Here is a 72089-nt window from a genome sequence, read left to right as displayed (position 1 = left end):
CCTGCTCCGTCTGCGGAAGCGAATGGGTGCGACCTCTGACCACAGTTTCCATGCTGCCCTGAACACTTTGTGAGCCTGCGAGGCCCTGATGTTCTGACTGTATATGGATATTCTGAGAAAACAGCAAAGGACGTGTTTTATTTTTTTTACGGCGTAGCTCTGTAGGAGACGAGCCATCTTGTAGAGCAATGGTTCTCAAACTTTTACATTTCAAGGTCTCCCCTTAACTCCGACAAATGGGACCATGGACGCGTTATGGTTAGGGTCCATTTGTATACTGTCAGAGTTACAGAACCAAGGGTTCATTTAGACCCCCTTAAAGGAACACAGAGAGTCCCTGAAATCCACTTTGAGAACCACTGTTGTAGAGGATCTGTCTGTAGGCCAAATCACATATAATGAATATATTTTTTGAAATATTTAACTCTACTTTTATAATGGTTGGATCGGGGTGAAACTTTGCCCAAATATGAAGTAATATGTCATATAAACGTCATAGATGACTGACGTCACAGACTGGCCATATGACGTCTGAGATCCACATGGGAGCCAAGGTATTATTTCACGGCAATCGGACACTGCATTCATGATTTGAGGCATTTTGTTCCAACAATGTGTTTTGCTAAATTAGACCTGATGGTGGTGCTATAAAAGGCCAATGTGAAAAGGATGGCACAAAAGTCACCTCATGGTGGCGCTCTAAAAGGCAGATGTGAAAAATGCAGGGCAAAGGTTTTTCCTTGGCCTCTAGGGAGTGTGCGTGCAAAGTTTCACACAGATCGGTGCAGTTATAGGTAAAAACGTGAATCGGCTTGTTATATAGCGCCACTATGAGGCTGATTTGAAAGTTTTTAAGTGGCATTTCTTCCTGGGCCAAGTGGGAATCTACGTGGAAGGACGGACGGACGGACGGACGGACAGACACATGGACGAATGGACAGGGGGCAAAACATACTCTCTCGCCATGCCTTTCGGCCTGGCGGAGACAATTAGCAGAATGGCTAATTGTTCTATGTTAGACTTGAGTTAGGAAAATAGCAACACTGCCACAACCACTTTTCTGGATTTCCCAGGTTTAGATCCCTCACCTGTAGCTGAGGGTTCTCTTTTTCCAACGTAATGACTCCCCAAATTGTTCCACATCTGACAGACCACAGCGAGGCCTCCTCATCACCGCTAGGGTCTCTTGCGTTAGCTCTCCACTTTCAGGAAGACCAAAGAAGTGCTGCATCTCCTTCACCTTACCACAGAGTCCAGGCACCTGATCTGTGCTGCTGTCTTCTGCAGCCCTCCTGTGTTTCTCTGACTTGGGTTTGTAGCCATAAAAGTTCTTAAGGTACTCCTGAAAGCAGATAGTTCATTCAGTGTGCAAGATGATTTATTATCACAGCTGACGAGAAACAGACTGAATGTAAGCCAAGTAGACGCTTCTCAGGTGTTGGAGACAGAATAGGAGACATTTTATCAAATGTCTTGATCTCTCATGAAATGTTATTCATTTTGAATGCCCGAGGCACAGACATTCCATTTGAATTGGTCCAAGTGTGTGAAAACAATTATAGAAATGCAGTAATCACAAGCAATAAAATAAATGTAAATAACAGTACAGGGACATTTATCTCTTCAATTTGCCACTATATCTGGCAAGTAGAATAGACGTACAAATAATCAGATGTGGTTATAATAGGTGGATTTTTTTTACAGCAAAAATTCCAGAAATTTCCCTAAACTTTTAAAAGCAGTGTCGAGCAGCAGATGATAGCTTTTTCCTGGTAATTGTAGGTGTCACGCCATGAAAGGCCTGAAGGTAGTTTATGACCTTAGGTTATAATACTGTAGGTCCATACAATTTCACATATTCTACTTGAAAAGTTGTGAAGGCTTTAGAATTTTCTTTCTGCCTAAAACATATAAAGTTTTTTTCTAGACTTGCTGTAACTGTTATACAGTGAATCTCAAAGTAGGGCCAGGCCCTCAGGGTTCCTTGAGGGTGTATTTGGTTCCAAAAAAAAAATCTAAAATAAAGGTACCTGTTTGGTGATCACTCCGTTTCAACATGAGACATACCTTCAGTTAATTATTTTTTGCCTACCATCAATTTGTCTACCGACAAAACAGATCAACAGATGTCGCCATACCCACAACACTACACATTGCCCTCTCCGACCTGGAGAAAAGGAACTCCTATGCGAGAATGCTGATTATAGATTACTAGATTACGGCTCAGCATTCAACCCCATAGTGTCCTCCAGACTTGACACCAAGCTCAGAAACCTTTAGGATTCAACCCAGGCTTGTGCAGCTTGATCCTGGACTTTCTGTCAGAATTATGACAGGTGTTGAGGATGGGCTCCAAAACCCTTTCCCCCTGACCCTCAACACAAGAGCCTCCAAGGGCTGCATTCTGAGCAAAATGCTATTGTGGCATTAGGTTGGTCTGGTTCATACACTACACAACACATCACTTCATATTGACTACGCACAATATTTTATCTAGCATGACTCAAAAGTTAAAACTAATGCCCATCTCTTTGTTCTGGAGGCATTCCTATCAAAACGTTTTGGATCATGTGACGATTTCATTTAGTCTAACTTTAACAAGTATAAGTTGGGGGGGTAAGAGTGGCAGTTCAGCCAAAGTGCATGGGCAAATGGGCTGCTCAGTATAACGTCAAAGGCTGTAAAAGTTGAAAGTTGTAGTGGAGTTTACTTGAAGTACTATTAAATGGATTTGTAAAAGAACAAAAAAATGTACTTGTACTCTCCACCACTGGAAATCAGCTTTTATTAAATGTTCTAAACTTAATCAACCAAGTCATTGAAAGTCTGTGGTTGTATGTTTAAAATGTAATCAACCCACTCATTAACAGTATGTGGTTGTATGTTTAAAATGTAATCAACCCACTCATTAACAGTATGCAGTTGTACTGTAGCGGTTCTTCCCACAAGTCTAACATACAGTAGAAAAGGATAATTACAGTAGCCTATATGGGGGAAACTCAGAAGTTATATTTTTCCTTTGTTAACATTTTAAACCTGGCATCCCTATTTTGGTCATGTCGTCATATAGGTGAAACTTTTCAAAGATTTTCAAAACTTTTCTATATATATATCTTTGGAAGATAGGACGCATTGTGAGCTTGTTGGTCATCTATTTTAATTCATTTGTTATTTTGTTGATAGGCTTAAGTGGTTAAACTATGTAACTTTGTTTTTATGAATAAAATGTAATTTTGTCCAATCTGGTAGATTGTGTTAATACACTTATACAATTAGGGTGGTTGTATTTTGTCTCCCTGCTTTTCTATTGAGACATTTAGATCGTGTCAAAGGTCATGTCTCACCTAGACACAGGATCTGATAAAAAATGATGACCTGATGGTCAAGACTCAATTTATCCCCTGAGCAAGCAGGCAAGCTCTATTAGCTCAATGGTAAAAAAAAATCTGCATTTGTGCAGAAAACATCCGGGGTAGAAGAGGAAAGTTACATAGTGCAGCTTTAAAGGCAAAGTTCCCATCCTCACATACATGCATCCATTTATAAATACCTTGGCAAACTCCTGTTGGGCTTCAGATGGTCCAGTGTGGGTTTGTGAAGGTAGTCCTTGGATTTTGAGAGGAAAGGTCATTATTTTACCAGGGATTAGCATGAGAGTCAAAAAGCACAGCCAGAGCATCCCCATATTTGACCGTCTATGATCCCTGCAAGCCAGCCGTTTTCTTTGAATTGTGCAAGTGCAGATACAGCGGTCTCTCTGGGGACCACCTGGATCCCAATGTTACAATTATGTATGTGTTTGTGCACTCCTGTCCTGACAAGATCAGTACAGTGGCTCTGTGCACCTCTTAAAGTGCTCACCAAAGAGCCCCAGACATGTCACGGGAACTGCAAATGTTTGGTCTACCTTTTAGCTTGTCAACATGGTGGTTATCAGTGCCGAATTTGCATATACAGAGTGTTATGCAACATTATGGAGGTATGTTATGATGGTGGATAATTGAGGGGTTAAAATGTTAAAGCCTACGGTCACAGAGCAGTGATAGTCTCTTATCTGGATCAATGTCTGATGTATTTGGCTGAAACCATTGTTTATTACATCAGTCCTGTGTCTGTCAAATAAAATGTCCATAATACAAATATTGATGATATGTAGATAAAGCAAAAATAAATCTTGATTATAATTGGAGGAGTGTTGAGGGAACATGCTGTATGATATATGACCTTGGATATGAGATTATTATGTTCAGAGATTGTATCAAAGTGAGTGATCTGTTGTGGGTGCCATGTTCATTTAATCACGTTTTTGTTGTCTTGTGTTGCTTAACTGTGAAAACAAGACATCGAATCTGACTACAAAGGAGCGCAAATATCTGCCGGGAAGAATGCCCTAATTCAGTGTTTCCCAACCTGGGGAGTGGGGCGCCAAAGATCAGCTTGTGTAAGAATGGATGGCTCCAAGGAAAAAAGGTTGGGAACCACTGCCCTAATACCACTCTCCGTCTATTTCTCTGACTTAACCCAGGGCCGGCCCTAGGCAATTTGGCGCCCTAGGCAATATTTTTTCTGCCTAGCCCCCCCCCCCCCCCCCCCATTTTAATAATAAGCACCTCAGTCTCTTTAATAAATAGAAAGTAATACAGAGGACAGGAGCCTATCCTATGTCGGACAGCCACCGTTTTCTGCCACAGCGCCGCCTTTTTTTTTTGTTTCCCCTAGTGGCGCCCTAGGCCAGCGTTTCCCAACCCCGGCAGCCGGACCTTTTTTGGGCCGCGAAGGGATAGTAGGTGTTCCGTGTAAAATTTCGAATGAAAAAGAAAGAAATCAACCCCCTCCCCCCAGAACAATGGCTTTGTCTTCATGGGGCCATCACTGTACTCGCCTCGGTCGCCTGGCAGGTACTCAGGGGTGAAAGTGGGTCGGAGCGGGCCGATACGAAGAGGGGCTGTCAAAAGCCCATATTATAACCTGCCATGATGAATGTCCAACAATAAAACACATGTACTAACGTTAAATCAACATACGTGTTAGATTTCTTATAACGTGCTTCTAAATCGCTCCAGGGTGTTAGTGTGAATGTAATCCGTTTAGTTTGTTGTGTTTAATTACTCCACGGCTGCTGCGACGTTGACTGACTGGGGTAAGCGAAAGTCTCGCCCCAATACACGCTACCCCCATTTGTTTTCGCGGGCCAGCGGTTGTATTTGTTTTACTGAGGATAAGGTTAGAAATAAGTTTAGGATTAGGCATAGTTTTACTGATCTTACGTTTAGGAATAAGGTTAGTGTGGGAATCTAGGTGACTGGTGCACCCACTGCACCTGACTTAGTCACATGACCAGGAAGTATAAAACCCTAGCTCCTCTCAGTAGAGAGCCATTTGTCTCTGCTGTAGGCTGCATGGTTCATGCAGGGAGAAGGAGAACACATGGTAGGCCAAAAACTGAACCTTGTAGATCTGCTACTTTGTGCGACCCTTTTGTTTGTTGCAGCTAATGCTAATGTTAGCGTATTGTTTGAGCACATGTTATGGAGGCTTCCCATGTGCTTTAGCATTTTAATTTAGCCAACATCATTGTGTTTTATTATCTTATTTTAATGCATTTATTTATTATTTCAGTTTTACAAATGAAGTGACCTCCTGTGGTGTCTGTTCTGTCTGCCCTACCTGGAGACACGGGTAAAGCAGTATACATTTTATGCTTTGCCTCTTTGTGGATTTTAATGTATTTTAGTTCGTAACATCACCGTCTTCTTTTATACAGCAGCAGCAACACTCTGGTGTTGAGGTTGTTGCCCCCCTCGCCTTGGCCTTGCATTGTGTGCACAGTTACTGCAACACAAAGTAGGTTTTAAGCTGTTTGTTCTTTTAATGATTTGAATATAGTGTTTTATTTAGTGTGATACTAGGGCTGGCAACTAATGCGTTTTGTTTGTCTCCTTAAAGGGACCACACCGGCCACTGTTTTCCACTGTTAATTTACTCTTTTTGTTTTGTTTATTTGAGCCATCTAGCCAAGGTACACTGTAGGCATAGGTTTTAACATTTATCCATATTGGCGTATTTCAACTGTTTCTCTCCTCTGTTCTGTTACAGTTTAATTCGTGTAACCCTGTTCAAGGCTATAGGTCCGCCCTGCTGCACACGGCTTTCCTCTCAGCTTGGGACTGCACTGGGCACCCTTTTGGTTTTATTGGTGTGTATTGATATAACCTGGCACTGCATGTTTTGTATTTGAATTTTGTATTTATATTGCATGATTTCTTTGAGGCCAGGCCTGTCCCCTTTTCTTTTCCCCTAGTTATTTTGGTATTCACTGTGTGCACGGGCCGACCCGCCCTTCCTTAGACTGCGAGAGGTAACTGTTAGATTGCCATTTTAATACTAAATACCTTGCCTTAAGGACTTTATTGTCGTGCTAGTTTTTAATAGACAACAGTGATGTGTTTTGTAATTTCATGGTAATAAAGTTGTTATATTTTTCCACAAACTGCCTCTAGTAAAGTAATTGTTCCTGTTTAAGGGAAGCAACTGGGAGCTCTGTGTGTGCTTGTCATCATCCTCAGCCAGGATACAAACTCTGTGTAGAGCAAAACAAGCTCAAGTTTCACACTAAGATTTTGTAGAGTTGTATTGTGGCCTAATTTTCTTTTTTTTACTAATCTTTTTATTGAGTTTTAAAGTATTTTTCTAAAAAAGGACTGAAGTTTCAAACAAAGACACTTGTCTCTTTCCTTTTTTCTTTTTAAAGGTATTTGTTGAGTGAGTGCTGTCATAAATGTTTGGATGTTGTGTTTTTAGAAGTATATTGGGTTTAGTTCAAAGAAATTTTACTCTGGTAAGGTGAAATCAGACTCCTCCAGTCAGCACTGACCCACGTTTAGGGGCCTAGGCAACTGCCTACTCTGCCTAATGGGCAGAGTAGGCAATGGGTGGTTTATGAAATAATGGGCAAGTTTCTTGGAGTGTAGTGTGCTTATTATAGTTAACTAATTAAAACTAACAAAATAACTAAAACTAGAATTGAAAGAACATTTTTGTTAACTGAAAAAATTATGCTGTTCGTCTCAAATACTGGATGGCTTTACATTGGGCTACAAGGGATATGCATACTGTAACTTGAACAATGCCTACACATCACCATAGGATGTGCTGCTAACATGAGCTTTGTGTGCTAATGTTATATCATGTTGCCAACAAGAACCTAGCATCAGTCTAAAAACAATATGCTATCAAATGCACATACTGTAGCAATCTGAGCTATTTTGTGGGTCTAGAGATTCAGAGATTCAGAGTATTCCCAAACGTTTCAGCTCGAAACCCAAAAGAGAAATTTGGCGTCTCCTCCTCGACCCAAGGGTACAAAAATACATCAAAAATAGTTACATCGTGACGCGTTCTCAACGTGTCGACTATATTTTCCCTATTTGACTTTATTTCTGTATCTGTCTGTCAGTCGCTCCCATATTGGCATGCCAAGGGGTGCCCGGCATGGTACTCCCTCGGGTCGCCGGTGACGCAATCGGCGAGTTTGAAGTTGGTTGGTCGGACGCTTCTCGAGATTCGTGAACTACATACACACACGCACACACATCGTTTTATTTCTGAAAACATTTATAACTTTTGAAATAATAAAGAACAACAATTTTATACCTAAACAAGATTGACATAAAATGTCATTTACAGCTTGGCTACCAATATAAAGAAAACAAGTGCATCTGTGTCTGTCTGTGTGTTTATCTGTATTTGTGTGTGTGTGTGTGTGTGTGCGCGCGCGTGTGTGTAGGTGTCTGTCTAGCTGTGGCGTCTCAAAAGCCTGCTTGCATCAGCTGTCGGGTTTCAAACAATAGAAGCATGCGCAGTAGCGTTTTAAATGCGGAAGTCTTGCAAACCCAGATTTGACCACCAGGCGACGGCAGCTTCACTGTTGTACCTGGGGTGGTTCTGGGGGCTTGGTTCAGAGTATGGGAAGCCATTGGCTACCCCTCATTGGCTGGCCTTTAGCCAATAGGGAGAATGTGAGAAAGTAACGAGAAAGTGACAAATAGTTACAGTGTCTGTTTAGTGACAGCTTTGCCAAGCTGTAAAAAAAAGGGATATTTACCTGTGACCCATAAAAATGGGCCCGACCCATCGTTTGGGAAACACTGTTCTAGACGGCTAGGGCCCTTGGGCACCGTAAAAAATTAATGCCTTTCTCATTTCATTCATTAGGAGCCAAGGAGTAAATCAAGACTTTATATTGGCTCAAAACAGGTTTGGGACTTGTTGGTAGCACAAACAACGACGATAAAAGATATGTGACTTGTGCATGAGTGAAAGATTTATAGCTGCAAATTATAATCTGTGTTGGTTAATGATTATGTTTCTGGATATCAACAGTTTTTCCATAACTTAATACAAGACTGTCACACAAAGCAAGTAGTGAAAATAGCAAATCTACAAGCTTGTAGATTGGCTATTACTTTTTTTGTATATAAAAAAAGGGACGGTTTTGGACATATGAGGTTTCCATCTGAAAGCAATGAATAAGGAAAGGGTGGCATTCAGAAAGGTCAATTTGCTGAGTTTAATAATCCACATTAACATGCACAGAACGTGCCTTCATCACACTGCACCCCTTTCCTTAAAATTTCAGACGGAATTAACCATTTATTGGCTTTAGATTACTTATGATAATCTGATGGTCAGATGGAAACATTGGCCTCATGCAGCAATAAGTTCCTAATGTTTCCTCTTACATTTCTTCCAAAGTGAATTCCTAAGAGAAATCAAGTCAGATTCATGAAATGTTCTTAAAAGGCAGAATTGTTCGCAATTTATGTTCTTATGATGATGAATCCCAATCCTCGTAACTTGAAGGGGTGTGCCAGTTAATCCCAATTACCATAGGTAGCCGCCCCACCAATCCCCATATAAGGCATGACTGCATCCCTGCCTACAGTCACACCTGTGTGTGATTGCTAACAGATCACAGCTAAGAAAACATTGGAGTATACCAAAATCTTCTTAAAAACTTCTTAAGTGGGTTTAAGAAGAAATTTCCTCTTAAGAACGGTTGCTGCATGAGGCCCAGTGTCTAAACTAGGCCGGGTTGCTTACCCAGGGCCCGCAAACTTTGGAAGGCAGTCATAGCCACTTGGAATGGGATCTGAAAAATCTAACTCATACATCTTGATCACATAACCCCAGAGATAATGTGTAGGCTACTTGTTTGTGTGAGTTTTGGACAGAATCTGTGGGAGTAGTAGCAAAAAGTCTGTTTTGAAGAAAGCTCAAAATAACGGAAAATGTAATCTGAAAATGTGAATGTCGTCTGTCACTATTCCGAGTTATATGAACCACGGTCCATGTAACCGCGCTGTTTTCTGCCCCCTCAGTGGCGGAACTCTCTAATATAAGGCTCTGGATTCACCAGGATTCTGGATGGCTTGATTCTAGGCTTAAAATAATTGCTACAAATATTTTTGGAAATCTCTATGGGAAAAATGAATGGGCTCTGGCTCTGTGGAACCACAAAATAGCCGCCACTGCTATGTCCTATAAGGAGAGTGAGAATGTTTTGGAGAATGGAGAGTGTTTTTTTTTTTTATTGTACAAGCTACAATTCAAGAGTTATTGGGCCAAAACGTTAAGCTGTTGTAGCGCGACCATGACGTTTCACAGCAATCGGGAGCTGCGTTCATGATTTGTGGCATGTTGTGCGAAAGAGACACTCCTGCAAAGTTTGGAAGCCATCATAGTCAATCAGAATGGAATCAGAAAAAATCTGACAGACGCATTTTGATTACATGACTACAGAGATATGGTGTACCAATTTGGGTGAGGACAAAATTGGTATGAGCAGTAGCAAAGTCTTTTGCAAAAGAAATGCAACATGGCTGAAAACGTGTCCGGTGGAAGTGACTTATTTGAGGAGTTGTGTAATGATCCAAGGCATCCAAGGGAAAAAGAATGTTGATTGTATGACCTACGGTTCAAAAGTTATAGGCCATAACATGAATCTGCCTGTTATAGCGCCACCATGTGGCCAATTTGAAAAATGTTGCTTGGCATTTCTTCCTTGGCCTAGTGGGAATTTATGTGCAAAGTTTCACAGCAATCGGACGCTGTGTTCATGATTTTAGGCATTTTGTTCAAAACGGGCCACTCCTGTAAACTTTGGAAGCCAATCTTAGCTAATCAGGATGGCATATGAAAAATTGGACAGATCCTTCACATGACTATAGAGATAATGTATAGCGATTTGCGTGATGTTTGCACAAAATCTGTAGGAGTAATATAAAGAAATGTGTTTAGCAAAAATCGGCCTCATGGTGGCGCTATAACAGACCGATATAATATTTGGGGCAGAGGTACAGTACTGCTTTTGTCTCCAGGGAGTATGCGTGCACAGTTTCACACCGATCGGTCAAACGGTACAGGAGATTCTCTGTTCACATACAGACGGACGGACGGACAGATGGACGGACGGAAATACACACACACACGGACGGACAGACAGTTAGGGCGAAAACATAGTCTCGGCCACGCCTTTGGCCTGGCGGAGACAATAAAGTGTTCCATTATGTACGTAAGTGAGGGAGACAGTGAGCAGGAGTTCATTTTTTCCTAGAGAACTTGACCTGGCATACAGTGTTGTCCCAGTATACTGATAGTTTAGAAATAACATTTGATTCAGCAGTTTTAAACAGCACGTATTAAACAATTAGAGCCTGATAGTAAAGTAAGGAACTTGAAAGTGAATGATTCATGATTTACATTTGTTTTAACCCATTAAATTAGCAATCAAAGTGTTAGTGTTTATTTGAAAAGTAATAATGTTGTTGTAATACATGTGATCACAGGTGCTTCAGCAATGACAGTACACTCCTACAGTATCCATGACTCTCAAAGTCTTGTCATTCTGGGGATTTTATCAGGAAAAAAACGTCCCAGTCTGAGTCAGTTCCTAACTGCCAGGGTTTCTGTCAAGACAGCCACGTCACTACGTTGTAACATCCTGAGTGTCACTTTAACTCACTGTAGGTTCCATTTGGTTCCATTTGAACCCTGTCTGGGGGTTCAATTCAAACTCAGGATTCTACTATGTACACTTACATGTCTATGCGGCTAATGTGATTGAATCAAATCTTTCAGTGGAAGCGCTGAGTCATCAGCATGGTGGAAATACTATACTACAAAGTCTGCTAATGAAACTCATTAGAAATCTATTACACACAACACTTGGCATTGACATCTAATCTATGTCCCCTGAGGGGTGTGTGTGTGTGTGTGTGTGTGTGTGTGTGTGTGTGTGTGTGTGTGTGTGTGTGTGTGTGTGTGTGTGTGTGTGTGTGTGTGTGTGTGTGTGTGTGTGTGTGTGTGTGTGTGTCCTGTGTACTAGTAATATCTACTAATATGCTTGTAATTAAGTATGATGAAGTGGGGGTGGGGGGGGGCTCTGAGAGCAGAGAGATGGGAGACATGTGATACATGACAGGAGTCCCAACAAACTCAGGTCCTTACGATTCACAAAGAGCTTGGGTAGATTTCTGTGGTGTGATTTCTAATACTTTTTACAATGAACAGCCTCCACATCCTCAAAACTGTGCAAAATCAGATTTATTTTATTTTATTTACTCCAGCACCTCACCCAAGTCTACTGGCAGATGGGCAGTGTTTTTTTCACTACAAGATTTACAATGACAAAACAATTAAAAATATAGCTGCAAGCAGCGATAATACGGGGCCAGGAGAGAGAAAGAGAAATGATAATTCCTTTAACAGGTCAGTTCATGAAAGTCCTTGCGGTCTTGTTTCCAATGAGGGCCTGTGAGCAATTAGGGGTTAAGAGTCTTGCTCAGGGACAAATTTCGTTTCATCGACACATTTGCTGACCTGGCCTGGAATCGTACCTGGGTCAACCAGAGCCTCTGGCTCCCTAGGCGGGCTCACTAACCACTCAGCTATGGCCGACCCTGAGAGAGAGAGAGAGAGAGAGAGAGAGAGAGAGAGAGAGAGAGAGAGAGAGAGAGAGAGAGAGAGAGAGAGAGAGAGAGAGAGAGAGAGAGAGAGAGAGAGAGAGAGAGAGAGAGAGAGAGAGAGAGAGAGAGAGAGAGAGAGAGAGAGAGAGAGAGAGAGAGAGAGAGAGAGAGAGAGAGAGAGAGAGAGAGAGAGAGAGAGAGAGAGAGGATTGAAGAGATTGAAGAGACAGACATTGAAGAGATTGAAGAGACAGACATGGAAACGGAATAGATTGAAGATAGAAACGGAATAGATTGAAGAGACAGAGAGAGAGACATGGAAACGGAATAGATTGAAGATAGAAACGGAATAGATTGAAGAGAGAGAGAGAGAGACATGGAAACGGAATAGATTGAAGATAGAAACGGAATAGATTGAAGAGAGAGAGAGAGAGCCATGGAAACGGAATAGATTGAGTCATGTTTTTTGCAATTCAACTTAAATGAGTCTGCATCAAGTGAGGCTTGAACCGGCAACCTTGCGATCGTGAGGCACTTTTAGGTAGCTGCAACACTACCTATAGTGCTATAGCTTTGTCCAGGCTGATATTGTCTGTTGAGGATCACAAACTCTTGCCTTCTGTCATGACCCAAGCCCCTGTTTCACTAACACAAAGATCACTCGTTCACAAACCATTTCCCAATGAAGAAATTGTACATCTCCTCAGAACCAAAACTAGTGAAAGTAGCCGATCTACAAGCTCACAAACCATTAAAAGTTGTCAGATTGTACATCGGCTATTTTCACAATGAAGTATGTTATACATTGAAAAAACATACTCTCATTGCTATCTGAAAAGTTGTGAGATTGTAGATCAGCTATTTTCACAATGAAGTATGTAAAAAACACTCAATTAAGTATTTCATGTTATCTTTAACAATTGCAAATGTATTCATTGATAGTCATGTTGTGTGAAATGCAACTTAGATGAAGTCTGCACCAAGTGAGGCTTGAACCTGTGACCTTGAGGTTGTGAGACATACACTTAAGCGGGACGCTATTGGACCAACAGACAAACCTCTGAAAAAAGAGATCACACTGATCATACAGTTTCACGCAAATAGCTGAAAAATCCTGGGTTTAAGTGTTTTTCAAACTGCTCAAGATTGCGGACAATCTAAGGGCGGTGCTTACTGGTCAACGTGATATATGTGTTCCTCATTAGTCAAGGCACATGTGTAAGCAGGTCTAATGGCTGTCGGCCAAACGAGGCATGACTTTTGCCTGTTTAAAGTTTCAATTTTCAAAAAATTGCTATAGCGCCCCCGTTTGACCAATTGGAGTAAGATTGGTTTCAGTGATATTTGGAATGGCCCTTTGCATTTCTGCAAAGTTTCAAAGAATGGTAAGTCTGCATGTATGTGTTAGGGGCAGATGAATAATTGTCATAAAACTGCAATATTCATTGGCTCATTAAAGCTTCATTTTTTCACTTATGGAAAATATTTTGCAAACGTTTTTTGGCATAGGTCCAAAGTTCATGTGTAAAAAGTTTTGTGCAGATTGCTCAAAAATCCCAGGAGGAGATAGGTTTTAACTGTTTTTCATATAATTCAAAATGGTGGGAGATCTAAAGGTCAGAGGTCAAAAGTCAGAGGGTGAAAGTTGTTCAGCATGAGGAGACGCATGTGTGCATCGAAGTTTCATGGCTGTAGGTCAAACAGGGCATGAGTTGTACCTGTTCAAAGTTGGCATTTTTCAATTGAGTGCTATAGCGCCACCTTTTGACGAAAGATTGTGAGAATTATTTCTTGATCGTTTTTCATGACCATCTATCATATGGCCGAGTTTCATAAAAAGCGACTGCACGGTTCAGCCAGAACTGCCAAAAACGGCAGAAGAAGAAGAAACGGAATAATGCCAATAACAATACGGGTCCATGCTGGAAGCCTGGCCCCGTAACTAGCAACCATTCCGTCAAGGACCTTCTTCAGGCATCTGCTGATACATGATACAGACATCACTATTATACAAAAAAAGGGTCAACAGTGACCAATCAACACACACAATTTCACAACATACAACAATCATCATGATTAATGCGCAATGGATTACATTAGTTATTCTCCTGATGGGGATGACTCAGTGCCTGGGAATTATCAATAGTGCCCGGTCCTATTCCAACATTACGAGAATTTCTCGTAATGTTCTCTATTTGAAACACATTACATTCAACTTACTGTAGGCTAATTTGCCATCACAAAGTAACCCTGTAGGATATTGGAAGCATTTTGTTTTGTATGTTGTGGTATGTGTGTTGTGATAGTGTTTGCAAAGAGTGTTTGCTCTTGACAAGTCTTAGCAAGTGACATTGCATATTATTGAAATCGTTTTCGTTTATAATTCTTTTCTCCCAGAATATATTCACAAAACCCCATTGCATAATTCCAAACAGATGTTATTGTATAAAGAATTGGAGATAGAATTTATCTTTAGGGTATTCCAAGGGTTTAATCTAATGCCAAGTATAGTAGCCAAACCAATCACAGTCTTTCATCAGCAGTTAACACGTAGCACTGATTTCAAAGAGAGATTAATAATGCACTGTAAGTAAATCTCTACACAGTCCTTTGAACGTTGTCTCTATCTATTAAATTGTGTGAACACTTTATGCAAGTCTGTGCAAAACACAAAATGCTCCCTTTACTGGCAATGTTCAGAGGGTACGTTCAAACCTAACCTGGAAACTTCAACTTCTTGGCAAACCTTTTTACCATTTTCTCATACAAGTACTTGTATACGACAAGTATATGACAGACTAATTGACAAAGTCAACTCATTGAGTCAAGAACTGACTCAGTAACTATCAGTACATGACAATCAAAACATGCCATTGTTTGACTCCCAACAAAAAGATACTTATGGGATATTAATTCTTGCATTACCGATTTAAGTGCATGCTAGAAATGTCAACAGTCTGTGGTTTTATGCGTTTAACAGTAATAGTCCTGGGGCCAAGCCATATTTTGGTACCACCTAAGGTGACCGTAAAGTTTTTGTATTTTTGTCTTCCTACATGTCTCTAGTTTATATTTTGGTATGATAACCCTTCCAATCTTGTAGCTTAATGGCAGTTATCACTACCTACCGGCTAATGTATCCGGTAGGAGACACAAAGTAGAATCTTTGTGTCTCCTACCCCGGGCATCAAATTATTGCGCCAAAAAACAAAATATATCCATGTATTCAACGCTTCATGGGGTGTGCAATTGATAGAAAATAAATCATTTTTTGGGTGAACTCCTCCTTTAAGTTTTCCAGGGGGACTCTCTACCCATTCAGCTATGACCACCCTAGACCGAAGGAGGGTCAACTTTTACAAGCTTATGGAAAGCAGTCTTTTTGCAACCAAAAATCTGAGAAGTTATCAATTGCACACCCCATGAAGCCTTGAATACATGGATATATTTTGTTTTTTGGCGCAATAATTTGATGCCCGGGGTAGGAGACACAAAGATTCTACTTTGTGTCTCCTACCGGATACATTAGCAAGTAGGTAGTGATAACTGCCATTAAGCTACAAGATTGGCAGGGTTATCATACCAAAATATAAACTAGAGACATGTAGGAAGACAAAAATACAAAAACTTTACGGTCACCTTAGGTGGTACCAATTTGTGAAAATATCAGTGTTGGCCCCTGGACTATAATGCAAGACCCAACCAGCACTTAGGTCTACTACGTCTACTAGCACTCCTACACTCTCTAGTCATATTTCCTCTTGATAGTGTATTGCTACATCTTCACAAAAGGCTGTATGCATGTGACAAAAACAAACCTGTCATTTTAAGGTATAAACTGTTAAGTATTCCACTTAAAAAACGATTTTCTTTTTGTCAGGGTACAGTATTTAAACCATCTGGTGTCATTGTATAATTGTATTTCGTTTGCTTGATGTTCTGTGTAAAGCACATTGAATTGCCTTGTTGTTCAAAAGTGCTATACAAATACAATTGCCTTGCCTTGCCTTGGTGATAATTAAGCATATTGATCTTCACTTTAACTGATAAAACATGCAGGTGGCACAGCCCAGAATATGATGGGCACACCTCAGACAGGCATGACGTGACCTCTAGCCCAGAATAGGGTAGATACAATCATTAACTATATGCCAACTATGGGACAGCTTGGAGAAATGAGTCATGACTCATGCATGAGCGTAATGGACATTGGCACTATCTACTATTAAAGTTGTCAATATCAAAACTGTACGGGATATGGGTGCAGGACGCGTCACTTCCGAATAGAGTCCATCAGCAAAACAATGTTTTACAACAACCACATCAAAAACATTGTAAGATTATAAAATACCTAAAGAGAATTTAGAGGTCTAAAGCCTGTATTATATTTAGTTAATGCAGTCAATTATGAATTACCAAAATAGCTTCATACAGAATAATATATGTATAATATATATATATATATATATATATATATATATATATATATATATATATATATATATATATATATATATATATATATATATATATATATATATATTATCTTATAGACTGCTTGCTTCTTACAGAGCTACGCCGTAAAATATGAATGAAATATTATGTTTTAATTTCATTTTACAGACCAAATTATACAAAATTGTTGGCAGAGTTATGTCTTCTGGTATAGTTATTAATACCTTTAGCTATAGGCATAAACATAATTAACAGTATCTATAGCCTAGTCACAACATTAAACACACACATCAAGAGTGGGAAGGATAAATTCTCAGGCACAAACTTGTAAAACAAACATTAATGGTTTTCACTCAAATCATTCTTTGTACATCAGAGTAACAATAGGGACAGCGGACATTGTAAAACACACAGATTTTTAATAGCTTAAGTTTATCATATACACATCAAGGCAACTTGGATCACACTACGAAGAAAAAATAAGGCACCCTTATTCAATTATTTTTCACCCCTCTCTCAAGCAGTGATTTCATAAGTAACATATAAACATTGTAGGCTTCACATAAATGATTTAACCATGATAATACTTGTGCAGTTCCTACAGTACAGTGTGCTTATTAACAACAATTGCAACAATGTGGTGGTAAGTAAGTGACATGTTGAGGCTGTGTTGGTGGCATAGTCAATCATTAAAAAAAAAAGCAATGTAATTTTTTGACCACCACCCTAACACATACACTGTAAAAACTCTAAAAAAAAAAAGTTAAATTGACACAAATTGACAAGTGTACAAATGGAACCAAGGGTCAATTTACGGGTTAATTTGGTTCCATTTGAACCCTCTCTGAGTTAAATTAACACTGATGATTTGACTGGGCAGTTTCAGAGATCTAACTAAATAAATTGTCCATACTAGACACATAATAGTCTCACACACTACATCCATATACAGTATAAATTCCTTCCACTGCAAAAAGTTAAGTCCTGGTTAAAAAAAGAAAAAAGGAGGAGGAAAAAATCTAATTGCACAGCAGCAAACCACATATCGTGCAAACATAAATACCTTCATTGCAGAAATTAAATCCAGAAAATTATAACTGAAGCTATTAATCAAAAAGGTTATGCAGCGTTATCCTGGACAATGTCAAAGAATACTTGAAAATCTATGCCATCTAGTGGTTGTACAATTTCAATCTACATGTGTGTTAAATTCTGTTTATGTGCCACTGGAATCAGAAGTTTCATTTGTATAGAGGAAAATGTACCCTTTTATTTTCAGCCAAGGACCCCCAAATTGATATATATTTAGCCGCGGACCCCCATCTGAAAATGTTTTGCGCCTGTGTCCATGCTAGCTATACATTTATTTTCTGGGTTAATTATAAATGAATGCTTTGGTTTAATTTGAAGTTGTAATGGATAAAGTCAATTGTTAGCTTGAAAAACTGTTCTGGTTGGTAAGTGACACTGTCATACTATGGATTATAAATTAAATTTGGCTTCACAGCTACAACTTTCAAACCGAGTAAACCACGGGACAACCCTACTATGTTGCAAGATTCAGATAACTTGGAAGGTGAACTATAAACCATTGCAATTACATGCAAAAGCAGACCATAACCTTTTAGTTCAGTTTAATGTCTTATATAAGTTTGGGTATATCCATGATATAAATTAACTGTAGAATACAAACTGAAATGTAAGTTGGATTTACTTGTCATCATTTTTGTGTGTGTGCTCATACAAGACCACCAACGCTGTGAGTTACTTGAACTAACTAACTAACTAACAAATTAACAAATTATCTAATTATCTATCTATCTATCTATCTATCTATCTATCTATCTATCATTTGTGTAGTCTTTCTAACGCTTAAAAACAAACCATTCATCCTGTGGAGTACCAAGTTTTTGTTGTTGTTTCCTTGTTTTGTTTTTTTCTTAGTTATTTTTTTCTTTTAACGAAATATTCTCAGAAAATATGCAAATCATTTTAAACTATTACTAACACTTTGGAAAATAAATTGGAATATATCTCTCACCAGAGAAATGTAAGAATATTAAAAGTGGCTTAACTTATCCTACTGTCCCTTGTGAATGAATGAAACTATGGATGCATGAAGGATTTTAGTTTTCTGGTATCTTTGTCGCAGGGTATAGACTATGGTGGTCCTTTGGTGGTGCAACGCCCCTGGATCGACCAATCTTAACCACTTAAACCCTCTATTCTTTGTAAAACAGACTTACTTGTCTGTTTTTGTACTTGCACCACTTATCTACACCAAATCTCTTCGCCAAAAACAGCCGATTTGCAGAGCTTGTAGATCTGCTATTTGTTACCCCCAGAATATGGATGTTGGGTTTAAAGTGGTCATGAAGCTGCTAAAACTACAGAACTAGGAAAGCAGCAGCAGACCCTATGATTTTGACTGACATTTCTAACTGGTCTCTCAAACTATGTAAACTTTGTCTCTTATGTATTACCATGTATCTCACTGTTCAGTGTGACGCTTGACCAGTTTCAATTTGCTTACACGGAAAGGGATGCTGTATCCCTCTGCACTGACACACATCTAACAATACTTAGAGGCCAATGCTACATTATGCACATCTTGTTTATTGACTTAAGCTGAGAGACAACAGGTTCATGTACTGTATATTTGGCGTTTTGAAATTGTGTTCTGTTTGCTTCTCCTGTATTCCTTGTACACCAATTACTGTATTTCTCTTCAGATTTGCAGGTGTCATGTCACCACTGTGATGGGTCTGACCCTGAAATGATGAAACAGCATACAGAGCTGTTGTGTTCATAATAACTTAACCCTAAACTTAAATCCTGGGACCACCATACCATGTGTGACTTACAGCAGGGGTTCCCAAACTTTTCAGCTCAAGTCCCAAAAGATACATTTGGTGTCTCCCCAGGACCCAAACATACAACAATACATTATGAATTAATAACTTTGCCCTGTTTCAAAAAATACTGAAATACTGAAAATAGCCGATCTGCAATCCCAATGCAGCGCATCACAAGGATTTGTGATATTGCAGATCAGCTATTTTCATATTTATGTAAAAAACTAAAGAAAAAAAGAAGAAGAAATCTTAAATGTTTGGATTCAATTTTTAATTTTTGAATTAATGAAATGTAATGTTGTCCATCTGTATGGTACAGTATGTTAATACAATATAACTACAATTGGGGTGGTTGTATTTTGTCTCCCTGCTCTTCTATTGAGACATTTAGATTGTGTCAAAGGTCATGTCTCACCTAGACACAGGATCTGACATGAAGATTCACTTTATCCCCTGAGCAAGCGGGCAGGCTCTATTAGCTCAATGGTAAAAATATCAGCACTTGCACAGGAAACTGGGTTCAAATCCGTGGTAGAAGAGGAAAGTTACATTGTGCAGCTTTAATAAATAACATTTGTAGGAAAGAAAGGATATTTACTCACAATATATCAAAATGTTTGAGAAATGCTGATTTACAGGGCTGTAATAATGTTCTTCTGACATTCTCATCAGTGTTAAATGGAAGCTGCTCAGCCAATGATAGGAAGGAGCTTAATAAGGAAGGTACAGTAGTAAAGGCAACAACAAAAAATAAATGGACAGGCTTTGCCAAAGGTCTGTGATATTTATACCACCCTTATTCAATGGGAGGATGGGTCTGAAAATATTCACGGACCCCTCTCATCCAGCCAATGCACTGTTTGTCCCATTTCCTTCAGGTAAAACGTTACCAAGTATTAAGACCAGAACTACTCATTTCCATAACAGCACTTATCCTGAGCGAGGCAGTGAGGGCCCTTTACCACTTAAACCCTATATACTTCATTGACAGGTGTCCCCCAGGGGTCTATAATTGTCCCCTCTTTTTCCCCCAACCTCCTGACCGAAAATAGCCAATGTACAATTGTTTGCCTATTTTCGCCTATATGACATGGCCAGAATAGAAACACTAAGGATAATGGGGTTGTGTACCCTAGTGGTATTTTCTTTATATTGCACCAGTCACTTGTTTTATTTATTTTGTTGGGAGTATTACTTTTATATTGTATGTTTATGCTATTGTGCATTTGTATATTTTTATACCCCAAGCACACACCAAGACAAATTCCAATAAATGTTTCATTGAAATGGTTTGAAATTAAAATGATTGAATCTTGAATGTACGCCTATACCCTGCAACAAAAAATGTATACAAACAAAATAAAATAAAATAAACAATGCTTTTGCATCTGGTGGTCAAATACAATTACAGCCTCAACATGTTTTGATATAACCAGCTTCAGCCAACTAATGTTAAGAGTGTGACCTTGCTAATGAGGGTAACTGCTAGTAACGGTGAGTGAACTACAGTAAGTAACAAAGTATTACTTTGTAGCTGGCAGTTGAAATCCTATGTGTCCCAGCATTTACTGTACATCAACACATTTAAGTCCTTGAGAAGGATATGGAAATATTGTGATTCATGCACTGTTCCTTCAGCGGCTCTTACAACTTTATACATTATACAGTATAGTCCTCGACGTTGCCTTGCATCATGGATCATAGTTAGGGCATGATCTGATCTAATCCAAGAGTAATGTTATTTTCCAGTATTCCTCCACCAGTCAAGATCTACCACTGCAGCAGCGATGGACTACTACATCAACATATCGTCACTGTCCGGTGGAAACCTTGTATTTCCATATTTATTTATTTTAATAGATCAATGCTATTGGTCACTCTTTACGTCTCTCTGTGTTTTTACAAATATCTAACCACTTAAGCCCTATCTTATACTTTAAAAATAAAATAAAAATAGCAAAAATAGTAGATAGTAGACTACAAGCTCACAAAGCTTTGTGATGCCAGATCGACTATTTTCGAATTCATTTTTGCCTGTAATGACATGTCCAAAATATGGATGTCAGATTGAAAGTGGCTAACCAATAAAACAAATTCTGAGTTGTGACTAAATCTCATAACAACCACTGGAACAGGTTTTTCTTTTTTTTTGTCATGTCATGAAAATGAACGTGGTTGGCCATAAAAGGTTTCCGCCCCCAAAAGCAACGATATTTGCAATGGAAATGAATGACCAAATAAAAACATCAATAGCATTACAGAAAAACTACATCATTATCATTATGATATTTGAAAAACAATACAAACAAACAAAGAAATCTTCCATTTACTTCTCACTGCTATGCTGTACTTGGCACATCCTCACAGTGCAGAACCGAAGGGTCCTTGGCGTGACACCTTTAGGGTATATGTGGCCTCTGGTTGTGGATTGAGATCCCTGCAGAAGACTGATGTGCTCCATCGCAGTCATCGTCTCTGAATGTTCCCAATCCCTTCAGCTTGTTTTCTGAGACTCAATGTGCAAAGTCGGCCACACTCCACAGAAAAACTGAACAGATTTTACACATGGCGTTAAGTCTTTTATTTGATACTTGACCATACAACACATGTATGTAGTATTATAAATGCCACATATAAAAACACTACTGCATATGCAAAGAATAACATACCTTTAAATTTGGTCTGTGTTTGAGGTAGGTTGATCTGATCTGGAGGCTACAAGTTGGTGAACAAAAAAAGATGTGTTATGTTGTGTTGTTTTTTGGTGCAAAAGGACAATGATCACTACCTTGAAATGTTATATCATTTATCTAGAGAAATGTGCAATAATTGTGATTATGTATAAGTCTGCAATGCATGTGTTCCCTTGACTTGATCTCATCCTCCCCTTTTGTGAAAACACAAGCCATGACACTTACCTCAGCAGTATGTGGAGGTAAGACCCAAGGCCTGTGAAGATATGCCACCAGGCATGGAGTTGTGTCATTGGTCCAACACCAGGTGGCAGTGCATGCCTGCTGGCTCTAAGAGACAAGGAATTGTCCACAGTCAAGTTCTATTACATCTATAAGATTAGTCTGTCTTCAAGGTAATACTATCGCCGAAAAATAGTTACTATTTAATCAAGGAGTTTTTGTTTCTTAATTAATTAATTGATATTTTCATTAAGAAATGTGTGTATAGGCCTGGACCGCTGGCGTAGCAGTCCAGGCACCTAGGCTGAATGTAGCCTGACGGCGTGTCGCGGGTTCGACTCCCGATCCTGACGGCCTTTGCTGCATGTCACTCCCCATTTCCTGTCAACCTACTGCCCTGTCAAATATAGGCATAAAAAAAGCCCAAAAATGTATGTTTTAAAAAAAGAAAGAAATGCGTGTATAGAAGGACATGCAATGCAGGTGTACAGCAGGAATCAAAATTGGGATGCTGCAATTGTGTTGTTGATGCACTACTAATCGTTCAGCTACTGGCGTGCCCCATTTTATGCTAAGTTGACAAAGACTCTCCAATGACGTATCAACCCTCTCCTCTGTGTACTGTATAATTATGTTGATGTGAACACGCACCAGTGCCCATGCATTGTGACCCCATGTCTCTATTCGTACAGGTAAGTTAGGGGTTTATTTGCTGCTATCTGATTAAACAGATCTTTATAAGCATACAAGAACAAGTTGTTTAAGCACATCTTTAAAAAGTTCATTAGAACAAGTGTGACATTCCCATTCAATTAATATAACTGAAAACTCCAATTAGCTGGGACATAATAACTTCATATCACAAATAGGTTAAACATGTGCCCCTGAAGTACTGCTAACTATAAAAATATGATTCACTAATATTATTCACAAGCTGTAGCATCAAATACATGTTGCGTCAGTACTGCTCACTGTATTATCATAAAAATCAACTTTGTTCCAGGGCACCTCCCTTTGGAAACAGGCCATTTAGAGGCAGAATGGCTTCAGTAGGTGTGTAACCTCAGCTGCACCTTTTTTTATGTACTTACCTTAATGAGTCACAGAAGATGTTGTCAATATTCCACAGAAGGAATCCTAACAAGAAGACACATAAGGAGGTGTAACACATTGGCCTGAGCCAGGGGTACACCCTACGAGTGAAACAAACACACACACACACACACACACACACACACACACACACACACACACACACACACACTTTAATATCTCTTTACCAACTGTATGGAACAGAACATCAACGGCTAGTTGTACAACCATGTCGCTCGCTGAAAAGCGCAGCTTTTCCACTGGAAACAAAATTGTATGACAAAGTAAACTGTAAAAGGATCAACGGACGACTTCACATATCTTCATATGGTCTTCACTAATGCTCATGATAAAATGGTAAAAAATAAAATAATTCTACTCGGTCTGAGTCTCATAGGAGGGCTGTGGACACTCCAGAAACCCGCCTACCAGTGACATCATCTGTAGGCTATTTTCTTTTTTCAAACAAGATCTCACACTTTTTTTTTTTATTAACACGAGAACAATGGCTTCCATTATAGCATGCTAACTTCCCAGAAATAGAAAGCTTGCAGTTTCTATTAGCTTGGATTCCCCATCGATGAGACACAGACCGGGTAGACAAAAATGGTACGATATTATAATGAGCATTGGTGAGGACCATTTATATGAAGATAGGTTGAAAATGGGTGAAGTTGTCCTTTAAGGCGCAGCAATTCATTTAGTATTACAATATCAATAATTTCCTGCTCCTCCAACTTACCATGTTACTATGAAGATAGATCGCATCACTAGGCATGCTACCAGTGCACCATACATGACCTGTAAACAAATTAGGAATGAAATCAAAATTAAAGTGCATTTGATTTTGAAATGGCTTCCACACTTGCACAAGAAATCCATGCATGCAAAAAAACCTAATTCAATACTCAGCTAGTAATTTGCACAAAGTACAGTCTAGAAGAATACTGGCTGTACATACAAATTTATATTTGGTGTTTTCTCTCATTTGGGTTATCAACAACTCCGCAGAGATTTGAATAGAAGTGATCCTGGGTGGATCATATAGCAAGGATTTCCCCAAAAGTCTTTCCTCTGGTTTGGTCACTGTGGTCAGAGTGTGAAACAGCAGGCATTGACAGCTGTGTCTACCTGTGTGCCACTATGCAGTACTATGGTCAGTAAGCAAAGCCAGCCTCAAAGACTAAACAATGGCTGCTTTGTCAGTTGGTCCTGACATGCAGTCAGATTCTTCACTATTTACATATAAACACCATAAGAGGGAATAGCAGGCTTGCATATTAAAACTCCTATGGATTTTTTCTTCTAGCACCCATCCCAAGCACAGGTATCCCAACAATGGATTATTGTGGTTGATCTCACAATTTAACTACTTATGCCTGAATGATACTTTGCTGTATAATTGTTGTATAACTGTGTGGTGAAAATAACCAATATACATCACAATTGTGAGCTTGTACAGTAAATAGGCTATTTTTGCCGCACGACACCGGCATACAATAACTATAAACTAAGCATAGTACATATTTTGTATCCCTCCTCTAGCTATGTTAAAAACCTACACATAAAATGGAGTTACATGTCGTAGTCTTATCAGCTAGCGCAGTGTTTACACAAGACAGAACTAACGGAGGACACACTGAACCCTAATAAGCAAACACAGGCCAATGTCATTCATGCTGTTAACTCCCTTACCTGGTGAAAGACAGGCTCCTTCCATTGTAAATACACCTACAGAAAAGGTTGATTCTTGTCAAGATGTGGATAAATACTTTTCCATATAGCATGACAGCTCTTATTATATTATTGGCAACAAATACAACAAATACTCACCACAGAGACAGAAACACTGAAGATTAACAATAATGCAATAGTAAATAAACTGATGGTGTTCTCCTGCTTGAAGCATTCATATCTGAAACAGAAATCAGTTGAATGTTACCTCTTTTTTAAATGGAAAGGTTCAAATGTATAGCTGCATCCTACACTGAAGCTCAGCCATAGTTACACTAGTCTAGTAGTACCAATGTAAGCACTCTAATGGCCAATTTATACTTAGTCACACAAAAGAAAATGCCTTATGTCAAACGTCAATACTTTTTCAGTTCATTTTTGTATGTTTGTTTGTTTTTCATACAACATGAGGAATAAATTAAGCCTATAAGAAAACAAATCACACCCACAGTTGCGTTTAATTGTTCAACTGAGGGATTAGTTGTATCACTTTACCCCCTAATCCGACCAAAATGCACTCAATGGGCTTGAATGGTGTTTTGAGTAGTCTACCATAGCAAAGTACAAATAAAAACTAATGATAAATCCAAAAAGCTAGACCACTTACAGGCAATAGACGAAGACACATGTGCTGTAAATCATTGGCAACTCATCCAGTAACTGGAGGTGAGAATAGACATAATCATTACATTCATACAGTATAATACACATTAGGACCCCTGATTGATTCAACATGCAGTAGGCAGATTTTATTTTACGATAATCCTCACTACAGTTTCCAAAACAAATCATTTCCAATGCTATGCTAAGACAATTTAGTCACAGTCACATGCAGCAGCAGCAGCAGCAGCAGCAGCAACAACAACAACAACAACAACAACAACAACAACAAAACTGCTGAACTGACTGAACAGTCACCCGTGGTCATGATTGTGTATATACAACTTCTTGCTGACAAATGGTGATTGTATTTATAGAAAGTGTACGTCAGCTCACCTGCATCTCATAGAGCAGGGTCATGTGAAAACACCAGGAACCAACGCCAACGGCTGGGTGACAACACACACAAGAGTCAAAGAGAAAGTAAAGACAAACTCCCCTCTCAAATTTCCACAAACCAGGATATGATCATAATGTATTATGATAACATCTGGTAAGGAAACACTGGATAGTTAACAAGGTTACTGTGGGGGGTGAAAAGATTCATAGAAGAGAATCATACTAAGTCCCTGATGGTTCATTTGGTTGCAGCGTACTTTGTGGCTCCATGAGCAAAGACAACAAACTGACCTGCAAGTCCCAGAAAGGAGCAGATGTAGCGGAACTCAAGGCCATCTTGGAATGTCCGAATGGCACCATAGATTGGAGGAAGGATCATAATCAGGTTACTGACGGTGTTCCCTGTTTGAGAAAATGGGATAGGCTACATCAAGAAACAGAGGGATACACAATCTGTACCATGGCTAAACTCTCTCGTTTCATTCATGTGTCCGAGAAGTGGATCGGCCCCTTAAGAGCATCTGTGATCAGGTGTCACAATAGAAGGGGTTTCTTTTGTGTGTGTTATGTGGGTATTGTAACAGGAAGGCTATTTGTGTCCTATTGCGGAAATGTAATGACTGCACCAGAGGTTTGTTTGCTATGATATTTCAGGTGGGGCAGAACAAGCTGCATGGTGAAGGAAGTGAGCTTGTAACCTCAACGTCAGTCTAGGGCTGTCACGATTATGACATTTAACATGCTGATTCATTGTCACACAAATATTTTGCGATTAACGATTTCATTGTGTTTTTGTCGTTGAACACTGAAACATGAATAGAAATTACTGGCCTTTAGGCTTTGAAGTTGCACAGGGCAGACATAACAAATAACCAAAATATACAAAGAATTGACTGACATAATTTAATAACTTTCATACTTTCAAAAAAACATAAATAGTGGAAATAGACGATCTAGAAGCTCAAAACGCGTTTGAGCTTGTAGATCTGCTATTTCCAATTTATTTGGGGAAAATGGAGATTGAAAATGTTCAATTGTGCAAATACATGAACATTTTTCAACATGGAAACGATGATGACGATTATGCAAAATAATTGCGATTATCTCAAACAATTGCGATTAGGCGATTATTATGTAATAATTGTGACAGGCCTACATCAGACATGCAAATCTCTGGAATTGTTGGGACAATCTAGGCAGAGGACGATAGGTAAGACTTCAAGCACAACTGTCAAGTTTGCCTTGACCAAAGTTTGTAACCTTCAACTTCTCTCCAGTCACTGGCCAACAGTGCATGACCCTGAGTATACAGGTGTGAATGTCCATGTAAAGGCCTTTGCAGACAGGGTGCGATTAGTCAATCAGTTTTTACCGCATGCGAAAAGACGCACAAATCGAACTGGGTTCGATTGAAGAAGAAAAAAAACGAATCGCCGCAGCCGGTGTGCATGAGGTCATAGAGAACCATGTGTTCATTAAAAAAAATATATTGTCCCGTTTTTTTCCGTGCGAAAAATCGCACCCTGTCTGCAAAGGCCTTAACCATGTAACCATGTAATCCACCTTCCCACTGCCAGTAAATGCCTGTGTGCTTAGTCAACTAGCCTAGATTATAATGTGGAGTACAACTAATAAATGCAGATAACTATTTGCACAATTGACATAAAACTCTATCTTTCTTTATCTGCATGTGACTGATAGAAGTCAAGGTTTAAAAGTCAAGGTTTTGCTGCAAAATATGGAGTTATTAGAATGTTTGGACTTTAGATTCTGATAACACTTACTGTATGCCATGATTACTAGTCTTCTATTTAATGTCTCTGTGACAATAATGTGTTATTATCCAAATGAAAAAAGTGCATGTCTCTCTTTGACCGCCATCTCTTTGACCTCATGCTGGCCTTCTATTGTTCTCATCTGCTGAGGCACCAACTTCTGAGATAACAGAAACACTCAAAAGCCTGCAACACATGAGGGTTAAAAATCATGGTGGCCTCTGCCTTTGTGTCTTCCACACCAGGTTTACTGAACAAAAGCACACTCTTTGAACTTATAGTTTACTTTACACAGTCACATAGTTTAAATAACAAACAGTCCTCCTCTGCCATCAGTTCATGCGTGACAGTATCCATTGAGCTATGCTTGTGTCTGGTACAGGAAAAGGTTTGTGGAAGAAAATGTTAAGAAGAAATTCAAATTATGGACAAGACAATATTCCTTTATCTACTGTAGTCCTTAAATAATACTACAACATTCTTAGGGCAGTGCCCAAGGCTTTTGGTGTTTCATCAGAATCAGAATTTCATGTAAAGTATATGTGTTTCATTAAGTTCTATGAGGCTTGTTAGTATAGTAGCCTATTTATTACAAGACAACAATACTGAGTACAGTACCACAGAGACTAGTTGTAATATAGGTCACATGTCTCAAGGAGAGGTGAAAGAGTAAACACTAGTCTCACACACTTTGACCAACTTGGCTTGGGTCCATCTTAGATAAACTGTTGCATGCATGATAAAGCACAACATCTAAGTGGGTTAAATGTTGTTGAGACAACTAGTCATACAATCATAATTTCAATAAAATGCCTGTTGAATCAGTTGCAGAACTTAAACAGTAGACTTAATTATCCAGACTATACCAATGACAAGACAAATGTTTTATCGTAATTTAATTACCGTAGGTTACTTTAATCTCAACATACACATTCGACTTAATGATTTATCTCTTTTTTGAGATACAAATATTGTCAATGGAATAATTTGATGGTACATGGTAATGACAATAGCTTAACTTGAAGTCCCTTCAAAAGTGCAGTGACTGTACGTTTTTAGTTCCCCATTAGTTCCTGATGGAGGGGAAAGGAACTGGTTGGAAAAACACGTTCCTTCCACACGCTACGTCCTACCGGGGAAACTCCCCCCTGTCAGGTGATAAGAAGCGGCCTGCTCACTCATGCATTGAAGGAAGCATGAGCTGGCAGAGGGAGAGCAGTGCCCAGGATTACAGTTTAGGCAATTGGCACTGGGTTACAAAGATCGTGGGATAACATTTAAAAATAATAATAATTATTATTATTATTATTATGATGATGGACACAATTTGTATTAATATCAAAGTAAAAAATACTGTTAATGTATCTATTTGTAACTCAGAGTGCACGAAATGGAACGAAATGTACCCGGTGTACAAAATGGTACAATTTGGTTAGGCTATGTTGTATATGCTCTCGAAGTTAAATGTAATGTGAATGACTAGTTACAGTTACAGTGAATGCATCTCGTTCAACAGGGACGTGACTAGACAGGGACATGACGTGATAGGACTTTAGGACTAAACAGGGACATGACAGGATGAGATTTTAGGACTAGACAGGGACATGACATAATGAGACTTCAGGTCTAGACAGGGACATGACATAATGAGACTTCAGGTCTAGACAGGGACATGACATAATGAGACTTCAGGTCTAGACAGGGACATGACATAATGAGACTTTAGGACTAGACATGGACATGACATAATGAGACTTTAGGACTAGACAGGGACATGACATAATGAGACTTTAGGACTAGACAGGGACATGACATAATGAGACTTTAGGACTAGACAGGGACATGACATAATGAGACTTCAGGTCTAGACAGGGACATGACATAATGAGACTTTAGGACTAGACAGGGACATGACATGATGAGACTTTAGGACTAGACAGGGACATGACATGATGGGACTTTAGGACTAGACAGGGACATGATGGGACTTTAGGACTAGACAGGGACATGATGTGATGATAGAGACTTCAGGACTAGACAGGGACATGACATGATGAGACTTTAGGACTAGACAGGGACATGATGTGATGAGAGACTTCAGGACTAGACAGGGACATGACATGATGAGTGCTGTGAAATGAAGTATTTATAGTATAAGCCACTAGTCAGCAGCAGTGTTGCCATGTCGGCTTATTATAAGCGACTTTGGGCTTTTTCAAAGTTGCTTGTTATGAATTGGTAGTTGCGGGTTGCGGTTTTTGGGGCTTGTTTCTTAAAGAGTCGTTGCTTATTTAGGCTTGCTTCCAAAATGTCGTATTACTATTTAAACCAGTGGTTCTCAAATATTTTCATGAAAACGTTTTGTGCCCAGGGGAGCATTTGTGTTTTTAGAATATATTCCACATTTTATTGCAAGAGTTTTTGAAATAGCAGATCTATGTTGTGAGCTTCTAGGTGTGCTATTTTCAAATAGCCAATGCATATATAGGTTTAAAGTGCTCATGTGGCCTAGCCGCTTCTTTCGGACTTGTTTTCCTAGACCCTGGTTGCACATAATCTGGTAACGCTGCACTGTATCCGCTGTGGTTGCATGCAGGTTCCAGTTCATTCAATATGTCATGCAAAACAGCCTAAATGGAAAGGGGTAGGCTAGGCTTGCAAAATGTGAAGACATCCACTGACAGACACACTGTCGTGTGTAAGAACAGCTGCTATACGCCAATATGAAATACCATTACAACAAAACAAATAGAGCCGCAGCTGAGCTCTCTGTTTACGTTATTCGGCTTCGACCTTCCTTCAGTGTTACCAGGTTGGTGTGAGAGAAATAAGCAACCACGCCGAGGAAAACAAGCCCAAAAGAAGCGGCCACATGAGCACTTTATAAACCGACATGCGTCGGCTATTTGAAAAAATTGAAAACAGCCGATCTACAAACGCACAACGCGTTGCATCTTGTAGATCTGCTATTTTCAAAAACTCTTGCAATAACATTTGGAATATTTGTAATATTATTTTGAAACATTCTAACAACACAAATGCTCCCTGGGCACAAAACATTTTCATGACAATATTTGAGAACCACTGGTTAAACAAGCCCTAAATAAGCAATTACACTTCAGCCATAATAAATAAAACTCAACCCGCAACGACCAATTTTGTACAAGCAACTTTACAGAAAATGAAGCCCGCTTATAATAAGCCGACATGGCAACACCGCCTTCCTTCCGTGCATGCAGCTATCAGATCCTCAGCGTTACCGCCGGTCGCATTTTCATACTTTTAATAATGAGTCCTTATTAATCCCGAGCCTATATTTGCATTTTACTCACAGAATTCTGCGATGTAGAAAGTGACGACATAATTCTCCTCACACCAGTCCAGTGTTGAAGTGGGTCGCCCCCAGTATCCCTGTCTGTCTAACGAGGAGGAGGGAGCCATGGTGGCAGAACAGCGGACTAGTTGAGACGGAGGGGGAGGATGGATCTACTGTATTCTAGCAGCCTAACGTATCTTATAGCGCCATCATCACAGCCTTATCACTCCTCCCCCTCACCATTATCAGGGAGGGTGTGTACAGTGGTGGAAAGTAACAAAGTACATTTACTTAGTAAGTAGGCCTACTGTACTTACACATTTGAGGTATTTGTACTTTATTTCAATGTCCAAAGTCAGGGACGTGCTGGCCACTGGGAAATTTGGGACTATTCCAGAAAGGCCTCTCCATTCCAGGACCAGGCCGGCCGTTTAAAAACAATCGCACTTTACGGGCCTCTCTGTCTGAGATTCCCAGGCTGAATTAGGGGCCCAGCACGTCCCTGACTATCTCAGATCCAAATATTGTACTTTTACTCCTCTATTTGACATTTTTAGTTAGTTTCTTTGTAGATTTTGATTATTATCACAAAACACACATTAACCACTTCAGCCATTTGATCTACAAGCTCACAATGCCTCGAGATGCTACCATTGTGAGCTTGTAGATTTGCTATTTTCAAAAGATTTGTGTTCATTTGAAAACTTGAAATGGGACATTCTGCATATGAGTACTTTTACTCTTGGTACCTTGAGTACAATTTTTGATGCCAATACTTTTGTACTTGGCTACATTTTGAATTCCGGACTTTACTTACAACCTTTACTTAAGTAAAACATGTGAGTAGGCTATACTTTTTCCACCACTGGGTTTGTAATAACGCAATTACAGTCATGCATGAGTTGGTAAACGTAATACGTTTACAATTACATGGTTATCTTTGGTGTGATTATCAACAAATGGGGGAAAAGTAGATTTGTAATTAGGCTATATAACAATTTAATGATGATGCACTCTTGAACAATCCGAACCTTTTTTTAAATATATATTTTTATATTTAGACAAACATGTCATATAAGTTTGTTTTTTTCTTCACAATGACAAAAAAACAAAAGACACAACAAAAACAACAACAATTAAAAATAAATAAAAAACACCCACCCACCCCCACACACACCCTACAAGATATAAAAAAAGAACCCCATTTCGATCCGAACTTTTTTAACTAAGAAATTGGTGAAACATTTTTTTATGAAATAAATTACACTTTCACTTCTTTTACATTACTGACTTTCAGTGAAAATTGATTGCCTACAGGCTAGTCAGTTTGACACTGACTGAGATGGAAACAAATCTATGATGTCTTACAGGATTTTTGAAAATTTGCATTTCATTGTCACTGCATAGAACTTGTGTGGCAATAAATTGGGTAATTTTATCGTCTACTCTGGCTTTTGTGAGCCCCCCCCAGATAGTTTTTAAATTGCTTGATTCAGTATTTAGATATTTGATATTAATTTTATCAGACACGCCCCCTTCCTTTACAAACCCATTATAACGTCAAACTCCATTTTTAACATGTTAGATTCATCAAAAACACCTGTACCCCCTGCACACTCACTGATCGATCAGTGTCAAACTTTGCATATATTACATACACCCAGTAAGCCAAGGAAGAACACCCCCCCCCCCCCCCCCCTCATTTTTCAAATCAGCCCCCTGGTGGCACTATAACATACTACTTTACATTTTGGCCTCTTGAACCACGCAGGACGTAGCCTACCAAAAAAGAAAAAGAAAAACATTTCCCTGGATTCCTTGGATCATGACCATAGACTGTATAAAAGGCTCATAACGCAACTCCCCATATAGACCATGCCCATTTCCACCTTACTAGAGTTTCAGCCATTTTACTTCAAAACACACTTTTTGTTAACTTATTACTCTTACAGATTGCATTCAAAACTCAAACAAATCCGTGCACATTATCTCTGTAGTATTCATGTGATAAACATATTTTTTGATATGCTAAGGCTCCCAAAGACCCACTTGATAATTAAACATTTTAATTTTGTGTCAAATTGTCATACATTCAGGGCTAAACACAGGGACAAAAGCGATTTCACTTCCACCCATGCCACAAATGTCACCATTGAAGACATGTTTTTTTTTATATACCAGATTTGGCACAGGTCAATGACCATGAAATAGGCTAATACTCCATATGGCTCATAGTATGGATGGAGTATTCATTAGTATTCATTAGAGTCCTTCATATGGTTGGCCTCTAATGGCATATGTGCAGATGTGTGCCAGCAGTGTTACCCAGAAGGAAATTAATCACACAGGCTGAGTGTTCAAGATAAGCAGCAATCTACCTGCACTCCTAGAGAAAAGAGCAGAACTCTGAATTCTTAAAATGACGAAGTGTTAAAGGTGTCCACTAGATGGCGGTAGATACTTAAAAAAGTCCTTGATTATAATGTTCTGTGAAAAGATACAAGCATAATTTATGCTTGTATTCAGAACTAGTTTCATCATATTGTTGTCACCTCAGAAATATGCTGGTATTTGGAGTAACTTATTGTGCTGGAGGTCCATACATCATGTATATAATTTTCCACATTTATGCCATTTTGTAATTGATAAAAATTAAATCTAGAGCTGTCTGAAGGTGAAAATATCTTCATTACTGAAATTGTCTCATGTCATTCCAAATTCCAAAGGATAGTCTTGACTTGACCAACACTGCACAAGGCTAAGCAGTCTAGGTATATCATTCAAGCAAAATGAGATGAGTGAGTGTGTTACATTTAAGATACCAATGTAAGACATGACAGTAGCACCAGATAAAATGAATGACAGCTCAATTTCTTCCTTACTTTTATTGTAAAAAGTGGTCATTTGTAACAGTCGTAAACCATTCCTCTAAAAAATAATTGTTTGTGGGAAAATATTTGAGGAAAGAGCTCATAAATCACCTTCTTAGTTTCTAGTGCAGCACAGTGATATCACTAACTCAAACAATGCAGACCCTATAATGCTGGGAAAGATTTTCATTGTGTGTGAAAATACAGATAAAAAAAAAAAAGATACAGTATACAATTTGATGGTGGTAAAATGTAACAACAATTTGTTCCAATGTAGTGGAAACTACAGTATTTGTATATCATGGCTCCACAGAAAGTATGCTATGTACAGTAAATGATAGTGTCACATGATTTCTCCTCTGTAGTTTCAAGTAACGACGAATGTCAGGTCAAATGAAATCAGTATTCTGGGAGTTTATACTTAATGTAAGTATTCTTCTACAATGTGAAACACAATTACTAGTGCAATATGTCACACAGTGAGAGCAAAAACTTCTCCAATGGAAAGTTGGTGGTTTTGCAGACTTTGCTCAATCAAACAATGGACAAAATATACAAGAACATTATCTTGAGTTGTGCATTGTGAAGTTCTCTTTTTTACAGCAGTAATTTAAGGGAATGTACTAATTGGATATTAAATATACAATACATTTTACTTCTCTCTCCTTACATTTATCGGGAAATGCACACACACGCGCGTGTGCGCGCACACACACACACACACACACACACACACACACACACACACACACACACACACACACACACACACACACACACACACACACACACACACACACACACATATACACATACACATACACATACACACACGAGCGCAATCGAGAAGCGCAAACATTTAACTTAGTAATATAAAAGCATGGTTATAATTCGTCTCTCATCTTATCTCCCTTAGGCCTGACCATCCTGCCAAGGAAGAGGATTGTGTTAGTCTTCTGGTCCTTCACTAGAAAAATGAATGGGTGGTCAGCATAGAAGAGCTTGGCGTCTTTCAGCTTATCTGTGCCAAAGACACTGATGTCAATGGGGTTTCCCTCAGTGCCCCATTCCATGGCAGAGGCATGGAACACATTAGACAGGTACAGGTCTTTCTTCCCAGAGATGTTGGAGAAGTCAGCCTTGGTTTTGTCCACTGCCTCTGTCAAACCCAACTCCCCAAAATGTTTCTACACAGAGGGAGACAAGAGAAGGTCCAGTTATGAGGGTCAGGAGGTTCACTATAAGCTCACAAGGCATTGCATTGCAAAAACATCAAAAACTAATATATGACATGCCAAAAATAGGGACGCGTGGCTTAATGTTGTTGACATAGAAATAAAAGTTGTTAAAGGAGAATTCCGGTCATTTTAAGTGTTATGTTTGATGTGTGTGAAATCACTTACCAACGTAGAAATGAAAATCGCGTTACTCCACTGATCCCCCTATCGACCCCCACCGTTGTCATTATAGGAGGATATAGGATAGCCCAAATTCGCCTATTTTAACCAATGCAAAGTCTGTTTTTTTGCTTCTAGTACTCATTGTTGAGTCCCATGATAATGTAACAGGCGCTAAAACTCCCGACAAGCTAACGGCTAATAACAAACGAGCTAATGCTGGGGCTGCTTATCTCTCTGCATGGCAGCCCCAGGTTGCCAGGTCGGGAGAGAAACCAGCAACCAGCATTAGCTCGTTCTGTTATTAGCCGTTAGCTTGTCGGGAGTTTTAGCGCCTGTTACATTATCATGGGACTCAACAATGAGTACTAGAAGCAAAAAAACAGACTTTGCATTGGTTAAAATAGGCGAATTTGGGCTATCCTATATCCTCCTATAATGACAACGGTGGGGGTCGATAGGGGGATCAGTGGAGTAACGCGATTTTCATTTCTACGTTGGTAAGTGATTTGACACACATCAAACATAACACTTAAAATGACCGGAATTCTCCTTTAATAGTCTGTAAATTGTTTTTAACCATGGTCCCTTGGTCGCTTACCTGCAGATTGTGGCTCACTTCCATGCTGACTTTGGGCAGGGACACGGCTACAGCGGTCTGTTCCAGCTTGCCCATCCAGGCGTCCAGTTGCTCCTTGGTTAGCAACTTCTCCAGCCTCTCTAGAGGCTCCACACCGGTGGACATGATCAACACTGCACTGGACTTCTTATGGGCCAGAGGCATACTCAACACTGTCAGCTTATTGGCTTTATCCTCATAGAAGCCATAGAGTCCTGTGATGAACAGAGTGAATGTTGTTCAAAACTAAGCATGATATCAGTATTGAGACTAATTGTGTAACTAAGCCCTCTGTCAACCTATAGAAGTGTAATTTCAAACTAAAAACTTCTTGTAATTCTCACCCTTTTCAAGGCTTTCACTACAATGTCACATCACTTTGGTACCTAATAAAGCCTCAAGCCTGGCACAGAGATTGAATCAGAAAGGCCTTTACCTGTACGGTGCATCATTTGTACCGACACAGTGTAGCCACGGGATACCAAGAAGCCACGGTTGTCAACCATCTGATGATGGAACTGCTCATCCCAGTGGGCTGCATACATAGAGATGACATAGATTAAAGGTGCAGTAAGTTATTTTCTTTTGTTAAAATAAGTGTTAAATAGCTCTATACTGATAGTAATCATTGCCATAGAGTGTTTGTTCACTAACGGGGGTCTCCCCATCTCTGCAGCGTTTTAGTAAAAAGAAAATAGACTTTCAGGTCGAGATACAGATTTTATCCAATCAGGATAAGGACATTTGACTGCATGGATACAGCCAGGATAAACAAGTGAAGTTGGAAGTGATAACATGAAATGGAACATTTGAAGCAATTGAAACTGATAAATGGGTATCTCTTCTGATTGCTGAATTTGGCAACCCACCTGAAAAATTATTTTATGTTTGTTCAAAAGCTGGAGAGACTGGGAGAACCCTCATAGCAATGATTAGCTACTATCAGAATATAGCTTTTTTTACTTTTAGTTTAAACTTTTAACCAACAAATATCACTAACCCTAAGGAGATAATGAAAAGGTCATGGTTATTAGTTAAAAAAATGGACTCACGTTTGAAGAACATTGCATTAATGATCATGGCTCCATCCGTTTTTTCCACATCCTTTGTTATTTCAGGCAGTTTGCCATCTGTGGACTTGGCTGCCCACTGGTTGATGGACTTTACAGCACTTTTCTTGTCTTTGAAGTTAATCTTGAATTGGTCACATTTGTAGTGCTTCTTGCTGCTCTTGATAAAATCATTTTGAAAGGTGATAGAGCTGGGCCCGTACAGGCGGTTGTTTATCTTCCAGGTGACATTGCGGGTCTTGGGATCGCTCACCTCAGTCAGAAGTTCGGCCAAGCCAGAGTGCAGCTGCTCATCTTTAACTTTATCAGCGTTCAGCAGGGTTTTTACCTGGGAGGCAGTGGAGGCCTTGCCCCCAAGAGCCACCAGACCCAGGGAGGAGGCGACCACCACAGGAGAAATGAGGATGTTCTCCAGGCCCTTGTCCTTAGCCATGTTCTTGTACAGACTAAAAGCCAGGTTTGCACTGTTGTCAGCCAGGATGGTGGCGTGGTTACTGAGGACTTTGTCTTTTGAGGCAGCGGTGGCAGCAGAGGCTCCTGTGGCCAGTAGCACCAGTGCCACTAGATTTGTGACCCACATAATTAGCACAGAAATGGATGAAAACCTATGAAGAGATACAGAGATAATCATCACTTACAAACAATATTATTAATTTCTGATTCTACTTTCCCAAATCAATTCAAGCACCTCAGCCACCATGACTTATCCCAGATGAGGATAGCCATGATTTTTACTCTGCAGTTTAGATGATAGACTGAGAGCAGGGTTAGCAATGACAATCAAGGACTCCTGCCACGTAGGCAGCTACAGGATGCAACATTGGAGCCAAAAACATTGGCCAACTGAGCGTGTGTGTCATTCTTTTGGCAATACTGGAGTTATAACTAAAGAATGAAGAATGAACACTTGCTTAGTGCATAATACAACCTAAACCTGGGACCTTGCTGTAAAGAAATTACTAGGTGCATTCTTTGTCCTACTCAGAGCGTGTAGCAACAGGTCCACTAAAAGGTCACTGTCTGAGCAAAAGATGGTATCTGACCTCAACATGCTTCAAATCAGTGTCTTTTGAAGGATATATCCAGAAATATTTTAACCTTACTGCTGACCAGCAATTTCACATGATTTTTATATAGATAGCATATAGTATGTTAAGTATTACTGTGAACATTATTATTATTTCAAACAATTCTAGTAAAAAAAAAGTCCATGTCCTTATAAGGTAAAACTGCATGACTAACTGTCATGTATGAAGTGAAGTTCATTCATCTCATTGGACATGGGACTGGCGAACCAGAATTGACACCGTGCAAATGGTTAACAATCATTCTTTGTCAAAGTTTTGTGTAACATTTATTCCATGGATAAGCATGGCAGGAAAACATATTTTATAGTGCATTGTGAATGCATTTCAACTTGTTTTAGCTTCATTGTCAAGGAGTGTATCCCATCATAATAAAACTAAATTAAGTAAAATGTTGCAAAAGCGAGCTATTAATGGGAGGGTCCTTTATAGATATAATAGCTACTGTACAAAATGGCAGTCTTAGCAATGGTTTCACATGTCATTTTACCCATCTATGGGGAAACCATGTTGCTCTTAATGTCTCAATTCTCATGTCCTGTATTTCCAATTATGTACAATAGATGTTTGCAAAATGTTCAAGTTTTCACGAAGTACTTAAGAAACCACACTGCTCAAAAACTACTACTGCTCAAAAACTACTGCCTCTGTATGCAGAGGCAGATTCCATGGACCAGAAACTTTCCACCATTAACACAGCACCGTGCCCCACTCTTTTTTTAACTTACCGTATTAGGCTTTTCCAGTCATTTATCCTAAGCCGTCCTCACCCGTTATCTGATAGATGAATAGATCATTCAACAAGTCTACACACTCTAGTCTACAGCATAAATAAAGTCGATTTTTGTTGCAGCAGGAGAGTGTTTGTGTGAGCTGCAGAGATTTCTATGCACATTGGGCTGACTGGGCCCACCCTAAGCCCCTAGGCCCACCCATGGTATCCAGTTACCGGAGCTATGAAAGAAGAATTCCCTCCTCCAGGTCCTAAAGCCTGGGAGACTTATTAAGAGACACTGGTATTTGACCATAGAGACACAAAACTATAGGCTCTTACGGGTGCATTCTCAAATGACACCACATTTTAAGGTAGAAGTTCATTATGACTACCATAGTAAGTGTACCCAGAGACTATACCACAATCATCCTGGATATTGGCAGAGATCATTTTACATGTATTTTTCCTTCACCTAAACTTCCAAATGTTTCCATAAGATGTGTTAAATAATGGTGTTTGTTGTTTTACAGCTTTTATTGTCCATTTCCTCCCCTCCCCCACCCTGCCACGTCTGCAGCTCTGCCTATCTGAGCTGGTATGTGTCTGTTGGTGATCCTATTCAGGGGCCCAGCAGCACTGTGACGTTTATTATGTGACTTCACATTATCCATAGTGATTTGGTTAAAACTAAAGTACACTAGCGTTAAGGTTACTGGCCCAACATTTAAAACAAACTACTCTAATAGAAGTTGTCTGTTGTTTACAGACTAACTTTGTTGCCACTAACAGCCTACCTGTTAGTGGCAACAAAGTTAGTCTGTAAACAATGCTCACTAAGCATGCCACAGAGATACACAGCATCCAGAGTTAATGTATGACCTCAGTTACTAAATTAGGTCACATATTATGCTAGATGTAACCCTGAAGTCGTTAGAATGTAAACTCAAGGAGACAGCAACATGCTCCATTGAAAGACACAAACTGTAATAGCAAATATGAAATGACTAATATGCATTATTAATATGTTATTTCCTCATCCACTCCAAGCCCATACTATTGTAACGCATTGCCTAAAAGCCTGTCTTTCTTTTTGCAATGGACTTGACAGTGTTTTTCTTTCTAGTGTGTATTGAATTCTCATCATAAAAACATTGGACTGTTACCAGGGATAAAATTAGCATTCTGATTGATTGGGTTTAGCGACCCTCTCTTCTAAACAGTAAGTATTGTATACATTCCATGTGAGACTGTTTTACATTTCATTGAATCACGCCTTCTTGAACCATGGAACAAGCCTGTCTTTGAGTAGCCTGAGGGTAAAGAAGGTGTTCTCCTTTTGCAAGGAGATAATTGGTCCCAAAGCATTTGTCCTTGAGGGTAGGGTTTGAAAAGGTTAAATACTGCTTAAAAGACAGGTCATGTGATGGGATGGAGGAGGAGAGCAGAAAGAGGACACAGCTGGGAGGCAGAAGCCTTGCTAGGCTAAGATGCTACCTGCTTGACTTGCTTCACAATCTTCTAATACATTTTAAACTATTCATCACCTTCCTGCATGGACAGAATGTTTTTTTCCATGACACAAACTCTATGTTTAGGAATTTAGCAGATGCTCTTACGCAGAGTATCAAATGGCATGGTAAATAGAAAACAATTACGTGCTACAAAGTAACTATAGCAGGTAAACATCAAACCATCTGTCTAAACATGCTATCTAAATAACATAGGGGGTGGGTTGATTTACAAGATAATAGGTCCAGGGCCCCCTAGCTGTGAGTCTTAATCCGTCCCTGACATCAGCACTACAGTATTGTCAGTTCACACCAATATGTATTTCTATTTTAATCCAGATAGTGGTTGTTTAAATAAAATTACATAGCACAATAATATCTGTCCAAATAACTTTGACCTAAATTCATCATGTATTTGATGCCATAGAAGTCATATAGGTCCTTCACTGGACATTGTCTTCAGTATAAAACGGCTGCATATGAAACTGGAAGTTCAAGATACGTTTTCCCATGGTTCCTCCTTGCCTTTTCTGCAAGGTCATGTGTATCCATCCACCCCCGCTTACATCACTGCTCTACATTCTGAATTAGAAGCGAACAGGCAGTGGAGCAGCAGGAAGTTAGTATCGGATGCATGTCCTGTCAACACTGTTACCATTATTTCTACAGCTCTTTATTGTGCAGATGTCGTTGTTGTGCAGCTGCAAATTAGATTATGTGTACTTCACACACACACACACACACACACACACACACACACACACACACACACACACACACACACACACACACACACACACAAAGGATAGGCAATGTTGTCTTCTTTAGATGACCTTTGTATTTAATTTGATTTGTCTTTAACTGGTCCTAAACAAATTGAATGATAGTTTGCTTGCTGTTAATTTTGCTAATAAAGCAGATTCTCAATAAAACAAGGACATTAATACAAATGTTACATTTCATTGATCTATTGTTGTGATAGTGTTGTATTAATATAAAAGTATGTACATTTTCAAGCGTGACATTCAAGGTTGGGTGTGTCCATAAGTGATCTAATCCATTTCAAAGTTCTCTGACATAATGATGGCTCATATTGAATGAGTGAGAGTGGTAAAAGTGAGCTAGAACAAGCAATGGCACCACCCAGTGGGTGAAATATAGAAATATGGAATCTTAGGTAAGCAATAGATTAGAAGGAGTAATCTGTGACCCTTGAGGATGAACATGAGCAATGCTGTGGAAAACATGGAATCCTTAAAAGAACTTAGAACCAGAATGCAACATAAAGAATTTATGAGATGAACTCGTTCATTATTTAATCGGCCAATGGTGGCGGAGAGAGGCAAGAGACAGTCAGACAGACGAGCCAAGAAGTGCAGGGCAGGACTGAAACTCATGACCCTGTCTTGTTTTTCACACATTGGGCCTCATTCACAAAATGTGTGTACGAACACATTTGATACTAAAGTGCTATAAGTGTTCTTTCCATGAGGATAATTATCTGATTCATCATTCTTCTTGGCTGAAATTGTTTGTTGGCACACACAAAAATTAGATGTGCTCAGTTCATGTTTATAGCAGACACTCAATCCAAAATGACATACAGTACTATGCATTATTTGAGTGCTGTTCAATCTGAGTTGAACTCACAACCTTGATATTGTGACCAGTCCACAGCACATTTTTGTCAGAATCTGAACTGACATCCCAAGTTGACATGGGCAAGCAAATGGAAATGGAAAAATAGGCTGATTTTAAACCACATTCACCATCGGATAGGATGGCACAGCAGCAGATCATTGGAAAGCTTGTCAATACACAAAGTCTAGAGAGACTAATGATACAACACAGAGCTTGTGGTGTATTGTTTGTGGTAGTGTATTTGCAAATTCACTCTGAAAATCTGCTCTGATTTCACAACGCTCTTGTCTTGTATCAACATCAATGTATACTTTGATATCAGGTAAACGTCAGGCCTCTCATTAACTAATCACTCAAGAACAGATTCCGAGCTCTGCAACTTGCCGATGGGTTCCCAGATTGCTCATTAACTAATGTAGATGCATGTTGAATAATTCTGTCTAGAGTACCAAACAACGCGCAACCATTGCATTGTTCTTGCCAATGTTCAACAGTCAGTTTTTCAGTCAGAGCAAATTTCTGAAAGACCAGAGAGTATACTGGATGTGCTCAGGCCCTGATGACCGATCAGAGCGTGGCACTTCAGGGGCCATTCAGATTTCAGCTGGGGCCAATGTGTCTGTGGTTCCCCCTGGATCCGCCACTGCTGGCTATAGGCATCTCAGCCTGGCGGAGATATGTACTCAGAGGACTGGCCTGTTCTAGTATTATTAATGTCACTATAATTACAAGAATTTTCACACACACACACACACACACACACACACACACACACACACACACACACACACACACACACACACACACACACACACACACACACACACACACCAACACACCAACACACACACACACACACACACACACACACACACACACACACACACACACACACACACACACACACACACACACACACACACACACACACACACACACACACAAATGAGCAGTGTCGAAGAATATAGGTCAAACCGGTTCAAACTCTTTGGTCTGGCTCGGTGTAAGCAGCAGCACAACCTCTAGGGGCCGCTAGCGGGCTTTAAGACTGTATTACTTTATTGCAGTGCTCAGCTCACTGTAAATCTGTGGTTCTCAAGATTACAGTACAATTATGGATTACAGTTTTATGAAATGAAAATAGCCATAGATAGCCTGTGACGTGTTGCTGTGACTGTGGGATGTACGTAATAGTTGTTGTTTTCAATATCAACAAAAAAGAAAAAACATTTGGAATATTTTCCAAACATTTTAACAACATAAATCTTGTAGTGGGGGACCCTGCCACCCTCACACAAACTATTTTCAGAAGGGGGTCCGCAGCCAAATACACATTCATTTGGGGTTCCATGACAGGGCATGAAAAGGTTTGACAACCTCTGCTGTAAATCACTAACAAATAAAAACAGTGGGCTACAAGGTGCTCACAGTGGTGGAAGAAGCACTCACTTTTTGTACTTAAGTATACCACTATACCACAATGTAAGCATTCTCTATTACAAATAAACGTCTGGTATTCAAAATGTACTTGAGTAAAAGTATAAAAGTATTGGCATCAAAATATAAAGTACCAAAAGTAAAAGTACTCATTATGCAGAATGTCCCATTTCACAGGTTTCAAGCGTATGAAATGTATACAAATCTTTTGAAAATAGCAGATCTACAAGAGCTGAAGTGGTTAATGTATGTTTTGTAATAGGCCTAATAATCAAAATCTATAAAGTAACTATACTGAAGTTGTCAAATAATGGAAGTGGAGTAAAAAGTACAATATTTGCCTCTGACTCTGAGATGCAGTGGAGTCGAAGTAAAAGCACTGACAATTGGAAACACTCCAGTAAAGTAAAACAAATCCTCAAAAGTGTACTTATAAGTAGGCTACAGTACTTGAGTAAATGTACTTCAGTTACTTTACACAGTATGTATGCACATCGCCCTCTATCTACGGGAGGCAAAGGTACTCCACAGCTCCACCCACAACGTGTCAGAGGGATTACAGTTTCTCCTCGTCTATTAAGTATGAAACATAGGTGCGTCTAAATTGCACCACAATCTGTCGATAAAAACTTTAATTCTTCTTTTGTATTAACGTTATGAGTCGCCGGTCGATCATTTAAGGACAGTTTAGTGCTTTAGGCTAATGTGTTCCACTGGACTGGATACCGCCGCTCCTCAAACTAACTTTGAAGATTTTTATTTGGAGCTCAGGACTGAAACTGCAGCTGAAAGGGCAATATTATTCCAACGTATATGGGGATATAATCGATTATTTGTGAGCCTTCTTTGCGTTTTTAACACCATCCAGAAGATATACAGTCTTGGTGGTGAGTGTTTGTGTTTTTAAGTGTGATGTTTGTGCGTAGTTTATCGGATTATCCTCCTCATGTAATCCCAGAAGCTGTCTGTCAGCCGTCACTGTTTGGTTTAAGGCAACACTGCATGTCGTTTGGAGAGAAGTTGTGATCTAACATACAGTGATGGAAGAATTACTCACTCACAGTGGTGTGAAGTAACTAAGTACATTTATTAGTTAAGTACAATTTTAGGTATTTTAAACAATTATTTGAAAACTTAAGTTATAGTTACTTTGTAGATTTTGATTATTATTACAAAACATACACTAACCTAGCACTAACCTAGCTGATGCGCGGAGGGAGAGGTTCCAAATGGGGCTAACATTAACCACTTCAGCAGGGACATTCTGCATAACGAGTACTTTCTACTTTTGGTACTTTAAGTACATTTAGATAACACTTTTGTACTTTAACTCAAGTACATTTCTGACTTTTACCTGTAACAGTAATTCTGTTACAGGTAGTATTTCTACATTGCAGTATTGATACTTTTACTTAAGTAAAACCTTTGAGTACTTTTTCCAACACCGCATCATCATCATCATCTATTACAAACAATTTGACACGTAAATGCTGGACAAAATAAAGCAATCTATGTAACAGGAGTGAGTGAACTTACCTATTCATTGGGTGCTGTTGTGGGATGCTTTTGCCATCGTGATTTTGTACACTTTAGTTTCTCATGTCAGTTTAGCTTAGCTGTTACTGGATTTAAAAACAATCTCTGGACGTTTTGGAGTCTGTATTTTACTGCATTTGCAACTGCTCATTCAGGTAATCAGGGTCTTAATGACACAGTAGGCCTGCCTGTATGGCACAATGTAGCCTACCTATGTCTGATGTTTCTCAATGCCTGTTTCTGGATCTCTGTAAATCAATGAAACGTATAGTCTACTGTATCAGCAAAATGGGTGTAGAAAAATCATTGTCATTAGATTTTCATAAGAAATAATAACTGGTGGTGTGTATACTCTGACATGGAACTAGGATTAGGTCATTTGGCTGTATGTATCTCTATTAACAATATTCATAATTTGGCTTTCAAGTACAGAACAAGCTGGCAGGTTAGTAAACATATACATATACTCAATTCTGTAATGGCATATAGGTCTAGTCCTGTCTACACATACTTGTTGGTTGGTTGATTGATTGATTGATTGATTGATTGATTGATTGACAACATGAAGCATGAAAATGAACACATATATTAAGTAAGTCCCTCCCCTTGTACTTTGAAATCTGATGATTAGTTAAAGACTTTAATGACCAGCAACTTTTAATCTCTATCATAATTAATGACTAAATGGTAGCCATAGGACTGTCAGATGCTGCTTGACTGATAATGTACAGGAAGAGAAGGTTCAGCAGTTAAAGGAAAGGATGATATCAATGAAGCTTTATTCATGTAGTCTTCAGTTCTTACCACCTGTTGGATTCATCTTAGAAACGTGGGGTTTGGGGATAAACATCAGACTAGGCCAGACCTACAGTATTTTACGCTGAAGTGTAAAAATTCTCTAAGTTACCTGATTTTACTGTGTATGTCCTCAGATCCCGGACCCTGACTTTTGTGATTAATAATAGGCACATAGTGTTAATGAAAACTCTATTTTTGGCTATATCCTCTTGAGGATCAGGGGTGTTATTAATTCATGCACATATATTTCATGTTTGAACGAATGTTGGAGAGAGTCTAGAAAGAAGCAGATAAAGGTCTAACTGTAGTATAGACAGACATAGCAGAGATTTAGGCCCAGTTTATACTTTGTGATATAGCCTAGTCGCTGGACAAAAATAACCCATTTGCAATTAAAAACATTATGTCAAAATAAGTTATTATTGGTGAGTGACACAGTCGTACGACAAAGTAATTTGGGCTTGGCTGCAGCTCAGTGGATTATAGTATGATTATTCTATTGGTTTGTAATTCCATGCATACAGACAGCTACAGTACAGTACCACAGAGAGGGACAAATAGATATTAAACAGGATTGGAGAAGCTGGCAAGAAACAGGACTTTGTACTGAAGTTAGGGCTGGGGACGATATGGAAAAAAAATCGAATATCACTATATATTTTTTTACCAAATACCTCAATATCGACATTGTGACGCTAATATAGTATTGTCACAATGATAGCAAATTCCTTAAAAAATAAATGAAGAGAAATGGCAAAAATAGCTGATCTACAAGCTCACAGCGTGTTGCATTATTTGCGATGCATTTGCATTTGCGAGATTGTAAATCTGCATTTTTTCACGATATTACGATATATAAAATCCCAGACGATATCTAGTCTCATATCATTATATCGATATAAAGGCCAGTCCATACCAATGCAACTCCTTGCAGCTGCCGTTTGGGATGCAAGTAGTTGCAAGGAGTTGCATGTTGCAAGGAGTTGCATCGCGAATCATAGGTGTGGACTGGCCATAATATTGATCTATTGCCCAGCCCAAATTGAAGTCTTCCTTTGAGTGGTTCTCAAACCTTTTGGGCTCAGGGCACCCCTAAACACGATTGTTTCATCAACGGCCCAAAGTCTTTGACAACGTTTCGCTGCAGATCATAGACATACCGGGGTGAATCGTTATACGTATAAAGCCTCACTTTCTACTGTTTTGCTGCCCCTGATTAATCATAAACGGCCTCCAATGTTGTGTTATTTGTTCTCTTAATTAACCTATCCATATTCCCCTTTCTTCTAGCCTCTGGCATCTTCTGACATCTTCTGACGTAATGTTAGGAAGATGCCATTTGCCTGTCTATGTAGGGGGTCACAGTGTGTGTATACATAAATATTTCCCCTGAGATACGTCTTGAGGAAAACGAGAGAATATCCATTTTGGTTAGAACTGATGAAAAATGCACTTAGTCACTTGACATTTAATCTAATATAAAGTAGTGATCAAATAATGATAATTGTAAATTCCAAATATTACCAAAGTATTCCACCCCTGGATTGACACCATAGGCTGCCACGACACCCACTTTGAGAAACCCTGTCCTAAGGTAACAGTAGGTTAATGAGGAGAAACCAACCACATGCCAACTGAATGACAAACCTAATGCTAATTGAAACACCAAATAGGAGGAGCTGCCCTTTCGGCTGAATCAGAATCGGAAACACTTATTTCGTCAAGGTACATGTACAACAAAAGCACCGGAATTTAATCTGATGACACTGTGGCAACAACACATGAACAACAACACATTCTGGTATAAGTACAAAGACAAATAGATGCAAGGAACCACAAGGTCACTCGGTGCAACAAATACATGTGGATCTTGTTGAAATACAGCTGTCTTGAAGAGCTGTAAACTAAACTTAACAAACATACTAATCATTGGCCGTAAAAGGGAGCATTGCTCATTCATGTCATCATACAGAATGTTTGAAAGGTGGATGACAGCACTTGTTCGTCTAATTAACTTCTGCACCGATGATTATTTTACATTGGAAACAACAAGGCCAGAGAGGGACAGCAGAGTTGGAAATGGGGTTATCATAGGGCTCAGGCTTAGTCCTGATCTACTTTTATTTTGGATACTGGCCTACTGGGTTAAAATGTGAATGTTGGGTATCTGCCAGGACCCCTGCTGGAGGAACTGTGTGTCTGATTCTGGGAAAGTCTCTGTTGGGCTGTAGAGTTCCCATGTAATAATAAATAACCAGTTAAAGACTATGCAGATCTGCGTGTAGGCCTAGATGCACCAAGAGTTTTCTTTATTTGAATACTGTCAAATAAACAAGAATATCACCCTATGACTCATATTGTGTCAGTGGGTATGTTGCAAGTGGTTCCAAACATGCTTTGTGAGCTTGTAGATTGGAAATTGGTGGTCTAGGAATCTCCAAAACCGGATTGCATCAGACCTGAAACACATTGGCCGGTGCTCTAATCATAAATTAAGCGTTTCTCTCAGTGTTCAATGATGTCCAGTTCAGTGACAAGCCAAACATTACCTGGCAGTAAGTATGTGTAATGATTTAGTATACATGTATTTACTACAATTGGGTTGTTAAAATGAATAAACAATTTGCTAAAATATTTTTTCCAGCTTGAAGAATTCTGAGATCTGCTATTTTTTTTTAGAAATTGTGAAAATGTGTGAAAACCTTTGTTTATATATATTATTTTAAAGCAAACATTTTTAACTCAAATCTTTGCTTCTGGGGGAGATGGGGGGTCTGCGGCCAAATACATATACTTTTTGTTGTTTGGTTGCTATATCAGTGGTGCTCAAACGTTTTCCATGTCAATGTCACAAAATTATATGTATTTGGCCGCAGACCCCCATTTCTAAATATTTTGTTCCAGGGACCCCCAGAAGCAAATATTTCAGTTAAAAATGAAGCTTATATATATATATATATATATATATATATATATATATATATATATATATATATATATATATATATATATATATATATATATCGCTGTTTTTGAATAGCCAAAGAAATCTTAAAATGACACAGTTGCTTTCCCGGTCTTAATGGATTAAGGCAAATATCTAATCTAAGGGCATGCAGGCAGAAATGTAATCTGACTGAAGGTAGTAAGAATATCATTTTGTAAAGATTGTTATTTGATTGTATTGTGTTATTAGCCAAGTAGAAAGAACTAGTGAAAATGCGGTTTTCATCAATTAATCAAACTAATCCATTCAAAAATAGCAAAAGCAGATCTTCAAGCTCACAATAAGTTTGCTATTTTTCCATGACACCGTAGTACAAGTATGATATATAAAATAAGGCGTAAGTTGTTAATTAGACTTATCGATCAGTGTGTGAGTGTTTTATTAGTTTCGTAATAGAATAGAGGGCCGATAAACAGTGGGAAACGGTGACGTTATACTAGCAGTAGCATAGAACAGTGGTTCTCAAAGTGGGGTCTGGGGACCCTCGGGGGTCCTTGAGGGGGTTCCAGAGGGTCCCCAGCGAAATGTGTTAATATAGCATCAAAAGCAGTTTAACCACTTTAACCCTATTTGAGAATAGCAGATCTACAATATCACGGCGAGCCGTAGATCTGCTATTTTCAAAAAAGGTGGACAAATATGAACAATTGGGAATAATTTGGACACCAAAAATGGCTGTTATTATTTTGTCCCTGGCATAAAATCTTTTTAGATGGGGGTCTGTGGCCAAATACATACGGCCAATGCATGATTTTTGGGTCTTTGGCATGAAAACGTTTGAGAACCAGAACCACTGGCATGGAACATGCAACAGCCAGACACTGACGTTTATACTGGCCTTTTGTGTTGCTATAATCTATTTGTTCAGTGATAAGGACAAGGGACCAGTCTTGTTGAGGAAGGTTGCCAGGAAATGGATCCATGCCTCTCTCTTTTGTCCTTAACTGACAGCATTCACAAGGGGGAAATGCTCATTCATTTCCCTCTGCCATCAAAAAGACAAATGAATAGATTCAGGCATCTCTGACTCGGCAGAATATTGTTAATTAAATGGAAACCTTTAATTGAATGCATGCTTTGCAATTTGGCCTCCAGATTTTGAACCAAGCCTACATGCATTTTATGTATAATTTGGAAAGATAAGCATCTCATTTAATTTGAGCTTACATAAATGCAATACGTGTCAGAGGAATACAACAGTTATTAAAGATTTCCATCATGACCCTGTTCCATTCTCTACAGTACTATATCTTCACCTAGCCACCAGTTGGAAACCCTATGTGGTGGGGTCCTGTATAATGGCTATTATTTTTACCAGACACTAGTCGCCCGATCGCAAAAATGCTGAATATCCAAAACATAAACCCCTTTTATAAATCTAATACTTGTTAGTTTTTTTTATTTTTATTTTTATTTTTTTAGGCATACAGTACTGTATCTAAAATAACAAAACAACTTTAAAATCAAGGAAGATATTCACCGTCTTGGATTTTTCTCAGTTCTAAAATCGCACCAGTTGGTCGTATGTTTTCTCAAACAGCTATTAGGTTTAAAAAAGGGGTTCATAGATATACAGTAGATAGATAGATAGTCGTCCGTTAAGGAAAACGGGGAGATGGCATGAACCTTTGCATATGTTACACTTTTCCAGGTGAAACAACAAGCTGTCAGGTGCTGCAGGCTGCAAAATGGCTGGTGACTCCATGTGTATCGCAGGAGACATGTGGTTGTTGTCTACATGATACCAGTGGCCAACAGTGGGGGTTGGCAGCTACAGGGATGGCAGTAAACATGGGGGTAATTGGCAATGACACTGCTCTATAGACAGACAGACAGACAGACAGGACACAATGAATCTGTTTACTTGTCCTAGCTACCTGTTGTCATGGAAGTTGTCTTTCTTCTTGCTCATTATGACTGATAAATATTTTATATTAAATTTGTTTGTGTATTGCAGTTATCACTGACTCACCGGTTAAAGGTTAATACTTCTGCTCTGGCACAAGGATAATTGCTGTTTTGGCAGAGAAGCATTATGAAATTAACCCATGCTGATCCACAAGGAGCAGTTTGCAAAGGATACAGTAAAAAACAACAACCGTGTATGCTCATAGAATTGAAAGACAAATAAATCAATTGAAATCTGTTTATTGATTATAGCTTCAGTTTGTTAAGTGAATTCGATGTCTTTACTTCCATTTCGATTGTGGAGAGTGATTGAAGGCCTAAGGGGACAATTTATTGAATACCGTATGCTCAGTGCTCTATGCCTTCATTGTGGTCTTTTTTAATACCTTAAAACTTTAATCAAAAAGGAGATTAATTATTTTGTTTCTCTAAACCATCTTCCCCTTGCTGTTGCTGTTCATAAATTCTAAAAACTAAACTTCAAATGCATGAAGTTACAGGTTGACTTACAGGTTGTTTACTATTAACATCATGTAAAAAGTCCCACTAGTGGTCCCTAGAGGCGGTGTGCTCCTACACCCAGCCAGACCAAATTGGCTTGAACCAAGTGACCATACTTAAAATTAAAATGAAATTAAGCAGGTGTTTTTTGTTTTGTTTTTTAAATGAAGAAAAGTCACACTGAGAGTTTTATTCAGCAACTTTAATTTGAGATATTTTATCAAACATCGGTTATAAGAACAGAAATTATATTAAACTGGTAAAACAAACAAAAAAATAAGCCAATGAAACATTATCTAATTCTTTGAGAATGAGAAAGAGAATTGACTCTTGTTGCCATCTCTACCAGAGAGGAATGAAAAACAATTATTTGTGCCAAGACATTTTCTAAAGCCACCAAGGCAACGGACATTTTTTCTCAAAGTCAAAAGCAAGTGTGAGGGCAGCATGCTGTGCCGGTCATCTTCGAATGGCTCAAATGTTTCCAAGTGCACAAATCCATGGATATCTAATGGTCAACTTTTCAATGACAGTAAATCATACCGTATCATTAGACTGCATATCCCAGACATGACTCACCTACTGAATAGGATGTTGGCAGCTCTTTTATGACCACTGTTGTTACTCAAAACAACGCTGAAGTCGGTCAACATCTTCACTGTGTTTTGTGAAAAACATACAATAACAACATGGCAGCATGACAAGCCATGTCAACTCTACTTTTTAAGCACAGTGGTTGAACTTAATCTGGCTTTCTCTTACTCTATTTTTTGTGTTCATAAATCTTAGGGTAATTTAGATCTAAATTGTAATAGCCACATAAGTCAATAACAAGTATTATCATCTTAAACATGTGTTCAGAATTATAGGTTTCATGTTGTACAAAACAAGACTTAGAAAAACATACCCCCCCTTTTGAATACAGCCGCTAGAGTTCTAACTAGAATATTGGTAATCATCATTAAATCACTCACTGATGGTTTAGGGCCAAAATACATCTCTGACTAGCTTTTACATTATGACCTTATTATTACCTCAGGAACTCTCATGTCATCCAGGACTATTATAGTGCATAATGGTGAATTCTAAGGTGTTTTTTGCTGGTTTCGAGTCGATGGAGTATTGTGATATAGGCACTAGGCAGAATGGACACCCAAAAAGCAAGCAGTTTTCCTGACCTGGCAGTATGGCAGGTTATACCACCAGGTTTATAGACAAGAATGTAATCATGTGTGTGAAGTAGTACATGCACACTGATGGTTTTTGGCCCTTGTTTGATTTGAATGTTTTCTGATGTTTGGGTTTGCTATATTGTGTGTGAATGACAGATGTCCTGTATGTGTGTGTGTGTGTGTGTGTGTGTGTGTGTGTGTGTGTGTGTGTGTGTGTGTGTGTGTGTGTGTGTGTGTGTGTGTGTGTGTGTGTGTGTGTGTGTGTGTGTGTGTGTGTGTGTGTGTGTGTGTGTGTGTGTGTGTGTGTGTGTGTGTGTGTGTGTGTGTGTGTGTGTGTGTGTGCGTGCGCGCGTGCGTACTGAACAACAGAGGTTCATCCTGTCAGGGCCATTGTCTAAGTGCTTGATCAAGAGGGTTAGAGTCCCCATAGGTGGGTGGGTTAAAGCACAATGCTCCGAATGTAATGCTCTCTTACACAATATGATGCTCCTGAGGAATGACCATGACTCATTTTATTAATATATTTTTTTACCACATGGCTCTGCAGGAGTCAATCCGTCTATAAGAGTTTCTGTTTGTGTGTCCACTGTCCTGAGCTAAGCTTGAAATCTGCTGGACCGATCTACCTCTGCTCATTTCTTTCACATGTTTTATACTTTTTGAAATATTTAACTTTATTCTTTAAATTCCTATTAATTAAATGCCTTATATGTAAAGAGTTTGAATTGCCTGTATGTATGAAATGTGCTATACAAATAAACTTGTCTTGCCTTGCCTTGCCTAGGGTTCCCTGTTGTGTGTGGGATGTTAACAGACTGGTGGCGCGTTGAGGCTGTAGGAGCATGGTGAAACACCAACCCTTGCAGCAGGTCTATGAGAAGCAGGTGTTTGTGTCCTTTGTCACTGGGATCTATGGTTGCCGCTGGAAACGCTACCAACGTTCCCATGATGACAGCTCTATGGTAAGAAAGTAATTGTTGCGACTTGCAACCAAATGCATACGTGTATGATAAGAATGAGTGTTTGTACTGGGGGATTGAGGCAGCAAAATGCTTTTTTGGAGATCAATCTGCCATTTAGAATATACTAGACCCTACCCGGTCGACGCATCCGTGGGGGGATATGCGCACATGATCTGGCAACCCGGGAGGCAGTTCGTCCCATAGCTGGGCAGCCCCGTAACCATGGCGACATTCTTTGACACAAAAGCGCTAATAAGAAGCTGAGATTTGATGAAATTGAAAAACAGGCTTCACAGTTAAGGTCAGATGGTAATGGTCGATGGCTGTGTGCAAAATCAGAGCAATTGGTCCAGCCACTGAGGAGAACCGGGTAGCTTCACCTACTCACTCACTCACCACTACAAACGGACAGAGGTTACTAGAATTATAGTAGGATATATATTATAGAATTTTATGTTCCAACCAGAACACTCAGGTCCTCCTCCGCTCTCCTACTAGAGGTTCCCGATTCTTCTCATAAAAACACTGGTGAGGCTGCTTTCTGGGTCTATGGCTCTAAGTTGTGGAATACATTACCACTAGAGCTTAAAAAGGCAAGTTCTCTCAGTGTTTTTAAGAGTAAACTAAAAACTTATCTTTTTAATATGGCATTTATTTAAATTCGTCTTGTATTCACGTTTTATTTTTATTATTTTTATTACTTTTATTTTGTATTGCTATTTCTATTTTTGATTGTGTATAAATCTGCCCTATGTTTACTTGATTTTTATTTTAATTACATTGTTTAGTTATGTTTCTGTTTGCCAATTCTTTTTCTGGCATTCTACTGTTTATTGTCTTGATGTGAAGCACTTTGGGTTGCAATTTTGTATGAAAGGTGCTATACAAATAAAGTTATTATTATTTATTCTTGTAGTCAGTTAGGGCGGCAACTTTATTTTCCTTTGTCGCACAATGGTGTCGTGCAAAAGTTTAGAAAATAGGTTTACAATCTCACATTAGAGCATCATGACATACAAAAAACTAAATTCTGGCTGTTTTGTTTCTCTGTACTATGACAAACCTGATATTTGTACCTTTTACTTTAGATTTTTTTACTTTTAATACTTAACACCAGATACTTTTCTTAAGACACTTTGACCCAAGTGATTTTCTTAAGGGTGAATTTACCTTTTACTAAAGTAAAAATATATTTACCACAGTTTTACCACAGTATATAAACCACAGTTTATTTATCTATGTATAACTTGCAAGGCAGAATTTGGCAGCAGTCATGGAGCAGTTGCAGCTTTGTTACATGGCGGCTGGACGGCTACCTCCAAGCGTCACTTTAGGAGGGAAGTACCTTTCCACCACAAAATAAATAAAATAATAACTTAACTAGAAAAAGTGCTCCTCGCCTTTCGGCCTGGCGGAGACAATAACCAACCAGTTACACATTTCTTAAACCATATAAACTCCGATTCTACGAGACTCGGCAACGTCTTTTAAAGCGATCGGTGGATGGATCGTTGTGAAGAATAATATTCTATAATAATATATATGATTTTTCAAAGGTTAGTGAAAACGCTCTGAATCGCTGGCAAGGTCGGCTGTAAAGGATGTTTTACTCTGGAGGTTAATGAGTTAATGTCTAAATTGAGCCCCACTTGAATAATTGTATTGAGTCAATGACAGGCATTGGGGTGCACTGACCCCCTCATAGTGCAATCACATGAGTGTTTTATAAGGATGGCTCTCGCAAGTTCCAGATGGGTCCTTGGGGTTCCTTACTGCACATCGTCTGACTATCACTATTCTACCACACACTCCAGGATGGCTCCACCAATCACATGAGCAACATTTCTTTATCAATCAATTCATTGAATTAGAAATTAATTATGTATCGGTCTGCCATCTAATGACAGAAAAAATGTATAGAGGCCAAACTTACTTGTCTGACCCCTGTCCTATACTCTCAGAGTTAAGACTGAGCTGTTCTTTTTAGGCCCGTTCATCGTACTGTTAGGATTATGAGTGAATCTGTGGGATATCTGTTGGCAAACTGCCATGGACTTCACAGTGGAGAAACTGACTGAGAACTTTGTAAATGACTGATGTTGCTCTATTATGGGATCCCTCTCGTTTGGACTGTATAGCCCGCAGCATAAACATTGTACTGTACTGCCCAAGATGACCTGCTTCTGCTTCTTCTAAAAAAATAAAATAAAAACAAAGTATTAAAAAAAAGACTGAGCTGTTCTGTAAGACTACCAAATAGAAAACCAAATAACTGGTTCCAAAGTGAAACACGACAGATTTAAATGTTATCCTTAAAGTTGTAACCTGAACCCCAAATAATTATTTTGACTTGTCCCTAGATACTATGGTAAAACATATGGGGTCTAAAAATGGACACTGACCATCTCCTACAGAGCTACACCGTAAAAAGCTAGTGATAGAGTCAGTATGGTGTTGAGATCCTTTGCTCAGAGCCAGTTCAGCCAGACACCCAGCTGTGTTTGACACAAACTGTGAGCCCAGAGCCAGCTAGATCAGTCCTGTTAGTACAAAGAGTGGGCCAACCATAAATTAGTCCATTTACGGAATGTGTGAACTGGGAATGATGTTCTTACCAAGGGAAAAAATCCAAGCACAAAGCTGCGTCTCTCCCCGTCTTTGCCTATTTACAAAGCATTATGTAGTTGGCCACTTGACATAGAAGCTAGTAATCATGTACTGAAATGTTGTTTGTAGACCCGAAGTTCTATTTGTCATAACTTAAGCAGCCTATTGACACTCCCGTTATTGAGGACAATAATCCTTTCTTTCCGAACCGGTCGTGTTTACAGTCAGTGCTTCCCTGTTCTTGTTGACAAGGGCTTAATGTCTTCTCAGGAGCAGACTATCAGAACAGTTAGTCAGGCCTCTGTGCAGCTCATGGGTTTTTGTAAGGATGGGCAACTGTGATGGTGCTGGGTGCCATAGAAAGCTATCCAATTTGGGGATCAAATTTCAGAAATGTGATACCAATTTTCAATTTAGGCATTAAAGGTAGGGTAAGTGATTTTCTTTGGTTAAAATAATTGTATTTATATTCTGATAGCAATCATTGCTATTGAGTGTTTGTTCAGTAACTGTGGTCTCCAAGTCTCTCCAGGTCTTTATTAAACAGAAAATGCATTTTAAGGTCAGGATACTAATTTTATCCAATCATGATGGAGAACTCAGTCAGGTTACAGATTAAACAAGTGAAATTGGGAGTGTGGACACAAATAAATTAGGAGAAAAACTTGGAACTGGAACATTACTGTATTGCGTGTGTACAGTATCTGCATATCGCTGAACCAAACTCTAACTTTTTGGGTGAATTTCATGGCTGTGAGACAGCAGTAAAGGCACAAAAGCATGATTCTCATTGTATTGGTAAAATGTGAAACTTGACAGACGGGTATGAATCTTGAATGTACTGTACCACTACTCACTTTCTATCAGTGTGATAAAGCTGAATAAAGCTGTGATAAAAGCAGACCTTGTTCTTTACAGAAAATGTACTGCCTTCATCAGGAGAGGGTCAGAGAAAGCATACGTCATATGACAGGGTGACAGCTGATAGGTCTAGATTTATCACCACTCTGACGATTGACTCCGAGCACACGTCTGATTTAGAAGTAGAGTCCAGAGGCCTGTGATAATTAGTAACATGAACTTAGATAAATAGTTAGATACATAGGTTTCTCAGCATGCCCAGTGATTTCAGTTTAGGGAGGTGAGATTCACAATGTGACTCTAGCCAGTTGCCTCATAGATTCACCTGACCTTATCTAAAAGTCCACCCCCCTGATTTGTTGTCATAGAGATTATAGTATTTGTAAGCACAGTATGTACTATTTTCAGTAGCTGCATTAATTACTGATCACTGATTCTCAACGTGGTTCCAGGGAACCACTTTTTTGGGGGATATTATGGAACGCCCTCAACTAAATAATTGATAGTTAGGAAGCAAATAGGCCCTTATGGGTGTCCGGCCTCTGGTCCATTTGGTTCCATTTGTACACTCAGAGTTAAAATAAAATGATGATTACAGTGTAGATTGGGGTCCCAGAGATAAATGTATGTAAGTTAATTAATATAGCATCATTTTTCAATGGATTTACAATGTGCATTTCATTCACCCATTCACACACACATACCGATGGTGTAGGAAACCATGTAGGCACCAACCTGCTCATCGGGAGCAGTTAGGACGAGGAGTTAATTGTCTTGCTCAAGGACGCTTTGACACAAAGCCAGGGATTGAACCGGGAACCTTCATATTGCTAAGCAGCCGCTCTACCTCCTTAGCCACTGCCGCTCCAGACAAAAAGGGGGTCTTTGAAATTAAAAAGATTGAGTCACTGTTTTCGATGATGTCCACAACCTCACACAGTTTATTTTATGAATTCTTTACAATACCTCCCTTTTACGAAACCTTTCCGCTACGAGCAGTCCTGTTGGGTCCTTCGGTCATTATCGTCCTGCCTCTAATATTAGCCTGCGGTGTGGTGAGCTGAGGGGTGGCGTGGCGCAAAGCTGATCAGAGCTCAACGGAGCTTTTAGCCAGCCTGCCTCTCACTGGTCCCCACCTCACCATGTGGCGTTAACCTCTAATCCTGTTAATTACCGAAGGCAAAGTTTCCCTGTACAGTGCACACTCTCTCCTCAAAACCTTTGCCCCACATGTCATGTCAGAGGACAGATGAGGGGTTAAAAGGCTTAGTTAATGAGCAAAGCGAAGAGAAACTCTTAAGTCATCTATTTGAGATACCAATAGCATCAACACTCGTAGCGTAAGTTAACACTCTGGATTTTACTGTGTACATTAGTGCAAGAGAGTGTATGTATATTTGAGCAGGGTTAATTTTTGTGGAAGTCATTTCTCATTTTGAGCGCTATTTTGAGCTTTGATAATTAGTTGTTATGCCAAAATTGATTCCTCCCCACACACATTTCTGTGTGGTCACTGCTGTTGTATCCTACCATCTCACCTGCCAGTGAGGAGCCCCCACCGGGAGGACGTAGAGCCTTTGTCTTACTCCTCCCGCCCAACACACCCCGCTGATAGGTGCCGCCCCAGCTCGTAGGAGTACATGCAATGACCAATATCACCCTCCCCGCCCAGCTTCCCTCCCCCAAACATGGGCCAATTGTGTTCGCATAGATGTTGGACATTGGTCCTCATTCAATGTGTGGTTTCCGTTGCGTGTGGCTGTGTTAGTGACGGAGTAATTAATTTCCGCTTTTTGGATCAATCAAATATTTCTACTGTACAGTAATGCCCTACAAAGCCAAAGAGCAGTAACTACCAATCAAACTGATTAAAAACAGGCTTTTAAAGTGTTTCAATTCTTATTGGCCAGCCAAGTGGATTTATCCACCAAAATCATGATATCATCATATGACCTTTGAGACAAATAAAGTCAATGTGTCCCAAAATATAGTTACACTTTGGCTTTGTAGTTGTCCAGAAGAAACTGCTCACTCATTGTGAGTGCATTCAAAAGCAAAATGCCCATTGCCTAGCCTAGCATGTACAAATGGTGTGTTGTGTTCGTTTTGCTCCACAGTGGGAGTGTGCATGGTTCTCTATCCTGTGCAGCTCTTTCATCCTGCTGCTGTTCTGGGTCTACTTCTGGTTGGCGGCTCAAAACGATTACAATGAGTTCAACTGGTAAGTCATCTAACTACAGATTTTACAAAAGGAGAAGGGGATTTATTGCAAATGAAATTGACCAGTTCATTTAAATAGATGTATCTTTTTAGAAAACATTGAGTCTGAATTCATCATTGTTTATAAGACTTTGACGCTATCGCAACTTTCAGCATTTCCTATGTATTTGCTGTTGTAGGGCTAATGTTCGATTAGCATAGCCATAAAACTGAGCAGTCTTCCATGTGTCTCTGAAATGCCATGGAGGTTAAAGGCATTGTAGGGAGTTCAGACATAATCAAAGAAAAAAACTGTTGTCAAACACCGCCCCTCCAGCAGTTCTTTTCCCCGACCACCAGGGGGTGACGCAGGGGGGACTTTTTAAATGAGTCCTGCCCAAAATAGGTTGCCTTATGCGGATACAATTCGCGGAAATGCCCGACCCTACGGTTCTCTGAATTTATATTTTTAAATAGGCTCTTTCATGATAAATTGACCACATATATGAAGCTAAACAACTAAATTCTATCCAAACGATTTTTTAAAAGTAAATTATGTGCCTCAAAAAAGAAGTTTGAGAGCGTTTTAAAACCGAAAGTAAAAAGTTGATACGGGCACGGACGCGCACGGACACGCACATGCGTGCGTTAATTTACGACCCGGACATAAACAACATGAACATAAACAGAAGGGAAAATACGGATTTCAGACAGAGGACTGTGTTTCAATGAAGGAAAACACCCCAGCATCATTATATAGTGGCTGATAGAGGGGAGAAAATGCAAAAAATATATATATACATATTTTTTAAATTTAGGCTTAATGTTCCCTACAATGCCTTTAAGTTGAAAAGTTCACAGTAGTTGGGAAAACTACAAACCTTACTTTCTGGGTTTTAGCCGGTGTCGGGCAGAAACCTTATATCTTCATTCTTCAACTTTTTACGTTTTGCCTACTTCTTATACATCACGCAACACTAGCGAAAACAATCTACAAACTCAGGTGATTAAGTGTGTATGTGGGGTTGGTATAAATATGGAACCAATGAAAGTTGTTGATAAAAGCTTGTGATTAAATAATAACTACATACTGTAGGACCCCTGGAACCCAGGTTCTTTTTTCCAATTCCTGAAAAGTAGCAGTTTTGGACATACAAGGTTTCCACCCGACAGCAACTACTGTATATGATGTTGATGATGACATGATGAGGTTGATGCTGTCCATAGACGTCCATAGACTACGTATATGGGTAAGCTTGTCTGTGGACTACATCATGGGACTTGTTGGAACGGTGGAACACATCAACAATTAACTGAAATGCACATCAACAGCATGGTGTGTCCCTTTAAATCAGGCCTCATTGTTGAGGTAAAACTAGCATCTCATGACATATTGGCTTGTTTTACCATTCATCAAATCATCACCTGTCTGATATTGCAGGTCATTGTACAACCGGTCTGGAGAATGGAGGGATGAGACTGTCCCCCTCGTCGTATCCACCGCTGTTGGATTCAGTTACATTACATTCTTAATGGTAGCTGGGTTTTCATTCTCCTAAATATTTTTTGCAAAATGTTCTGTTTGTGTGTGAGTGTGTGTTTTTTTATCGATGAAATAAACTATTCTGTTTGTTCTTAACATTGCAGATTTTAGCACTTTTTCATATTTCACTTGGGCAGCAGCTAAACCTCTATTGGGTTCACAAGGTACATTCAATTATATCTCCCTTCCTTGCTATGATTTTGCTCCGCAAAACAATTCGGACACCAGGTAACAAAGCATTTGTGTTTTGCCACTGCAGATTGGAGTGCTGGCCACTCTGCTAACCACTATCTCTGGTGTGGTGTCCATCGATTATATTTGGGATGATGAGTGGGACATCATCCTTATATCTCTACAGGTTGGTCTTAAAACAGTCAAATCCGAGGGAGTGTAAACATTTACCTGTAAGAATTTGACAGTGTATAATCATTAAACAAATTATGCTGGACTTATAACTTGTATACCTCTGCGAGAAAACAGTTTTTCCATTGTTGTAGGTGCCAGCATCGGAAGACCCATGCTTATTAAATTTGAATTTCTCACAGTAAACTTCATCAAGCTCTTACTACATTTCTTAATTACTATTTTCCTCCTTCATTTCATGTGTTTGTGTTTTTATGTACAGTTCACCGCACCTTTCCTGCACATAGGAGCCCTAGTAGCTGTCACAGCTATGGGCTGGTTGTTGGCTGGATATGTGGTCCATAAGAGGAGCTCCAGTAAGTGTATTTCAAGTCCATCTCAAACCAAAAGCTGGCATCATCACTGAGAAGTTAACAGCTTAATCCCTGTATACTTCGTTGAACGGGGTCCCCCAGTTCGGGTTGAAATAATGCTTGAAACTAATTCTTAAGACTGATGTGTTTTCCAGGAGTACCAGATGGCTGGTTTTTACTACGTCAAGACAATTGAAATTTATTTTTTGAGATTTTTTTTATCACAGAACAAAATAGCAGGCTTTCAATGGTTTCATCTGCTCACTCCCAACTCATCACATACTGTAACAATGCTTGGTCGGGACCCATTGGCCGCACATTTTAATACACTGGGTAATTATTCAACTTTCAGGGTAGTCTGATGCAGACCTGATTTCAGAACGGGGCAATGTTGCCATTAAAAACACTGAAAACAAGTTAAAACATTGAAAAGAAGGCGTTCTACTTGAAGCAAGGGTGAAGCCGCTTCTGCTGACTCAACGCAGTCCAAGTTGCATACCGATAGGGATATGGCAGCATCGGACACGAAAGGTCCCTGACGAAGCATTGAAATATGATGAGTTGGGAGGGAGAATGCATTGGCAAACCAAACCTGTCTAATACTCTTCTGTCAGATTAAAACAACCCCAAAAATATTTCCCCAAAACTGGGTTGCATAATATAACCAAGTTTTGGTGTGGATCTAACTGTGAGGTCCTCCTCTCTGTTAGATTTTCAAGTGGCGGTGTTGCTGGTGTACATAGCCATCCTCCTGGTGGTCTGTTTAGCACCGCTCACTTTCAACTGCCCCTGCATCATGGATCGTGACAACCTTAAACCTCAGCCTGAGGTCATTGGAAGACGGGGAGCACCCATGGTGAGCTCTGACTCCCTGTTTTGTTTTAAAATGTTGAAATGAATGGGCAAAATGTACCAAAAATTATTCTGTAGATGGCCTTGTAAGGAAGTGTTTGTTGTGTAGTTAAAATGGTGCATTCTGCATCACTTGGTGTACAGTATGTATACATGTATAATTATGCCATCAGACCAGCCGCATAACACTACTCTGTTAGGATTTGTAAAGATTAGAAAGTAAACACACTGAACTGCTGCTTCACAGCCATCCAGCCAGACAAGCAATTACTGTTCCAGATCACTACATGTACTGTAGACAAACAAACACTCTCTCTGTCTCTCTCGCTCTCTCTTCCTCTCTGTCTGACTCTCTCTCTCTCTCTCTCTCTCTCTCGCACGCACGCACGCACGCACGCACGCACGCACGCACGCACGCACGCAACCGGCTTTTCATCATGATGAGAAATATGATTTTCTTTTATTTTTATATTATTATACGTAGAACACAACTAATTTTGTGGTTTTACAATCTGACAGGTTCAATAGAAAATGCTTTTCAGTACATCCACAATGGCATTTTTAGGATTAACATGTCTGTTGGGTAGTTCTGGCCTGTGCATTTGACGGTGGTGTAAAATAAGTATTAAAACAGCTCTATATTCTGATAGTAGTCATTGCTGTAGAGTGTTTGTTCAGTACATTAGTCTTTCCAGCACATTAGTAAACAGAAAGTAGATTTTCAGGTCAGGATACCAATTTCATACAATTTGGAGAGAGCACTCATCCAGAATACAGCATAAACATGTGAAATTGGAAGTAATGAAAAAAAAGTAATGAGCAGACCAAATACGAACTGAAACACTATACATTTGATGCTGATAAATGCATTCTCTGTACTGATTGGATGAAATTGGCAACCCACCTGAAGATTTATTTTCTGTTCATTAAAGAGCTGGAGAGATGGGGATACCCCTCTTACTGAATAAACACTCCATAGCACTGAGCATCAGAGCATTGAGCTTGAACCTTTTAACAGAAAAGCTTTTGTTTTAACAAAACAAAAACAAAAAGTATACCAAATAGCCAATGTCTCACCTGTGACTTCCACTCTTGTCTCTGTATGTCTGCTGCAGCTGGCTCCAGAGAATACTATCTTGTCTTTCAACAGAGCTCTACAGCAGGGAGCAAGCTCCCTCGAGGCAGATGTCGCTATCAGGTTATTAACTATACATATCAAGTTATTAACTATACATATCAGGTTATTAACTACAGTATACATAAATAATTTAACAATCTTGTAATATTTAACACTTAGTTGAGTTTGTGTTCAAATGACTTCAGTTCACATTTTGTCTGGCTGTTTTGATAGAGGGTCTCAAGGAAAGTCATAATGTTCTTAACATGTAAAAGTTGACTATCCAAACCACCATACAAAATGCACATAGAATAAGGTTTGATTCTCTTTGCTTTGATATAAGTACGCAAACATTTTCAATTGTTTCATGTTGTTAGTGTTTCTGCATTTTTTCTTTTTAAATGGACCCCAGTAAGAATAGACCCCCCCCCCTTTTTCTTGCTACCACTTTTAGTAGCTACTAATGGTGATCCAAATATTCAAATAAGTAAACACATTATAAGTCAATTCATTGCTTCTTACATTATATTACTCAATAAAAGGAGACCCCAAGTGAGATACCTACAGTAATTACTATCAATTTGTCTAAATATTGTAATAAGTTTGTTTCCTTCTCCCAGTGTGGACGGGATTCCCTTCCTTATGCGGGACCGTACCTTGAGGAGAACCACTGATGTCAGAAAGGTGTTTCCAGACAGGCAGTATGACGACGCTTCGCTCTTCAACTGGACTGAGATACGGTCTCTAAATGCGGGCCAGTGGTTTTTGGAGGTATTTCAACTTACCTCACCTTTCCCCGATTACAAATAGTATTATCATAATGAATGGCAGACCTTCATCATTAGCTATAGTTGCTGAAGGGGCCCTTTCATGTCTGCGTCTAATTTTCCATGGCTCATGTCTGTGAGTCTGTCTTTGCCCTCATACACGCACGTGCACACACACACACACACACACACACACACACACACACACACACACACACACACACACACACACACACACACACACACACACACACACACACACACACACACACACACACACACACACACACACACACACACACACACACACACACACACACACACATATACACACTCCTCTGTCTCACAGTCTGTATCCCTTCCTGCCTTCAGAGTGACCCCTACTGGACAGTCCGTTCCCTGACAGAGAGGGATCGAAACAGAATAGGGAACCAATCTGTGTGCAGTCTGGTGGAGATGCTGCGTGTGGCATCCAGGGCCAACCGCTCTGCTCTACTCACCATCCGCAGCCCCCCCGTTGAGCACCCGCGCCATCGCAACTGGTTCATGGACACACTGTGGGCCGTCCAGAGGGCAGGCATCTCCCCGAAGAGGGTGAGAACTGTAGGTCTCTCCGATGATGCATTCACATCCTTTTAATTCTGTGGTTCTCCAAATGGGGTCCTTGATGGGGTCCCCAGCTTTTGTTTAGTTTATTTAGCATCAAAATCCTATAATTAAAAAAAAAATCCTATATACATCGGTTATTTGAAAATAGCCGATCTACAAGCTCTGCATTTCAAAAATAATTGGAATAATAAAAAAAAAAGAACACAAATTGTCTCTTATGGGGGTCCCTGGCAAAACATGTTTTCAGATGGGGGTCAATTTGGGGGTCCTTGAGAGGAAAATGTTTGAGAACCACTGCTTTAATTGACCATATTCACACGATGGGCATTTTGCTTTTACTTGAATCTCGGTAGGTGGGATGAGCGTCCCCCCCAGCCTCCTGAGTATAAAGTAAGAGTAAAATGTCCCACCATATGAATATGGTCAATAACTTATAAAAAAACGAAAAACATTTCCATTGTTTTATAATTTGTTCAGTTGTATGGTTCAATTGCTAAAAAAGGACATGCCATTGTAAAGAGTAACAGCATATTTGATCTCCTAGGCAACTTGGACCCCTGACACGGCTAGGGGGAGAGTGCGTGGGCTGCAGCAGACCAGCAATGAAAAACTCTCAATGGAGGAGATAAAACAGAGGGGCATCACTAGCCTCACCCTTCACTACAGGAAAATCAGCCACAAAGACATACAGTAAGCACCAGCTGTTAGGTGTCATTGTCTTCTTCTACTTCAATGTGAAAAAAAAATAAAAGAAGAAAAAAGGATTAAAAGGCTGTATGATGTGTGTTGTAGCTTTATCATAGTAAGAATGCATGGGTTGATCACAGTTTGAAGCTACACAACAGAGATACTGTACAGATTTGGTTAGGTGCACATTTTAAACTACAAAGCTATTATTATAAATGCTGATGGGACAGACATGATGTTACACTGCGTTTATTTTTCTTCCCTCAGGGCGTATCTGGCCAATAACGTGAGCGTGACTGTGTACCCAGTGAATGAACCCTGGCTCTACTCCATTCTGTGGTGCAGTGGGGTGCCTTCCGTCTCCTCCGATGCCCCTCAAGTCCTCCGAAAGGTGCCTTACCCCAGCTGGCTCATGGTAAACACTGCCTCTCTCTTTCTTTTCCTCTGACACCGCCGTAATAAAGACAAGGGCACGCAGAAAGACAGCGTACAGTACAGCAGGAGAGAGGACAGAGAGTGACGAGGGCACAGCGAGACTCGAGGGCGAGGGCACAGAAAGATGTGAGGCAGCCCAGCGGCAGGCTGGAGCGCAGCGTGGTGCTGAAGGAGTGCAACGGGACACTGGGACACAGTCACACACAATTCACAGCATGGGACAAGGACACACAACTCAGGCTAGAAAGCAGCTGTCCCACATCCTCATTCATAGTCTGTAGTGCCTTGTGCTGGGCTCACAAGTACAGGACGTGGTGATAGTGTCCTCTAGTGGTGTGTATGGTGGCACTCAACCTTTCTCTCTCCCTCTCTCTGTTGCAGAGCCAGCAAGCATACAACTTTATCTGGATTGCATCAGACCTCGTCTCCATCGCCATAGTCCTTGCAATATTCACTTTTCAAAAGTAAGTCGTAGTTTTGTTGGGGCAGTGAGTGTTGATGTTTGCAGACATAAAGATGTGCATCTATGGTACATGTGCAATTATTAGCACAGTTTTTTTTTTGTTGTCTACAAGCTGTGTGACTGTGTTTGTGTGAGACTACATTCACAGTTAAATGAGTAATCACTTTATACAGTGCCATTTTCACCTGTAAAAACAGGAACGTAACTCACCCTGAGGCACAAACTAAAACCTGTTAAACTAGTGAACCTCATATTCAAACTCATGTTCCCTCAATTTAGTGATTTCATTATAGGTAGGCTATAATGCACACAAGCCACACACAGTAATGAATTTTAACATTCAGAATTTAAGATATGTTATGTTAGTTCTTCAAAAGAGACAACCTTTTTTGTTCTCCTTTGCCATTGAGTTCTATAATTGTTCCAGGGCTGCAGCTCAATCTATGGGGTCACTCAGAGATGTGACCATCTCCAGATCTTCATCAGATAATTCTGTGTGTTTGGCATGGAGTGAGGATAGTTCCTTTGCTAGCTCGGAGCAGATGGCTGCCTTGGCTTCTTCATTGAAAGTTGAGATATCTTTAAAAAAATCTTGGTGCATGGTGGCTATTTCAGTTTTAATGTCACTAAGCACCGCCTCACGCGACAACTGCAGCTCTGGTCTCAGTATATAAAAAGAGATAGCTTGTTCTTTGTTGCCCACCATGTTAGGAGATTCAGTCACAGGCTTGTTCAAGAGGCTGTGATTTACCTCTGCGCATTGGCTGACTCATTCCAAGTTGTATAACATTTAGGATGGTCCTTAAAATAATTGATTTGTTCTAGATGAATGTGATTAAGTAATTCAAGTTAGACGGAGCTTTTCACACATTGTGTCTACTCCATCGTAGCGGAAGTGAAAGTCTGACAAAATGCTATTTTTCATAGATATTCTCCAAATTTGCAATGCCATTTGCCAAGTTGAATTTGCTGAAAGCCAGTCTGACCTTGCAGCAAGGACATACTGTATGTCTGCTCTGTCATGCTTTATGAAGACAATCAGACGGTTTTACCTCATCGTATGGCCGCATCAATTACATTGTGTTTTTTCTGTATTTTTGGCCGTATGACATAATATTAGTAAAGCCTTGTGCAGTCTGCTGTCTCTCTATACTGACTGTCATGCTTTCTTTGCGGTTTCTCTCTCACTACCCCACATTTCTCTTTCTTGACCTTACTGCCTTTTGTCCTCTCATTCTTTCTATTTTTTTCCCTCTTTTCTTTTTTTTGCTCCATGCTGTACGCTCTCACTCTTTTCCTCTCTCTCGCTGTGTCTCTCTCTCTCTCTCTCTTTCTCTCACGCCCTTCTCTCCTTTCATCCTACTTTGTCCTCTGCTCTGCCTGATCTGCATGCAACCTCTTTCTGCTGCCCCTGGCATCTGTCAGCTATCATATGATCAGGTAACTGGTGGGACTGGCCTTGGCCTTGGTTGCTGCCTCCTTGTTCGTCCTCCTTGTGCTCATTCTGCCCGAACGCCCCAGTGTCAACGTGCACAGTTCCCTCATATGTTTTCTTTTGGTGCCATTCTTTTTGGCACTGGGTCACACTGTGTTGTGTATTCCATGTTAGTTTTCAGTATCTGGCTTTCTACCATATCGGAATCTTTGTGTTGTTAACAATTGAGTGGCATAGTTAAATGACACACAGTCCTTTGTGTTTTTCCCCACTTTTTTTAAGAGTGTACAAATAGAATGAAATGAAAACTGAGAATTTTACTGTGCAGCTTGACATAATCGTTGGCATGTACAGTATGTGCTTTTGATGTTGTGTGTTTGTCCTTGTTCATGTGCACGCTCTGACAGGTGGAAAATGAGCGACATACAGAGCTACAACCCGGAGCAGATCATGCTGAGCACGGTGGTGCGCAGGCCCAGCCGGGACATCAACATCATGAAGGAAAAGCTCATATTCTCAGGTGTGACAGTAGAGACATTTTTTTGAATAATTGGGTCTTTATCAAATAAACGTTTTTGAGTGTTAATGAAATGTCCTTTTCTATTTGCCTTCGTCACAGAAATTGACAACGGGCAGTGCAGTTCAGAAGAGCTGTCTCTCTATCCAGAGAATGGTTATGCTACTTACCACTGCAGCCTCAGCCACTGAATCTACAGTAGCACGAGTCTGGAAAATATGTATAAATAATATAAATAAAGCTACATCAAATCAAGTAAAGTCTAGACCAGGTGAAATCCTGAATGTTAATATAACTCGGAAAGTGTACAAATCTGGTCCATTTGGTTACATTTGTACACTCTGGATTAACACTCAGGATTTTACTGTGCAATGTTTGGTTTTCTGGTACTGTATTTGCCACAGGCAAATTGTAGCTAATGCTAAATGGAACAGGAGTAATTGTGCGCATCCACAACATCATCCATCAAATCTGTCTACTTCTACAGATCTCTGTATGCGCATCATATCTCAAGGACCAAGATGTTTCATATTAAATAAGGGTGATTTGAAAAGACATTTGAAACTTGCCATTATTAGCCCTATGATACTTATTCATAAGGCATTATATCGATATATTTTGATGATGCAGTGTTTGACAAGCAGTCAGACCAGGCTAAATATCCTTCTAAATATTGCAAGATTACACTAACCCTTTAGCCTGCTGTGTCCTTTTCTAGATTTGACATTTTTCCCTTGATACTTTGCTATTGTTTTATAAATGAGGACAAGTGTGGTGCCCTACTGTGTGCGTGCGTGCGTATATGCTGTATGTATGTATGTATGTATGTATGTATGTATGTGTGTGTTTATATAAGTTGTTTTACATATATTGTTCCCTCTGAGAGGAATTTCATGGTATGGACTTGTTTGATATTTTATGGTTGCATTTATTCTCTTGAGAAATGCCATCAACTGTGTGAAGCCAGATTTGAACACAGGGGGAAGTAGTTTCCTATTGTCTTGAATTATGGTTTCATGGTTTTCATATGGTTTCATATTTGATAGTCATGATGACATTGTGGTCCGCATTCCAGTCTTGTGTATTTCTGCCTCTTCTCTGTTATGCCATGATTTGTACCTTTTTAGTCAATGTTAGCTACAGTGGTGGACTGTAACGAAGCACATTTACTTGAGTACTGTACTTAAGTAAAACAAAATTCTGTATCTGTACTTTACTTGAGTATTTTGATGTTTGGATACTTATGGATACTTCCACTTCACTACATTTCAAAGACAAATATTGTACTTTTGACTCCACTACATTTCTAGGAAGGGAAAAAGTACATTTCAAATATAGTGAAAATAGCCGATCTACAAGCACACAACATGTTATGATGTGACACAGTAGATCTGCTATGTTCCCTTGATATGTTTTTAAACTTTCTGAAAACGTATATATATATTTTTACATGTCTAAATTTCAATACAGCAGTGATTGATATTAAAGAGAAAATGCACTTTGTAATTTATACTTTTGAAACTCGAGTACAAATTTTACATAACAACTTTCAATTGCAGCTGAGTAATATTTGACCAGGAGAACTGGGGTTGAGTACTTTGTCCACCATTGGTTAGATATACTACAACTTTCACATGGCTGCCTTTTTAGTACAGCACAAGGATTCTGAGGATATTAAAAGGTGTGTCATTTAGTTAAATAATAAAGTACAATTTAGAAGTCCTATTTTAGAACTGAGAAAGTTTGAAATAAAACTAGTATATCCTTTGAAAAATGTGTGGGCTTGTTTGATATTTGGTCAATATTTAAAAAAAAAGGTTTTACTGCATCAAAATCCTCAATCAAATACAAAATAATTTAGCATAGCCTACAGTATAAATGACATTTACATACTTTGTATTCCCTAATTTGTCATAGTATATACAGTATGTGGTAAAACTTTTGAATGAATGGTTCTTCAGGGTTTTTTTCTTTCTGATTTCAATTTACTGTAGCAAGTCTCTTCGAGTTCTTTGTGCTGCTCGGCCAAGAATTAATGGGCAATGTGTTACGGAGAAATGTGCTAAAAGATGCACCAAACCATTTCGTTTTTTAGGGTGCAAAACTATTTATAATGACAAAAAATAGCACCATACTAAACAAACAAATCTAACAGTAGGCAATTATTTAATTTAATAATGGTTTTGAACTTTTTTCTCTCCAATACATCTGTTGCATTGGTTGTAAGGTAAGCATGTACTTAAATGCTAGAATCCACTTGTTGACTCAACTTGAAATGAGGTATAGTGTAGAGGACAGCCAATCAGCTTTACAATTAAAGATGACCGCTTCCATCAGTGCAAATAGATTGTCTTTAAAAATGGTACGCGCGAGCGAAGCGAACACAGCTGCCATGATGAAAACGTGATGAATGCATCCAGCCTAAAGGTAAGATTAGAACAAAATGTTCAATTTCAAAGCTTCAGTGTATGCCTAAAATTGGTTATACATAGTTGTATATTGGGAAAGGTAATTTGTTCTTTGAAGCATTCAATTTGATTTGACACAGGCTTGAAGGAACCTTATGTTAGGCCTGAAAGCCTGACATTAAAAGCTACAGCTCATATAAATGTTCATCGAATTTTCCTTGCAAAGCTAATGCTAATATTAGCAGCCAAGACAATTTAATATTGGTGTGCTACGACCTACGATATAAGTTAGCCTTGGATCACAAGACGGTCATCTATGACAGTCACGTATCAGGGCTAGATCCAGTAGGCTATGGTTTAATTGGTCTGCAATATTGCATATTTTCATTAAAGGACCAATCAGATGCAAATGTAACAAATGTGTAGCTCCCCCATCTGTTCTCAATGTGACTAACAACACTAGACAACAAATTATTTTAAACTGTATTTGCTGTATGTTGGAGTAAAATAGACCTATATTTTCATTATATGATGGGGCAAGAAGCTATTCTAAATAGCAACTATTCCATCTACAAATCAAGCTCATTAAGAATGTAGCCTTCTACTGTAGAATGTGAATATAACCCCTCATTTATATTATGTTCAAAACAATTCCACATTGGGCTTTAGAGGAACACAATCAGGACAGCACAATGCATTAGTATATTTAGAGTTTATGAATGAAGTAAGATCTCTGTCTGGTCTGGTCAGTCAAAGCATTCAAATAGGCCTAGTTTTTTGTTGACTTGTTGCTGCTATAGATATGTAGACCTGTGACAACATTGCTATGACTTTTTAGTTGCCTTTTACTGGCAATGACCATAAGGTAATTGTAGGGAAAATGTAAATGTATTAAACGGACACAATATCATTTCCTTAAGTAAATTAGTTAACTTTTCTGAGTTTCTGTTCTGAAGACACATACACATTCACTTGTATTCTGCTGCAGTATCTGCTGAAATCCAAATCAGTGAAGGTACAAGGAACAATGGGATTAAAGGCTTAGAATAGGGTCTTTACCCTACATCGTTAGCGATCTCACTGGTGCAGGAAATAAGCTGTCTACCTCCAGTGTACAAGTTGCATGTAAAACAGCTGCTGTCCAACGAGAGCAATGCAATGCAAAGTCTAGAGAGAATTGATTGTTATCAAGTTGCTCCTGTCTCAGCCAGGGCAAATTGGCTAGATGGAAAGTGGAATTCTGGGTCTTCTTTGCCATTATCAGAGCAGTCAGATGGTACGTGGCAGCCAGAGTCTCTGGAGCGGTTGTTCGTGTTGGCCTTGATGGGCTCAGTGGGGCTGTTGGGGTTCAGTTTAGTCACATTCTCCCATGGACATCCAGCTGTAATGCACAAAAGTAAAGTTGAGTCAGTCAGTCATGCATACCATATTGCAGTGACATAGATGAATCATGTTGAGCTATTACTCCTTGGTGTTAAGAATGACCTGGCTGTATCTGTTGCAGATGTCCTTGTGTGTCCCCTCATCCTGCACTATTCTC

General features: G+C 39.4%; 4 protein-coding genes across 8 annotated transcripts in view; 1 reads left to right on the top strand and 3 right to left on the bottom strand.

The window, feature by feature from the left end:
* Nucleotides 1-2403, bottom strand: part of LOC311057276 (collagenase 3) — a gene marked incomplete at both ends in the record, with an annotated part of 9372 nt that extends 6969 nt beyond the window's left edge. Inside the window, 3 exons of the mRNA XM_084074229.1 lie at nt 1-112; nt 1089-1342; nt 2374-2403. The exon at nt 1-112 is cut by the window's left edge and continues 37 nt beyond it. Coding sequence (XP_083930355.1) covers nt 1-112; nt 1089-1342; nt 2374-2403 — 396 coding nt within the window. The remainder of the gene's footprint in view (nt 113-1088; nt 1343-2373) is intronic.
* Nucleotides 2404-19129: 16726 nt separating this feature from the next.
* Nucleotides 19130-31258, bottom strand: acer3 (alkaline ceramidase 3). Its single transcript, XM_084073443.1, has 11 exons — nt 31124-31258; nt 26308-26418; nt 26014-26066; nt 25625-25677; nt 25117-25198; nt 24979-25014; nt 24026-24084; nt 23283-23384; nt 22195-22299; nt 21946-21991; nt 19130-21824 (listed from the first exon to the last, which is right to left on the bottom strand). Exons 1-11 carry the CDS (start codon nt 31230-31232, stop codon nt 21771-21773), a joined length of 810 nt encoding a protein of 269 aa, XP_083929569.1. The 5' UTR covers nt 31233-31258; the 3' UTR covers nt 19130-21770.
* A 3307-nt stretch (nt 31259-34565) lies between these two features.
* Nucleotides 34566-39055, bottom strand: serpinh1a (serpin peptidase inhibitor, clade H (heat shock protein 47), member 1a). Its single transcript, XM_084075173.1, has 5 exons — nt 38877-39055; nt 37046-37668; nt 36430-36528; nt 35976-36208; nt 34566-35164 (listed from the first exon to the last, which is right to left on the bottom strand). Exons 2-5 carry the CDS (start codon nt 37641-37643, stop codon nt 34862-34864), a joined length of 1233 nt encoding a protein of 410 aa, XP_083931299.1. The 5' UTR covers nt 37644-37668; nt 38877-39055; the 3' UTR covers nt 34566-34861.
* Nucleotides 39056-44005: 4950 nt separating this feature from the next.
* On the top strand, nt 44006-69858 carry gdpd5a (glycerophosphodiester phosphodiesterase domain containing 5a). 5 transcript variants are annotated; one of them, XM_084075167.1, is made up of 16 exons: nt 44006-44336; nt 53156-53333; nt 58919-59022; nt 60442-60535; nt 60648-60707; nt 60803-60901; nt 61169-61262; nt 61970-62115; nt 63227-63309; nt 63849-63999; nt 64368-64589; nt 65149-65294; nt 65559-65706; nt 66108-66190; nt 68032-68144; nt 68244-69858. In XM_084075167.1, the coding sequence occupies exons 2-16, from the start codon at nt 53214-53216 to the stop codon at nt 68330-68332; spliced, it is 1752 nt and encodes a 583-aa protein (XP_083931293.1). In that variant the 5' UTR covers nt 44006-44336; nt 53156-53213; the 3' UTR covers nt 68333-69858. The 5 variants fall into 5 exon arrangements, with proteins under 5 accessions (XP_083931293.1, XP_083931296.1, XP_083931295.1 ...); XM_084075170.1 differs by having other exon boundaries at nt 64368-64598; XM_084075169.1 differs by lacking the exons at nt 68032-68144; nt 68244-69858 and adding an exon at nt 66617-67995.
* The last annotated feature ends 2231 nt before the right edge of the window (nt 69859-72089 follow it).

The sequence above is a fragment of the Gymnoscopelus microlampas genome (assembly GCF_963454915.1).
Source record: "Gymnoscopelus microlampas genome assembly, chromosome: 12".
Lineage (NCBI taxonomy): Eukaryota > Metazoa > Chordata > Actinopteri > Myctophiformes > Myctophidae > Gymnoscopelus > Gymnoscopelus microlampas.
Note: the sequence above shows the minus strand (reverse complement) of the source record. Positions and strands in the feature narration are given on the sequence as shown.

Excerpts from the sequence above, each read along its gene's own strand:
- serpinh1a (XM_084075173.1), bottom strand. The coding sequence starts at position 37,643 with ATGTGGGTCACAAATCTAGTGGCACTGGTGCTACTGGCCACAGGAGCC. Across the intron at positions 36,529-37,045 it reads TAATGCAATGTTCTTCAAAC|CCCACTGGGATGAGCAGTTC; the intron begins GTGAGTCCATTT and ends CTATGTATGCAG. Across the intron at positions 35,165-35,975 it reads AAGTGAGCCACAATCTGCAG|AAACATTTTGGGGAGTTGGG; the intron begins GTAAGCGACCAA and ends CCCTCTGTGTAG.
- gdpd5a (XM_084075168.1), top strand. The coding sequence starts at position 53,214 with ATGGTGAAACACCAACCCTTGCAGCAGGTCTATGAGAAGCAGGTGTTT. Across the intron at positions 60,536-60,647 it reads GTTACATTACATTCTTAATG|ATTTTAGCACTTTTTCATAT; the intron begins GTAGCTGGGTTT and ends TTAACATTGCAG. Across the intron at positions 60,708-60,802 it reads ACCTCTATTGGGTTCACAAG|ATTGGAGTGCTGGCCACTCT; the intron begins GTACATTCAATT and ends TTGCCACTGCAG.
- acer3 (XM_084073443.1), bottom strand. The coding sequence starts at position 31,232 with ATGGCTCCCTCCTCCTCGTTAGACAGACAGGGATACTGGGGGCGACCC. Across the intron at positions 24,085-24,978 it reads AGGAGCCTGTCTTTCACCAG|GTCATGTATGGTGCACTGGT; the intron begins GTAAGGGAGTTA and ends ATTTGTTTACAG. Across the intron at positions 21,992-22,194 it reads TACCTCCACATACTGCTGAG|CCTCCAGATCAGATCAACCT; the intron begins GTAAGTGTCATG and ends ACCAACTTGTAG.